Source organism: Cupressus sempervirens, chromosome 2 (genome assembly GCF_028749045.1).
Source record: "Cupressus sempervirens isolate cs-2001-9-10 chromosome 2, ASM2874904v1, whole genome shotgun sequence".
NCBI classification, from domain to species: Eukaryota; Viridiplantae; Streptophyta; class Pinopsida; order Cupressales; family Cupressaceae; genus Cupressus; species Cupressus sempervirens.
This window is the reverse complement of record NC_143119.1, coordinates 70,508,808-70,580,896: the sequence shown is the minus strand read 5'-3', so window position 1 is coordinate 70,580,896 and position 72,089 is coordinate 70,508,808.

The following is a 72,089-nucleotide window of genomic DNA, read 5'->3' as shown; positions in this document are numbered from 1 at the left end:
TGTATATCTTTCTCAATAAGGATGATTTCTAACTCACCAACTCCAAACAAGGTCTCTTGTGAAATCAATGACTACTAATTCAAGAGGTCAAAGCACAATAACCTAAGGTGCAAAAAGGCTTCTAACAATGGGGTAAGTATTCTAATCCAAATAGGATCAACCTAGGGAGAGTAACAAAGTTATTTGATCGTAAAGTCTCAACTCAAGAACTAAGATTTTGTTTATTTTAAATGTCCAACTAGATGTATCAATAGATTATTAATCATGAACCAAGCATACAAGATACCAATCAAGGATTTCAAGAAAATATCTTCAAACAATGAGCAAGGGATAAAGCAACCTTTCACATGAATTAGAATAGTGTTGTAATATCAATCTAATCTCTAAAATCACTATCGTGTATGTTCTCAAAATATTTTTCAATCATGCACATAGTCTTACAAAAGAAAATTTGATAGCACTATGGTTCTTAGTCATGTTCAACTCTACAGCTTTTGCAATCTAGAGTGGGAAAAATCCAATCCTGGCTCACCAGGGTTTTGACATATTTCGAGAATTTAATCAATTACACATACTGAGGAGATCTGACAGCCCAACAAAAGACTACACCTGTGAGGATTTCCTCCACAAGGACATTTATATAGCGATTGCTACTACCACGTCAAAAATAGCTATTACCACTTAAGGTACCGTCAACGTGGTTGACCCAATAAAGGGAATGTCCACTTTGGTTTAACCCTCTCTAATCAAGGTAGACTCACAAAGTTGTACCACATGGGGACTTAGTTTGGATTCAAAGGTTTCAAGTTTCTGATGTGCCCAAAAGGGAACAGAGCATACTCCTCTAGCCTCTTCACCTTACCGAAACATAGCAAACAAGATTTTTTGACATGCTAATTTGAAATTATCTCACCAAATTTTTGGAAAATCTAACAACAAACACAACCAATCTCAAAAGAGAGAAGATTAATGGATGTTGAGGACATATCCAATCCGAATAGTAAGATAATAACAAATATCCTTCCCTACCTACAAGAGGATCCGTCGTCAAGAGGAACTTCACATGTAAAGAAAGTGAATGAAGCTTAGTCTCTCAAGATCTCTCAAATAGTGTTCATAGGGCCTAATTACTATGTGAAACACAAATGCATGAAAGAAAATCTAGATTCAATTTTAAATCCCAAATTGAAGTGTGAATCTATGAAAGCATGTAAAAATACTCAAGCCAAACACATGAGATGTTTATTTTAATTCTAAATCTAAATGTTTTAGAGTTCAAATAAAATACTTGGTAATCCTTGCAATGTGTCTTTTTTTTGTTGTAGCTTTTGTTTACGCTTGAATGCTCGCTCGTAATGAACAAAGCCACAAACAAAACAAGCAAACACAAGATATGCAATATATGTCCAACTCATGCAAAACTAGGGTTAGCTCTAAAAATATGAATTTTAAGACTGATAATAATTAGTAAGTAATCCAAATGAAAGCCCACATCATGCATTAATTCATTGTAAAAATGAAATGCAAACTATTCATTAAATGCCTTTTTTTTCAATTGATTTTTGACCTAGTCATAAAGATTGCATCTACATGATATGAATTTGGATCCAAAACTCAAAATACAAAAAAGTAACCCCTATCAAAAATCAGAGGGCTTTTCAAAAATGCAAGAATTGTGAAAAGATATTTTATTTTGTGCCCTAGGGAGTCATTTTATCAAAACAGACCAATTTTTATAAATCAAATTATTGACCCTAATATGACCTCTAAAATCAAAACACAAAGAACCAACTCTATTTAAAATTCAGTGAGATTTTTGAAACTATAAATTTTTCTAAAAAATGTGCTGATGTACTCCCGAAAATGATTTTTTATGAAAAATCAAGAAAAAATCATAAAAAATCGAAAATGTTTCAAAAAATTCTAAAAATTGGACCAAAGCTTTTCAGATATATCACCACCCTAAAAAAAAAATTTCAGAGCAAAATACCTAGCTTTTTGAAAGATATGATCAAATCTTTAAAATCTAGGGTTTCTTTGAGTCTACAAACAGATCTACATAAAAACTAGCAAGCAAAGGTGGGTTGCCCCACGGTGGGTGCCAAAAATGTATGCCTAAAATGTGGACACACTACTATGGGTCATTATATCCAAGATTTCTCAAAAGTGAGGTCTTGAATGATGACTCATAGCTCTCTATTCATGGAGTGCAAGGGTTTGTAATGGAGGCCCTCAGCTTGACCTAGTTCATGCCCATGCAAGTACACCATGAAATCAGAGATTCAAAGAGGAAAAGAAAGAGTGCTAGTCTCCATGATCATAAAATATTTATGAAAATGAAGATGCAAGCTAATCTAAATGATAACAATGCAAAACAAAGCAAGATCTAATCTATGAAAGCAAGATCTAATCTATGAAAGCAAATATGACTCTAAACTAATATGCAAATGCAATGATAAAAATAAATGATGAAAGCCATGGGTGCAAGAGAGAATGAGACAAGAAGATAGAAGTTCTCCACAAAAGCTTTAGCATTCAAAACTCTTTCTTCAAAATTTGCTCTCCAATCCTGCAACATAACTATAGCATAATCATGGGTATCCAAAATGAGGAGAGGGCTCTCCCTTATAAAGAAGATTGGATGATCTAGATTGAGAGGAAAAAGATTTAATCAAGGGTGGAGAAATAATGATCCATGTGAAATAAGGATCCACCAATGAGAAAAGAGGATCAGTGGTTGAGAAGAAAGTGGAAAGATAAGTCCCACTTAGAAATATGTGCATTTAAGTGTAGAGAAATTAAATAAAAGAATTTATTTTATTTCTTTTTTCATCAAAACGAGATATTTAAGTGAGATTTTTATTTAATTAAAAGGGAGCAAATTATTTTAATTAAATAGGAGATATTTAATTAAATTAAAAGAGGAGTTTTTCTCTTAATTAATTAAATGTGGATGAATTATTTAATTAAAAGAGAGGTTTTCTTTTAATTAAATGGGGAGTTATTTTATTTAATTAAAAGAGGAGATTTTATTTCAATTAAATAAGACTTAGGATAAAATGATCAACCTTAGAAAAATAGAATAATTGAATTTGATCAAAGAAATTGATTTAAATTGATTTAATAAAATATTACACACCATTGAAATTTGATAAATTGATAAATTGAATAATGGGGGCCCATAGTCTAGGCGACCATTTTAGGGTGCATACAACTTTCAATATCATAGATGTTAGACTACTATGTTATTCGTGTTAGTGTAAATAATTATTCTTTATTCTTTATTTAAGTTTACTTAGGATAAGTGTATTATTTTATTATTTCTTAGGTTAGACACTTAGGAGTTTGCGTACTCATATGAGTTGTCTTGTTGACAACATTGGAGTAAGCAACTCTAATTAAGCACATGGTGTCTACAACATTGGAGTTTTCATAACTAACTAAGTTGTCATGTTGTCAACACAGTTATTTGCACTCTTATTTTAGCACATGGTGTCTACAACATAATTTTACATGCTACACCTTTGTAGATCCTCTCATCATCTCACTAACTAGTGTCCTTAATGGAGGATAATCCACTCTTGGTGGACATGTACTTGGTTGTAAGACTTATCAGTGTGTTGACTCCAAGTAAGTCTAGATGCCTTTATATATAGGCACTCCTAGTGTACTTTGATGCAGCATCCAATATTATTCAATATCTAAGAACATTAATCATTCTCATATTGTTTGGTAAAAGCACAAACCTGTGTCACCTTTTATAAAGAAACGAGATATTAGAATATGATAGTTCAATATTAATGACAAAAAAAATGATATTTGTGTTTAAAATTTAAAGATGATGTAAACTGATGAAATGTGTAGAATTGGATAAATTTTATGCCTATAATTTTTGCAAATTTTTTGAGTAAGAATTTATTTATTTTCTTTTATTTTAAAGACCCTTTGTTAATTGTAAAAAATATAGGGTGTAGTTCCCATCAAACAAGTATGTGCAAATCATCTTTTTTTGTTCTAATTTGAAAATTTCTTATAGATTACATATATAGCTAGGGAACAAAAAAATAAATAATTATTTTTGATGTATATTTTCTTTGTTATAAGTACCCAAGCTCGACCTTATCAGAACTCAATAGTTTTTTTCTCTTGTCAAAACTTCCCTATCAAATCTACACCTTCTTGGAAGAAAATTACATATTTGTGAAGATGACTCTCTCCTCTAGAGATAATTGTATATTTTTAAATTTTTTGATATGATTTACTATATTTTTTTCCTTTTCTAAGGGAGTATCTTTTGAAATGTTGAAATATCGACTTATAATATTTTGAAATTATAACATATTATAACTAATCAAAAAACTCAAAAATTGATATAATGATGATATTGAATCTGACATCTACAAAAGGGTATTTTTAGTTTTTGAAAAATATTGAGTTTTGATAGAGAAATTAGATTTGACCAAAATAAGTTGTTGTATCCTAAATGGTGACATAGATCTGTGCTTTTACCATGACATTATTTTGATCATACATTATTTGGTCAATATTGTACAAGTCTCGTGCTTCTTGAAGTTGGCTTCATTTTACCCTAAGGAAAATTCTTCTTGGTATCATAGCTATACCAAATTCTTACATGGTATCAAAGCTATACCAAATTCTTACATGGTATTAGAGCCATAGAGGCATCATTTCATAGCCATTAGAAATTGATCTTACTTTACTTCTCTAAGGACACCTCGACATAGATCCAAAGTATCCACAAATATTGGGATTGTCTAGAGCCAAAGTAGACCTCACCATTATGTTTGAAGTGTCGATTCGATGAAAATTAACTATAAATTTGTGTATGCTGGGTCATAGTCAATTTTGAAACAATTTTTTTTCACAAACTAGCACTCGAAGGCCCAATTTGAAAAGACGATATGATCTATTAGATCTATGCATTCAATTTTTTTTGGATCTATAATTATATTTCTCTACCATTTTTAGAGCAATTTTAAAAAAAAATTTACAGATAATATTTTTACAGTAACTGGGTGGTAAAACCCCGATCCCTGTAGGGAATATTCAGTATAATCAATAGAATACTCCATCAGGCTACCATTTTATTCTAGTGCACAAGCCTTACATAGTGGGCACCACACAATATTCAGCAAGTACACATTCACCGACTAAATCAACCGTTGGCCAAGCCTCCAACACCAGCCACCAAATATCACATGTGGCTTTGTGCTTTGTTTAAGCACAATAGGCTATTGTTTTTATACACCATTAGGAGTGTTACATAGTGAATGTGGGATTTTTGATTTATTTCCATTAGCATTTTCAAATATGGATGCCACCCTTTTAAATACTAGCACTGCACTTTGTCCCCACTACTGGTGTTAAACACATTTTGTGACACAACATAAGGGTTTTCTGGCATGATTGCACTAATCTCTAGCATCAATTTTTTTGTAGCACCCTCCACATGTATCTACTAACAATCCACACCACATGGTGCCATGTAGCATCCCAAAAATTTTCCATAGCAAACACCTATCTGTATCACCTAGTTTAGTAGTGTAAATTGAATACTAGCTATTAAGGAAAGCATTAACCTTACTAAACAAAACTAACACTTAAGATAGGACCAAAGAAGACAAAACTTGAGGAAAGTAGACCAAAGATGGTAAAATCCTCAAGTGCTTCTCATGATGATGAAGCTATGTCCTTGATGAGAGGGGATGTATGCTCACGTTGTGCTCAAGCTCCAACTAGATGGGTGATAATCAAATATGGGTGTGGATGAGGGTTTCAACAATGGAGGTATGGAAAGATTTCAACATTATGATGATATTTTGGTAGTTCTTAGGCTCTCAAAATAGCATTATAACTTTGCATGAAAGGTGGATGATTTTTTGAAGGGAGGAGGTTCAATTTATAGGCCAAGGGTTGGAGAAATGGAGGGCCAAGATGTCAAGATGATGAGATGGTGAAGGAGGGTCAGGATGCACTCAAAAGGGAGGACAAGGATTGTGCTAGTTTAGCACCAATGGAGAGGTGACACTTGTCACAAAGAGGATGAGTGTGATAGGATAGGATAAGGGTTGGTCAAAGGCTTGATGAGAGTGGTTGAGTATGTAAGAGTCATGAGTGAGGATGGGAGAGATGTAAGAATCATAAATGTTGGAGGGTGAGGGTGAGGATGAGATTGTTGACTTTGGCTTGGGTTAGCAAGTCTTAACCCTTACTTAAAGTTGTCACATGTTTAGTAGGGAGATTAGGACTTACTTAAAGTTGTCACATGTTTAGTAGGGAGATTAGGATTAACTTAGAAGGGGGGTCAGGAGGTAAGTGGCTTAGATTTGATGGGATGGGTTAGTTAGGTGGCTAAGTGAGGTTAGTATGTGTGAATGGGTTGGATTAGGGGTTAGGATAGGGTTTAGGGAAGCTCTTAGGGATTTTAGATATTTTATTAAATGATTTATTTAATAAAATAGGGAGTATGGAATTAAATTGAATAGATTTGATGATTTATTTAATTTAATAGGGGAAGAGGGATTTAATTGATAAATTGATTTTGGGTGATCATTTGATTTTATCAATTGGACTATAGTTAATTAAATAAATTAATTAACTAGGGGATGATGATTAATTAATTAAATAGTAAATATTTAATCAATAATGTCCTAGGAGATGACTAAATATGATTACCTATTGATGTAATCAGATTTAGGTGTCTACACTATCTATGTAAGTCTCGCTAGCAAAGACCTCCATGTTAGCTTCCATGCTATAGGCCACATCAGATTTGCCCACATGGAAACATGACACATGTACCTAACATCATTGCCAGCTCAGCGACCAACTCAGATCTAACTCAGCCTTGATATGTCAATTATTTCTGTACATTCCATATAGTTTGTACCACTGATGTCAGCATCTGACATCACTACCACATCATAAAGGGGTCAATTTTTGCTTACATTAGTATTTACTATGTTAAAATTGATGGTCGTATGACTATCATCTAGAGGCAAAATAGAAATATTGTGACAGTCATTTGGACTCAAATTTAACATCATTGTTTGTTGATCAAATCTCTCTCTAGATTCATTTTTGATTTGATAGTCTAAATGTGGGAAGCCATAACTCAATCATCCTGACTCCAAATCAAGTGCAATTTTTTAAATTTTGGCTAGAATTTCCTAAAAATTTTAGTTGTGCTATTATTTTTTAGTTTTGGTGCATAGATATGTTAGAAATTATAGTTTTTGGTGACTATACCTACCCAATCCTACATTTTGCAACTTTAAATGCTCTGTACAGGCTCATATAGACACATAAACAGGTTCCATTTTTTTTGAATGTGAATAAATTTTCATCTACTTTCTAGATATACAATCAAATTATAGGCTTATGTAGATAGAAATATCACTTTTAGAAATTGGTCCTTTTTTTTTTGTGTTGTATTGGTTCAAAATTATTGTATTTTTGAGCTACATTGTAATGTTTTAGATTTGAACTTTAAGAGGAGGTTGTAAACTAAAAAGTAGAAGTCCACTAAGGTCAAAATTGACAAAGTGGCCCACTATAATCACACTACCTATAAAGTGCCAAATCATGCATTAGGGGGGTTGATTGATTATTTTTACATTTTGGGGGGTGCATACATTCATTAATCTCATCTAATTTTGTTCCCCATGTTAGAGTGGTCTTAGACCAAGGTTGACAAAGAGGAACTATCAGAAATGGAGTGCTACACTCCTTGATCATGTAAGAAGAGAGCATAAGGAAGTATTTGCTTATTTATGTTCCAACAAATTGATCTCTTCCATTGGTTAGATAACTGATCTTCCACCTATTAAAAGACTTTTGGATATCATTTATCTCACTATCAATATTGATTTCTATAATTTCATTGACAAGTTCTAGTATCCTTATGACATTTTGATGTGTCTTTGGGAAGCATATGGAGATCCAAATATTCCTCCCTTTCTAACAAACATTATATCTTTGGTCATTTCAATTATGCTACATCCAACTCCAGATGAGATCACACATCCTAATACTCATGTTGATTCTTCTAATCTTGTTCTAGCTTTAGATGCTTCTGATTCAATACAATAGGATTACCATGTCTTCCTACTTCACCTTCATGGGATGATTTCCTTCGAGAAATTGTAGGGCTGTATGTGGAGTCTGACATTGAAGATGTGAAAGACATCATCGATGACATCAATCTTCTCTTTGTTGAGGAGACTTCCTCACTTGGTGCAAGGGCGCACTCTAACCCTCAACCACTTTATCATTTTGACATGATTGTGGCTTCTTTACGACAATTGGAGGATGACTCTTTCAAGTGAGGAGACATATCAATCTATGGAGATTGTATTCTAGTTTCCTTAGACATCATATTTTATAAGGATTCTTCCTACTAGTTGGGGATTGTTCTTGATCACACCTTTGGCACCATTTCTTCCTATAGGGAGGACCATCATTCAACTTTCATGGTACAGACTCTTTGGCATCAAGGAGCTTCTTTCATAGGTGTACCTACATTATTGAAGGGAGGTGACATTGCTTCTCTTCCTACATTTTCCTATTCTAATGCTTCATCATCTTTGGAGTTTGATTCAACTTCATACATGGACATGTTACCTTGTTTGCCACCTTATTTTGGGCATTTGCCAGATTGGTTCACGACATCTTCATTCATCAAGGACTTGCTAACATTTGAACAGACTTCAGAGGCAACATCCACCACATGCTACATCTAGATTCCTCTTCCATCATCCTATCCACATTGGGAAACATATTTGCACCTATACTTGGTGTATCTTCTTCCTAAAGGTAGAAATGTTGTTTGCAAGCATTGGATTTTCTTCTGTCTTTAGACACTTATCATGCAATGATCCTTCACTAAAGGCGGGATTTCATCGAGGGATTCTCTATTGTATATGCAAGAAGTATGTCATCTTGGGGGGGTCTTGTTTACTCCATCCATTCATGCATCTTTTTTTGTTGTACTTTTCTCTTTTTTGAGGGGAGAGCTTTTCCCATGAGGTTTTCCCTCTTTCCCCATTTGCAGAGGGATTGCATTGTGTGTTCAGTATTACATTTGTACTTGGGTACCTAACATGGCCTAGTAGCTGAAACCCATTATACATTTCATCATAGCTTTTCTAAACTTAAGTGCATTCTCCTAAGTTGCACTTAAGGGGGGCTGTTAGTGTAAATAATTATTATTTATGCTTTACTTAAGTTTAGTTAGGATAAATATTATTATTTTATTCTTTCTTAGGTTAGACACTTAGGAGTTTGCATACTCATATGAGTTGTCTTGTTGACAACACTGGAGTAAGCAACACTAATTAAACACATTGTGTCTATAACAATGGAGTTTGCATAATTAACTAAGTTTTCATGTTGACAACATAGCTATTCACACTCTTATTTTAGCACATGGTGTCTACAACATAATTTTACATGATACACCTTTGTAGGCCTATCCTCTCATCATCACACTAACTCCTATTCTTAATGGAGGATAATCCACTCATGGTGGACATGTGCTTGGTTGTAAGACTTATCAGTGTGCTAACTCCTAGTCTGTCTAGAGGTCTTTATATATAGGCATTCATAGTGTACTTTGATGCAACATCCAATGTTATTCAATATCTAAGAACATTATTCATTCTCATATTGTTATTCTTATCATACATTATTTGGTCAATATTGTTTGTGCTTCTTGATCTTGGCTTCATTTTGCCTTGAGGAAAATTCTTCTTGGTATCATAGCTATACCAAATTCTTACGTGGTATCAGAGCTATACCAAATTCTTAGAATTCAGTTGATCATATTTGCATGATGAAGCCATTTTGAGATGACAATATGTTTTATGATGATATTTTATTATCTGTTACTTGGACATATCTCTTATTATGTTAGATGTGGATTTAATGCTATGCTAATTTACTTCATTCTTGTTTTATTATGCTTTATGTGAATGTGATTGATGTAAATGAATTATTAAACTAAAATTGAATAAATGGTTAAATTAGATTATTTAATGCATTTATTTCTTTGGCTATGTTATTATATGTAATTACACTTGATCATGTGTTTTAGTGTGCAGGATTTATATCCGTGGCAGTGGCATATGGAGTTAGTGATTTAGCTATTTATTTTTATCAATATAGTCTCTATATGGTCAATGTATCTTATTCAAATGTTTAAATTAAACCTTCTAGTGATTTGATAAATCTGCACTCATTTGCATTATGTGACTAGACCTATGAATGTGTTTATGCATTTAGAGTTTCCCATTGTCATGAAGTTGTTAAGGCTTTCTGTGATTTTGGTTTAAGGATTTTTGGGCTTAGTTTTAATTGATTTTAATTTCTTGTAGCTTTTCCATATATGAATTCCAATTACTTGGAATAGTCTATTTTTGTTTGGGTTGATTCAGGATCTAACTAGGTTTTTAGTTTATTTAGCCTAACCAATTATTCACTCGAAAAGTGAATAAGTATATAAAGATGAAATAAAGTCCTCACTTCTCACTCTTGGAAATTAAAAATTTGAGAGCTTTTTCCAAAATCCTCTTCCAAAGGATTGCGTTTCTATTCGTTGTGAGAGCTATAGGCATGAGATTTGTTGGTGTTTTAAAATGACATGTTTCAAAATCCCCAATAAGAACATGTTTTAAAATGACATGCTTCAAAATGTCCAATAAGAATATAATACATCTAGGGATAGCTACTTCCCATCTACAACATACCCTTTCAGACTGTTGGTGCTCAAAATTATAGCTCTGATTTGAGTACCATTGAGAAATCAAGCCCTTGAAATTCTTTTAAATGCATGTGTATCTGGTTGTCCATTCGAGACCTAAGAGGTGTTTAATGTTTCTAACACCTTGTATCTAGTGCGTCTATGTGTTTCATGAAGTTAAATTTCCATTCCAAATCATTTCATGAAGTCTCGTTTTGAGCAATTGTCAAATATGCATTTTCACCTAAGTGTCAAACAACAACATTATGCCTTGTTTGCAATTAAATATCTCACACCTAGTGATGTTCCATGAATCATTGATTTTGGATTGTCTAGTGTCCATACCAAAGAGCCTATGTTTCATATTTTGAGTCATTTCAAGTCCATTTGACTAGGTCTTGAATCCCTCAAAGTTGGTCATTTATCGATGTCATGCTGATGTGAATTGTTTTGAATTCTGGGAAGCCCTATTTGACTTTTTATAACTTCAACCTAGTTGGTCAAAATGAGAAAATTCCTTTTGTGTTGCATTTTAGAGGTTAGAGAATTACTACATTTCAATTTTTAGAATATGAAAACTTTGTTTGATCAGTTTTTGAACGTGATTCCAAACACAATTTCTAACATTTTACTGGTTTCAAGAAGTGCAGATTGATCAATACCCCTATTCATGATTTCATAGCTTTGATTCCATGATTGGTAAGATTGAATGGATTGTATCAATATATTCTCCTCTGAAAATACTTCAACTGTGCCAATTTTCAAGTCTTGACAAATTTGTCTGCACACTTTTCTAGGTCAATTCCATTTGTAAAAAATGCTTTTCTGACATTGTTTCCAATCTATAAAATTTGAGTAGCCCACATTTGACTGCTTTCCATTTGTGTCCTATGATTTTTCATGAGCTTGAATCCCAAACTTATATTGTCCTCATGATAGTGACCTAATGCCCTAGTTTTCGTGCCCCCAAGTGTCTGTTTACCCAATTTTCAAAGCCAAATCCAAATGAAATTTCTAGTTTTCTGACATGTTTATTTATAGGTGATTATAAGTAAGTAACTTTGGGGGTTGATATCTTTTGACAATGATGTTGTCATCTGACAAGATTTGGCATGCCTATTGAATATGTTAGAGAGACAAGATATCTAGAGTTTTGGAGCCCGATAAGGTATTTTGGTCAATTTTTAAAGCTAACTGATGCACCCTATTAGAAAAAGATCATAGTTTGCAAAAAAGGGTGGAAATGAATTTTGATTGGCAATTCAGTGGTGGATTTTGATTCAAATCAGTTTCAGATAATGAATGGATCAATTTGGAAATTTTGTTGTATGAAAAAAAAATCTTTTTAGTTAGACCCACTTTGGGGGCCCAACTAACGGCATCAGAACTTGCTATTGTCTGCAATTTTAAATGACCAAGTTAATAATTTTGTGAAAATTAGCTTGCATGATCAGTCAACATCAGGATTGGAAATGAGTAGATCTTTCCATGGCAAGACTAAAGTTTCTCCTGGTATAGCCGTAGATATAGAAACTTCCAAAGGTACTTAATTTGATTCTAGGAATCCAACAAGCAGAATATAAATTTCCAGCACGGTTAATTCAAAGCTACATGAAAGTGCCTTGCAGTATGAGGCTAGTAGTCTTGTTGTCTCTTTTACAATCTCAATACATAGGAGAATCTTCTTGTGAGGTGGTAGTTTTCTTCTCCACATGTGATGTAGTGGATTTTTCATTGTGCCTTGTGATACAATTGCATGCGAAGCATGTGGTGTGCATCTCAAATTTCTTATGTTCTCATTCTAGATGGATGATGAAGCTCAAAGTACTAGTGAAACTTTTGAAGAGCAACTACAGTGCAACCATAGAGGTACATGTCCATGAAAAGAAAATAGTTGTTTGGAAAGCCTGGCATAGTTTCTCTCCTACCCCTCCATTTGCATTAATTGGAGGTTACAATGATCAATGTGACTCACTTCTTCAATTTGCATCCTTTCCACAAATAGACCATCTTCTTACCAATCATCAATGAGCTACAATCAGTGAATTTAGTGGTAGAGATGACAATATGCCCAGAGCTGAATTATCTAGAGAAGAGGCAGTGTTTGTGTTGGTCTGATTTTTCACACTTGCAAATTTTTTTTGAAAATTATGGTGAGAAATCATTTGAGTTTTTAGGATTGCCCTAGTCTTGCCCTGTTTCATGTGTTATCAGAGTCTATTGATTTCTCCAAATTGATCTTTTAAAACAGACATGAAATTGTCCCAGGTCTGAAATTGATGGCATCCCTTTTGAATTTCTCAGAAGGAGTTGTAAAATGTTTTAAGTTAGTCCTTTACATTCTTATGGTGTGAGGTTTCACGTAACAAAAAAATGCGTTTTGCTTTTGGTTTCTGTGGCCGCACTTTCTAATACAGCGAAGAGGCATAAAGGATTTATCGCGCCTTGAAAAGCTCTTGTTACGGGCTTACGAGTAAATACCTTGAGCGAAGGAGCGAGGAAGCTTGCGATGTGATCTACGCGTATATGCCCAAATGGGTAGCATAAAGGCATAAAGCATGATCTGAAGGGCATGCGAGGGTATTATGGTGTTATGAGTAAAGGTTTTTTCATAAGCACGGAGGCAAGGTTTCATGGTGTTTACGTGTCTATGATTCTTGGGTTTGCGGACAACCGTAAAGCTTTGTTCTTAGCGGTAAAGGAATCATGTGGGACCTATTGAGGTGTCAGAAGGGCCTAGTTGCAACAAATCAGATGGAGACATGACATTTATGTCAGATGTGACCATCCCTCATGGCATATGACTTAAGCTTTTGATATTACACCCTTACGCTTGTAGGCTAAGCATATGAATGAAGAGCTATTTTTTCTTTTTTTCGTGGTTACGGATCCAGTCTCAGCGTGTAAGCGTAAAGAGGTGAGAAGGAAGATCAGTAAAAGGGGTTTATGCTCATACGATAAAAGGAAGACGTGAGACTGCAATAGCAATTGAGAGGGCTCTCCGGTGATACGAATAAAGCTAAGTCGTAAGAGTGGGAGATAAGTTTTGAAGCCTTATGTTGCCCCGGGAAATGAAGTAAGTGGAACAACATAGAGGGAATTTCCAAGGTCTTCGCAGATACATGCACGTAGGAGCGTAAAGGCTACAAGGACGGCTTAAATGAGGGTTTTACGCTCACACGAGGAATGTTGAATTGTAAGAATGGAGATGTTAGTAAAAAGGTTTTCGATGTTTCGGTGTAAAGGGTTACGTATAAGTGTAAAAGGTAATAAGACAAAGTTAAGGATATTTACGCTTATACAGAAGAAGCTTAAATTGTAAAGGCAGAAACACATAGTAAAAGGGCTTGAGATCCTATGGGGTAAAAGGTTTCATAGGAACGTAAAAGGGATTTGCAAAACAGTGTAAGAGCATCATTACGTTCCTACAATTAGGGCATTTTGAAGCTTCTCCGAGTGAGCATAGAGATCCATCGAGAGCATTTTTGACATCATGAAGATTGAAGGTTTGACTCAGCGTAAGAATGGAAGATAGTCATATAAGAAAGAACCTTTGATGTGTCATGATAGATAAGAAAAAAAGGACAAAATTACTGTAGCCAAGCAAAGTAAGGCTTTGAAAAGTACAATCAAAATCTAATTTTGTGGCTGATACACCCTGATGGTGACCTGCGATCGTAAGTTTTAAAGCTCATGCATGCTAAATTTATTAAAAAGGTTGGCAGATATATAATTAAAACATCAAGGATTTAATTGAATTACCAGCCTCAAGAAGCTTGTTCCTGTGCTGTTCTGAAGTTTTGAAAGCTATAGAGCTCTGTGTATCCTATGAAATTGCAGAAGAATTCAAAGTAAAAAAAACATGGCCAACCAAGAAGTTGAAGACGTGCACGCAGAAGAATTCAAAGTCAAAGATGAGGGTGATGATGTGGTAGAAGTTACACCAAAAGGAAAAAGGAAGAAATATGCTGTCAAAACAGAAAAGAAGACAAGGGTCAGAAAACCAAACAAGCATGCAGAAGACTGGTTAAAACTCCTTCCAGGGTTGTCAAATGCAATTTTTGCAAACGATCATATATTCAGAGACCCTTATGCTTTTGTTCGAGATGCTGAATGCCCTAGAATTACTAGTTATGATCTTTTCATGTACTTTTATTAGAATAGAATAGAGAATGTGCCAGTATGTAACCCTTGGAATAGAAATATGGCAAAATTAATTTTTCCAAAAGTGTTCATTGATGTTGACCTGTTGAAGGCCCTAATAAATTCATACAATCTAGTAACCAGAACTTTTCACAGGCATAATGGGAGTGTATTATGTACATTGGACAAAAATTCTTTTATTGAGCCTTTTGGATTGATGGGACAAATGGATGTACCTATTGACATTGCAGACTTACAAGGAAAATTCGCTAGGAATAAAACCTACTTTGTAAACAATGTCATGCTGCCGCACATTCCTTACAAAGTTAAGAAGGCAGGGTTAATCCCAAAAAAGGTGGGAGACTTTTTACCTTTGAGTAGGTTCAAAAATTATTTCAAAAACACAGTGTATGGGATGCACAAAGTATTGGGAAGTGATGGTGCAGAGGATTGTGTATATGGTTCTCTTTTTCTGATGGCATGTGACATACAGGATCCTTTTCATCATAAGGAGTATGATTATGTGGCCTTTATCATTGATAGTATGCACATGTAGATTTGTGATGCTAAGAAAGGAGAACTGAAAGATTCAAGTTCCACCATTATTCATTATTGATGCACCTTATCCTGTATAGCAACATTGGGTACATCAGTGGAGACTTCATTGATCAAACTTCTGATAAATTTGGTGAGTTACCTATGCAACTCTAGACTCATATTTGGCATAAAGATTTCTTCTATTCAAATGCTCTAGTTTTTTTCAATTTGTTCAGTTCTGTTATTATGAGGCAACTAGATCATACTTTCTTTAGGGCACCCAATGTTTTGAAAACTCTGCTTAGGCCCTCTTTCTTAGATGAAAAAATAAAATTAGATCATAAATGGGGAAGCATATTTTTGTTTAAAGAATGTACTTTAATCAGAGTTTTTGCATGCCCACAGCTTCCTCATCTATTGCCTAAATATCTACCCCCTAGATTGGCCATTATTGAATTCTTTTGGCAATTCTTATTGATGAATAAAGAAATGATCCCTCCCTCTCTGCATAAGCCTACTTTTGTATGTAGAACCTTTAAGGTAGGAGACTTTGAAATAGGCAAGAATGCTTTTGAGGAATTGAGCGACTATTTAGGTCAGTATAAATTTGCTACTAGGCCCTATAGGATGTATGATCCTGAAAATTATATTGCAAACGAGGTTAAGACCATTAGGGGTTTTGTTCTGCCTCCAAGTAAGCCTATCCCTGTAGAGGACCTAATTGCCAACATAGTAGCAATAGGGGAGGCAGATGAGTTATTGAGGAAGTATGAAGAAATAAGGAAAGTGGAAAATGCTTTGAAGAGGACCAACCCTGATTTTAAGGGTTTTTATACAGAAGTTCCATATCCTAATAATCTGAGGAAAATGATTGAGAATTTTGATCATATTATGTTACAAATGCCTCATGAGCCAGAGGGAGAAGAAGCCATTGTAAATAGAGAATCCCCTGAACTAGATACACAATTAGAAATTGATTTGGAAGAAGAGCAGCCATCAACTTCAGCCTGGGTGCCACAAGGAAATAAAAGACAAAAGACAATGCACATCCCTGAAAAGGTGGTGAGCAGAGCTATACAAGTCATGTCTGGAAGTAGTGAGTATTTTTCTGATATTAGGAAAAATTATTTTCATCAAAGGGCTACTGAAGTAGGAAAAGCTTCTACTGACATGCAAATTGTAGCATCAAGGTTGGATGACAGGCTCATTCAATTTGAGAAATTCATGGAAGATGATGATTTTATTAAATCATCAGAATTTAAAAGTTTTCTCTATAAAATCAAACAAAATGAACTCACATTGAGTCTCATGCTAGGAGAAGATCTAGAGAAAAATAAAGAGTTAGTTGAAAAACTATTGGCTTATGACCTTAAAAGTGAAACAATGACTGCTGCAGAAGCTAGGAAATTAGTACATAGGAGTGGCATGATTCTAATACCACATTGGGACATTGAGAAAGCTTTTGTGTTGGACCAAATGAGAAGACAAGGTAATGCCATTAGTTATGAAGCCACTAGCAGTGAAGGTTTTAAAAGAGGGTCAGGTTTTAATGTGGACACTAAAACCCTAGTAGTATGGAGTGTGGCCCTTGACCCCAAGAAGCCTAAGATGATGGATATAGAAGAAACTGCTCAGGGAAATATGATTGTGTGGACATTAGAGAGCACTACTGGGAAGGAAATCTCCAGTTTGGTAAAACATTTTTCTCTTATGAATGAGGAAAAGGTTGATGAAATTGAGGATAAGTTAGCTGCAATGTTTAATGAATGCCTTGATATCAAGAGAACATATGAAGAAGAGCTCAAAATGAGCCATGTATAGAAACAAAGAATAGAGGAGTTGGAGGAAAAAATTAAGATTCTGGAAATAGAAATAAAATCCCTCAAAGAACAGCTCAAGATAGCAGTAGAGGCAGAGCATGCACCAAGGCAAGAGGAAGAAAGAAGGCACGTAGTAGAAGTAGAGGGCCAAACAGACGAAATGCTTATGGGAACAACAATGTCAGTGCCTGTGATTAGTGTGGAAATAGAAGTTTCCCAGGTTGACAATAATACCAAGAAAAATGCTTTGATGAATGTATTAAATCATAGAATCAACATTCTAAAAAGAATATCTCAGGATACTTATAATACATTCATCAGTCTACAATTTGCAGAATAGGTATGCATGGGTGCAGTTAGATGGCTTGAGCCTATTTTTCAATAGTGGGGACCCTATATGCAATTTTTTGACAGGTTGATACCCTTGTTAGCCAAGAAGCTAGATCTCCCAAATAAAGTTATTACTGTGAAGGAAGGTATGGACAAAGTGAAGGAATTATTGCAAATCTCCACAGGGAAGCTGGTAGTAATTCAAAGTAAATTAAAAATGCTAACAAATGGTTTCTATTCTTTGATTCCTTCTGTTATCAATTCTAATGATAAGTGAAAAGATTTTGATGAGTGGTCTAATTCTTTTGATCACATTATAGACTTGCCACAAGTGGTGTCCATTCTCCAAGATGGTATTGATGAATGTCTTTTCAATGAACTAATTGATACCCTTTTCAAGATTGAAACTGAAGTGAATAGGTTTATCATAGAAGGAAGGGTGATTACTGATGCCAGGTGGCAGAAAACAGTGGATGAATTAACAACAATTAAAGAATGTGATTGGCCCACTAAAAGAGAAATATTTTTCTGGGAGGCAATTGCAAAAATCAAAGCACTACCAACTGGGAGCTATTAGAGAAAAGGACAAAATTGAAGATTTTATGCTCCAGCTGTCATTTGCCTTCTATTTTATTTATTTTGTTTTGTTTGTTCGGTTTTCTTTTGAAAAGGGGTAATTTACCCAATTTTTGTAAAAGGACACATGTCACTTTCTTTAGCCCGAAGCTTGTTGGATCTCATACTATTTAAGTGAGATCCCAAGGCTAAAGGATGGTCCAAATTCTATTTCTTCTAAGTATTGTGCTTAGTCTGGTTTTTGGTCCAAATTTTGAAAGCAAGTTTGTAATGTATTTTTCTGTCAAATTCTCTGAGAATACATGAATATAGAATGACCTATGTTTCTTTCTGAAGGCCATTCCGAGTCTACTGTAAAGGATATACCATTTTCAAAGGAAATGAATACAAATTATGAACTGTCCCCATATCAGTTCTTTCTGAATTTTGTCTCCTTTTAAATACTTAGCTACCTTGATGTTGTATGAGTAAAAGCTTGTGCAATTGAATGCAATCTAATTAGGTTGTATATCCATTTATCATTGCTATTAATTCAATGGATTAAATAAAGGATTTGATGAATGTGATAAGATTCCTTAAGTATTGAAAAAGATTTTTGAATGATAAATTCTGATAAGAATTGCTGATAGAATTTGCTGTAAGGCAACAAATTAGATCTAAGAATTTGCTATAGACTCTGAACCCCAATGGATTAGGCACTAATAAAGTTATTTTAGTTGAAGGAGAAATATATTACAAATGGTTTTTCAAATGCATCATCAAATCAAATTTTACTTTTATCTCCTGTAGATCTTCAAAGTTTGCCAGCACTTGTCTGAAGGAATGTTTTAGCTTCAGTTAGCCATTGTTGTTGAAAACATCTGCAGATCTATAGAAGAATTCTTGGCCATATCTGTTTATGGGATGTGTTTATCAATTTAGTAAGAATTATGTATATGCTTGAGGATCTTGAAATGAGAATAATAATGAAACTAAGAATAATCCTCATACAGTTGTTTCAGTTTTGAACCATCCCTGCGTACACCGACCCTGGTTTTGCAGAGCCAAAAGAGTATAAAACCATCTGTGGTTTTGTTGAAGTTGGGTCCAAATACCTTACTTATGCAATTGTTAATCAGAATAGGCTAGTCTTTAGATTGTGTATGTACTGTCATTTTGGTATTAAGCATTTTGTCGCTTAGTAGTTTTAACACTTTTTAAAACACCAACAGTTTGAAGACAAGGCAGTAATGAAAGAACACACTGGTCAATGAATAAGAACCAGATTCGACATACAAAATAACCTATGTTTATGTCAAAGACTTCAATGTCTCTCACAAGTGAATGACTTTTTCTGAACTATAACATTAATGCACTATGGTCCCAAAGCCTTTCCATGTAGCATGCTCCAAGCCCAGATCTAATGATTGAGTGAAATAAAGAAATGTTGTGGGTCAACAAAAAGCCAAAGCCATAAAAAAAAAAAGTCTATGTCAGAGAAGAACGAACAAGAATTAATAAAAAAAAAACAAAAAAATTGGAAGCAATAGAGCAGAGGCATAAAAGGAAAATTTTATATTTATTATATGCTCATTATCGACATAAAGGAGTAGCCACATGGGAATAAGTTGCAGACCCGTGTGAAAAGGGCAAGAGGGTCCACACTAAATACAGAGAGCCCACACAAACAAAGGGGGAATGCAATGTATAAAAGGGAAGAAGCTTTATTAAAACTTCTTCATATTCATCCTCCACTTCACTACTTTCCATCACCAATGGGAAGAATTCCTTTGAACCAAGTAAGCGAGCATGTTTTGAATGCTTAGAAGAAGAGTGAAGAGATTGAGCTGGAAAATTGCATGAATCAATATTTGCATATGTGCTCTAGAGAAAAGGTTAAAGCTAAGCTTTTAGTTCTTGAGAAGGAGCAGATTTCGAGAGGGATTGTTGAAGTGATTTTAGAGCATGGTATCATGAAACTTGTCATGGGAATAACTTCATCCGGTGGTTTAATTTTCAAGAAAATGAAGATGCAACAGTTAGAGAAAGTGTATTATGTTCAAAAGCATGCAAGAGAGTCATGCAACATTTCTGTTGTTTGCAAAGGGAAGCTCATATTGCTCAGTGAAGGATCTCTTGGTTAGAAATCAAAGAGTGGTAGGAGTCCTCTACCAGATTGGTTGAGGAAATGAACCAAAGCTTCTATTATTAAATCTTCTCAAATGATTTTAGTCAATTGATTTCATCACTTGCACACTTCGGATTAGATCTAAAAAATGGTAATCAAACTCTATTAAAATAACCAAAGAGAAAGAGGCAGCCATCTCATGCGTAAAGCTTTATGAATAAAATTGACAAGACCTTACAAGGCGAAAAAATGAGGGTGAAGAAGAAGTTCAAGAAATGGTGGAGAAACTGACATCACTTGGAGCAAAAGTGAATGAATGTCCATCTCCATGTGGTAGGGGAGGTAGTTTATGCAGAGAGGGTCTTAAGAAAGTTAAAAGAAATTTGATCCCACATCGAGTGGGAAATGGTCTTTTAAATGTTTAAATACTAAGACACACATTGTGTAATGTCTATAAGACCAACACCTTTTGGAAAGGTAGTGGCCATGTTGTGGGCCCCAGACATGGATGCCAACTGGTGGGACACACATGGTAAACTTTTAAATGTGTGCACAAATTGAGGAGATGCCAATTTTTTTTAGGAATCGAGGAAGGCACCATGTCGCCATCGAAAAATGAGAAGGTTTTCTAGCATGCAACATAGCAACCTGCCAGAAAGTGGAAATTTCAGGTAGTGATCTCTTGGAAAAGCAGAATTCTGGCAAAGTGTAAAATTTGATGAGGATGAACTAGAAGAAGCCAAGTGGCACTGTTAGTGGTTTGAGGTAAGATGCCAAAAAAGGTTGCCAAATTCTAGTGGTCACCATGTCAACACCAAAAAATAAGAGATTTTTTGGCAAGCGACATAGCAACCTACCGAAAAATCTAAGAATCTGGCAAGGAGTCATAAGGAGATGTGGTTCACACCTATAACTTTGACAAATTAGATTCCACAATGTGGCACTAGATAATTGGGGCAAGTGAAAAGGAGATTTTAAAAATAAAATAATATCCTCTATGTTCGCTCAAACAAAGATTTGAAGATTTTTTTTTTTAAAATTGAATATTCCATAGTTTACACTATAGAAATTTTTTAATTTTTTCAAATTTTTGCTTTTTAATGTGGAACTTAAGACAAGAGCCTGAACTTCAAAGGGGTATTACACGCACCTTTTCGCTCAAAATATACACTCCAGTATACCCTTAGAACTCGGACGATCCAAATTTTTTGAATATGGGGTTAGTTTTTGCGCAGGTGCTCACTAGTTCAGTCTATAAGAGAATTTTTAAATTCTAGGGCATTCTTAGTAGAATAGGTAGATTTCGCCATTAAGCATCAAAATTGGTTAGAGGGTGGATGTAAAGGCTTGTTGAAGTCTGAATGTGGAGAAAATTGACTTTAAATAGTTTTCTTGCATTATAGAGGCCATTTAATTGATTTTTTCTTTTTCCTTGAGTTCATTTTGGCATCAACGTTGGTTATGATTTTCAATCACATATCTCAAATATTTCTTTCTTTTGGAGGCCAAAATTATTGGGGATTTGATTTTTAGTTATAGAGAGAGGGTAGATAGAAGTTTTTAATCTTCTTGGCAAAGAATTTCAAGTGGACACATGTCATCTTTAGATTAGATCCAAGAATTCACTCTCCTTTATATCATTCTCTTTCTTTCTCATTGTAGAGGTTCTAATTTTGAGAATAAAATTGACTCACTACTGAGACACCATTCTTTTAGCAATTTCTCTTGTATGAACAATAGTAATGAAGAGAACATAGATAGTTCAGATTTTTTAGGTGTTTCTTTGTTTTAATTTCAGGCATATGAATGTATTATTTCAAGGAAATCAATACAATGAACAACAGGTGTTGAGTTTCATCTTAAATCTTGTCTCCTTTATCAGTAATCTTCAATGTTTTATGATCTTTGAACAAAGAGACTAGGTCATAGTTGTAGTCCCTTAAGGCTGTATGTTGTTTTGGTTATAATTCATGGAGTTATGTAAATGCTTTAGGGAAATCAACAGGGTTTCACATTTATTAATGAGGATATTAGGTAAGAATGAGATTTAGATTAAACATATATGTCTATTTACAAGGTGAATGGATAAATCAAATATCTAAAGATACAAATATGTCTTAGGTATCCATATGTATGTGATTGATTCATGGAATTACCCATTAGAGAAGGCACTAATCAGCTATAGGATCATCAGTTCTTACTACTGTGTATTTGGGGTGTTGCTGAATTCAACATTATTAATCAAATGCTTTTTCCCCTTTCTTGTTGAAGAGTTGAAAAGTCTAACCCTCACTTAGCTTATGAATTTCATAGATTTGCATTTAGCTATTTTAGATCTATTTTATCGCATGAGTTATTAGGAGATATATGGGTAAAATCTACTTTGATAGATTCAAGAGTATGTTTTTGCACTAGTACCATATTGATTGAATCTGAGGTCCACCCGCCTAGGTTTTGTAGAGCCTAAAGTAGAAGAAAGGTCAAGCCTGATAGTTGGCCTGGTGTTTGAAAGGACATGTTGAAAATGGTAGTTAGCTACCCCTAGATATGTTTGGTTCTCATTGGGGTAATTTGAAACCTGTAGCGCTTTCAAACACCAACAAAATGGTGACTCTATTGGGGAGTCTATGAAGAAATTCATTATTTAAAGTACTAGAATCTCCAGTATAAATAGCATTTTTAGAATTTGTGTAGGAATAATTTTCTATAGTAGTAGGGTTATGAGGTGCTTTCCATTTCTCTATTGAAGATTCATGTCTCCCAGTTATGCCTTATTCTTGATAGTAGTAGTTTGGAATGGATTACAATGATCGTTACATTGAGGTCATTTAAAAGTTTTGATATTTTGCTATTAGAAATCAGAGTTAATTTCAAATTCTTTCACTTTGTCAAGAGTTTCAAATTCCCACATTGTTGAATAACATTTTCAAATACATGTTCTAAATTCTAGACTAGCTTGTTATGTTTTGCACGTTTGGTAAATATTTTCTCACTAAGTGAGTGGCAACTCAAAGTTATATCTTTGCACTAGTGCTTCATGAATGTGAATGTATTTTGTAGGATGCAATAGTTAGGAAGTAGATTTGAAGAATTCATCTCAAGTTCTTGAGAATGGGTGAAAGAATTAGGTGAGATGTAGTGCAAATGTTACTAAATCTAGATAAGATTTGAATTTGCTGTTACTTGCAACACTTATGTAGTTGCAGGCATTAGTATTAAAAGGTATTTTCCACTTTCATGTGATTGAATTTCCATGAAAGTAAGCTTTACAAAAGTTTCTCTGTCAAGTGGTAATTTCAGCACTAAGTAGGAAAATGGTTTAATACATTTCAACATACTTGATGAGATTTAGATTGAACATAGATGTCAATTTACAAGGTGAATGGATAGATCAAATATCTGAGGATATGAATATGTCTCAAGTATCCATATGTATGTGATTGATTCATGGAATTTCCCAATAGATAAGGCATTGATCAACTACAGGATCATTAGTTCTTACTATTGCATATTTGGGGTGTTGTTAAATTCAACATTATTAATCAAATGCTTTACCCCCTTTCATGTTGAAGAGGTGAAAAGTCTAACCCTCACTTAGCTTATGAATTTCATAGATTGTAGATCTGTGTTATTGCATTAGTTATTAGGAGATATAAAGGTTAAATCTACTTTGATAGATTCAAGAGTATGTTTTTGCACTGGTGCCATATTGATTGAATCTGAGGTCCATCTACCTAGGATTTTGCAGAGCCTAATGTAGAAGAAGGGTCAAGCCTTATAGTTGGCCTAGTGTTTGAAATGATATGTTAAAGATGGGATTTAGCTTCCCCTGGATGTTTTATATTCTTATCGAGGTAATTTGAAACTTGAAACATTTCAAAAATCCAACACGAACATCGAGGCTAACTATAAGGCTAGACCCTTCTTCTACTTCAGGCTCTACAAAACCTAGGTGGGTGAACCTATAGATTCTTCATATGGTACCAGTGTCAAAAGCATACAACTCAATCGAGAAAAAGAAAATAAAACCCTTATTTCTCCTATACTTATGAAATAACAAAGATGTGTAGTAAAAAATTGCAAATCCTATGAAATCCACAAGCTAAGTGAGGGAATCATTTCAACTCTTAAAAAAAAAGGGAAATAGATGATTATAAATTTAATTTCAATAAAATGCAAATATGAAATAGTAATAAAAATGTTTATCATGTAGCTAATCAATGCCTTATTTATTAGATAGTTCCATAAATAACATACATACATCTATGATACCGGTGACATATTCCATACATCAAGATATCCGATATCTAAACTATCACTTTATGAATTAGACATTAGTGTTCATAAAGACTTCATTATCATGAAATACCCTTCTCAAATAGCCAGCAACCTTGTCAAATATATCAAGCATTTACTTGGCTCTTTGTTCCAACAACAGAAAATACACGACATACAACCTTAAGAGGATGTAAAAGGGTTTAAGTTATTTGTCCCTAAACCAAAAAAAATTGCAATTTAAAGAGATAGAAGATGAGAATTAGAATGAAACTAAGAAGTTTTTTGTCCATTATATTCATTTCTTTGAAACTATACATTCAAGAAACATGTAAATGATCCATAAAGCTACTGAATAGATGAAAACTATCTACATTAGCTTCATTTACTGCTATTCATGCAAGAGAGGATGTTGAAGAATGATGGAAATATAGCTCTGGACCCAACCTTGTGGTATCATAGACTAACTACAACCAACTATTACAATGAGAGAGAAAGAGAAAGATATAGGAAAGGAAGAAGAAATTGGATCTGATCTGGAAGTGACACATGTCCACTTGAATATCCATCCCCTAATGCCATAAAGAATCTCTCTTCTCTCTATAACTAAAATCTAAAAGCAATCTCATCATTAATCTCTAACAAACCCAAAATATCTCCTCTAATTGATGAAAAACCTTATTTTGACAAAAACATCAGGTATGCATCTAAAATGCTGATATAAATCCTCTACTTAACTGATGTGAGAGTGAGAAAACCATCACTAACTACATCATTTCTACCTTTGGTGCACACCTAGTTTAACATTTCATTACAAAACAAGTCTAAATCACCATAACAGAATGTCATTGAAAAAAGAGTACATGGGAAAAAACCATAAATAAATCCAACATAATACTTTTTGTGCAAAAAAAAAAAAAACTATAAATATAGAAAGGTCATTCCAAGGCCTTTTCGATGATATATGATAGTCCTATGTTTTCTTATTAGAGATACGCGAAAGATAAGTTTGAAAATTAGGCTCCTAGACTAGTATAACATGCCTTCTACCTTTCCAAAAATTTAATTCTGGCCCAAAGTTAGAACTTTATAATATGTCTTTTTATTTAAAATGACCTATATGTTTAGAATAAAAATAATTGTAAAATATTTGTTTTTTGAACATTTGTCTTTTCCCTCCTAATTTCCAATCTGGGTCAACCTACTTTGACTAACCTAACATGTGGCATGATGTGATTCATCAAACTTTTCCATTGTCACCTCCCACTAGGTGCCACATGGCACCCTCTGATTTGTCCATTGATACACCATTTGTCACCTAATAAAATACCACATGACAGCTTCCCATTGGATCTTCTAATGTTCAATCATTGTGCCGCATCATCACTTGTTGGGTGCCTTACCATGTCACTACCATGTTGCAACCTCTGATTGGCCAAAAATCTAGATCACTGCCACATGACCCACTACCACATGGTGCCTCTACTCTTCTCCACATTCCTTAATGATCGAGCAATTTTGCAATGTGGGGATGTGCTAGCCATCAAATTTACCATATGCCACTATCTGGTGAATCGCTCCTAGAATCTGCCACATCATCGTTGACTGCTACATGTTGCAATGGTACTTCCCCACTTTTGTTAACTGGTGTGCATCTTAATTTTGTAGGGAAGCACCAACTATTGGATCCTACCACATGCCACCATTTAGAGTGTCCATCTTGAAAGTGCCATGTAACCTGCTCCGCAATTTTTATGCGAGGTGACGCCTTGTGATTGGTCAAGCTAGCTATCCCATGTCCACCTTTGATTCATTTGGTAGTCCACATCAACAATGTACGTCATTCAAAATTATACTTGCTATTGTAACCATTTGGTTGTGAGCCCCACATACATTTGAGATAGCTTGTCAAAAAACTCATGGCTTTAAGACACACTATAATAGAGTAGTTTAGTATTTAAATATCTCAAAATACTCACACATGGTGAATGTGGGATATCTTTTTGCACATTATAGTCTGATGTACATGCACACATAGATAGGAAATCATCATATGCTCACAAATTGAGTGTGCAAAATTCACTTAATCAAGGTGCATTGGCTGAGAGGAAGGAGAAAAAGATGGGCCAATCAGTGCCCTGACAAAACACTCACTGGCTATGTTTTTATTGAAGCACTCCCAACTCGCCTCCACATAGCATGTGTGATGCTCACCAAGTCAATACTCATATACATCATTAGCAATGTTTGAACTGCCTCTTCTTCACAATTCTACCTCCAAAAATCATATCAAGTAACCCCATTGTTAATATTGCACTTGTTATTTTTAATGTCAACGAACAATATCCTACATTTGTCACATTCTTTTGTCATCTACTCCATGTTTGTCACAAATATGGAGAAATATATCCACGAGATGCCCCTGTTCAAAGAAACATGATTCCCTTCCACACCATCAATGACCTCTCCATTACATTAGTTGAATACCTCTTTAAATTTTTCATTGACACCATGATTTTTGGTGGCACTTGGTAAGAAAGTCAATAGTGGGGCTGGCACTTTGACTTGCAAAATCAAGTAGAGACCCCTTATGACATGCATACCAAAGTTTTTTTTTTAAGGCTTAGTATTCATTAGAATCAATCCATTTCATGTACAGATTATTTAGATTTCCATTTAGCCATCAAATATACGGTGATCTATGCCCTTTTCATACTTGTGAAAAAGAAGTCAATGTAATATCTTTATACCATCACAATATTCCACACTTGAACAACATGTAGGCATTAGACAAACTTGGCTTTGCAAATTTATACTAAACATGTTGCTTTACCACCTACCCATCACAATAATCTTTTAAGATTTTTCATCTCTTTTCATGGAGGGTGATGTGGTTCCATATTTATATTTGGTGTGCAAACAATCAATACATCATTTCCACAAAACTTACACATTACACTTTGCAAAATATAAAAGTGGTTTGACAATGTTAGTGTAGGTTTCTTCAGTGTAAAAGAAAGTTGAAATTATTCCATTTCATTTATGATGGTAATTCAAGCCACTTGGGAGAGAATTTCAATGATAATTCTTGGCATTGGTAATTATGGCTTCAACCACAATAACATTATACCTCTCAAAAGTTTGATCACTGTGACACATAAGTTCCTTCCTGAGGCCGAGATCCATCTCACTAATGAAACACTATGGCCTTTTTGATATGTTCAGATTCCTCCTTTACTTTTATTTTATATCTTTTCATTTTTGAATGATGTGCACCCATATTAAAATTCATAATGATTACAATTAGTCAAACATCCTCGCAAGCATTTTCAATCCTTATAGTGTTTTATCAATCTAATGGGATTAGTCGAGTCCTAAAGTGGATTTAGCTAAAAAATGTTCAAACTAAAACACCTAAATTGTTAGATTGATCTAGTGAATTACCTCACTGATTGAAATAATTTTGCATTGCTAATTAAACCCTTAAAACTTAATTTTAATCTTTCCTACAAACTGCCAATCTCATGCCAAGAGGCCCTCTAACTAGACTTAAAAACTAACCAAAACACCTAACTAAGCCCTGAGATTAGACATACTAATTCTCTATTCCACATTCTCTTACCCTATTATATTTCTTCTCATTACAACTTTGGGGTCAAAAGATATTGACCGTCAAAGTTTCCCTCTTAGAACTACCTGCAAGAAAACATGTTAGAAAACCATAAATCATATTCAGTTTTGGCTTTGAAAATAGGTCAATATAACACTCGAGGCTTGAAAAGTGGGGAATTAATTCATTGTCATGAGGAGAATATAAATATGTGATTTGGGCTCATGACAAATAATAGGGTGCTTTGGTAAGTGATCAAAGTGGGGTACTCAAAATTGCAGAACTGGAAACAATGTAAGAACTGTGATTTTCATAAATGGAATGGATCTAGGAAAGTATGTAGACCGATTTGTCAAGACTTGCAAACTAGCCCACTTAATAGAATTTTTAGAGTTAAACATAGTGGGACAATCCATTTAGTACAAACAATCATGGATTCAAAGTTATGACATCCTGAATAGGGCTACCGATCAATCTGCACTTTATGACACTAGTAAAACTTTAGAAATTATGTTTGGAATCACATTCAAAAACTAATCAAACAAATTCATTATAGGTTCAAATTTGAGACATAGAAAGCATCTAACCTCTAGAATTCAATGAAAAATGATTTTTCTCATTTTGGTCAACTGGGTCAAAGTTATAATTGGTCAAATAGGACCTCCCAAAATTTTGAACAATTTACATGAGCCTAACAGCTGTAAACAACTGACTTTGAGGGACTCAAAATCTAGTCAAAACATATCAAAATGACTTGAAATATGAAAAATATGTTCTTTAGTATGCATACTAAACACTCTCAATGTAGTGAGTCATGAAACACAATTGGGTGCAAGATATTTAATTGCAAACTAGGCTTCCTGTTACTGCTTGACACTTAGGCAAAAATGCAGATATGAATATTGTTCAAAATGAAATGTCACAAAATGACTCAAATAGAAATTTATCTTCATAGGATGCATGGATATATAGAATGCAAGGTGTTAGAAACACTAAACACTTCGTAGGCCTTGAATGGACAATTGAGTACACATGCATTAAATATGCTCATAGAGCTAAATTTTTAGGATGGTACTCAAACTCAGAGCTTCAATTTTGAGTCCCAACAGGATCCTCACGAGGCCAGTCTCAGTCTCATTGGATACATCTCAAGGGGACCTTATTTTTTTGTCACTTTTGGTAGCTTCAACTTTTGTTTTTGGTAGTTGTAGGTTAGCTGGAGGCTAAGAACTAGTGTTCCCTTTCATTTCTAATTGATAGTTCTACCTGGTTGGATGCATATGAACATTTTCGCTATTTTTGGGATGAGGCTTTGGGGTTTTGCACCATTATGCTAGTCATTTTTGCATACGATGTCTGAACCTAAATTTTATTGCATTGTCTCATGATCTCAGTTGGAGACATCTTACTTTTTGGCATGAGTGTTAGCCATGGATGTTTTCTCTCTATGTGTTTGGAGTTGGATCATTATATCCATTAGCACAGTGGGAGTGGACCATGAGTTTCATGGGGTTGGGAGGCATAGCTACCTATACCACTACTGGGAACTAGTGTATAGAGAGGTATTTTTTTTTTTCGGTGTGACCAGTGTTGGATGTTTCACTTGGTATCTTGAGTTTCTGAAGTATGCTTCCTTGTGAATTATGCTTTCATTGGAATGGTTGGATATCATGTTTAGATGATGTTAGTTATTTGATGCATTCCTATATTATGATGTTTAGCATATGATTAGATGATGTGATTTATTTAGCTGGATTATCTATTGCTTATTGGTTTAGCATGCTAGATTTTCTGTTCTTTTGATGTTATTACATTTTAGTAGTGACATCCTCATAAGAAAACTTTGACTATCTAGTTGGTAGTTTTGAATGTTACGTGTAGGGGATGGCTAGGGCCTTTGGGGTCTCATGATGCTATTATGGTTTAGAGGAATGACACATGAGTTTTTTATGTTTGTTCATTGTGATCTTACTTTTAGTAATTTTCCTTTACTATTATGTTGTAGATGGCTAGTTGTATTTCCATCTTGCTACCTTGTGTTTGAGTGTCTAATCCTCAATTATGGATTTGATACTCCCTAGTGTGGAGGCTTTAACTCTTGCTTCATCTCTCTAAAGATTGTTGTATCTTTTCTTGCATTTTGTGGGTGACAGTGTTCCAACACTAAGTGATACTTATAAAGTATCCCACATCCAAAGAAGGAATATCATGCAATTCTGGAAAGTATTGCATTCTTTAAGGAAAAATGCCATGTGATACTAGAAAGTATTACATTCCCATTAGAGAAATGCCATATGACATTAGAAGAGTATTGCATGCCCTTAGAAACTTTATAGCCCTATCCCTGAAAGTATCGTATGACTTCTTGATAAAAGTCATACGATACTAGAAAGTATCACCCATGTTGTATGAAAATGTCCCACCATTTGTTAGCAAACTTGCTCAGGTGACCAGCAAGTACTTTTCATCTTGATCGAAAGTTTTTCATATGTGTTTGGGATACCCGTTGCCATGTTCTTGAACTTTTTGGTTTGACTTTTCTAATTCAAATCAATTTGGATTCGAATTGTTTTAGGACTTTTGTAAGTAGTCATTTTTTGTCAGTAGTGGCATTTAGAGATCTATTGGTGTTTGGATATTTGTTTAGTCTTCCATTAAAATATTTGTGATCCTTGTATGTTTATTTTCATGTGCATCCATACTTGTTTAAAAAAACCATCTTGGCTTTTACTTATCCTTGTTTCAAGAATCTTTGGACCAGACATTACAAGATAAATAAATAGTATGTTGCACTAAACTAGAGAAGTTAGATTGATAAAAGGACTAGTATTCACTAAGCATTCATAGTAGCCACTAAGTACAAGTTAAATAAGTAAAGGATTAATTTAATATTAATTGAGTTACAGTAGTGATAACCAAGCATATTATTGACTTAGCAAGTGTAGTGTTAATTGAGCAAGGGAAAGTGATGCAAAGGGTTTAGGGTCATATTAAAATACACACTACTAATAAGTTTTTAACCTTGAATCATCCAATTATTCTCATTTCTTGTTTCATCACTAGTCCAAGCCTCCATGATTTCTCTTCCAACTTTCCTCCTAGGTATAGTTGGTTTAATGTAGACTTAAACCCCCTTCTAAGGCCCTAGTCCAAATAGTCCTTTCCCCTTGGAACCCTCACACTCTCTTAGGATCTAGTGTTTCTACTACCTTGGAGTCTATCAGTAATGTAAACACCCTTCATGAAATCCTTGACCACATTCAACACTTTTGGTCCCAACAAAACCCAAAGAAAATCAATTTCTTCAAATAGGCCTAATTAGTTCTAAAGGCTACTATGTCTAGTGATCCTATTTTCCTCCCATTCTCTAAATTATCACAAAAAAAATCCTAAAAAAACTTAGGAATCTAGTAGCTATCTCCTAGCATACCAAGGTTCCAAACTTCTAGAGCTTTAAAACACCCACAACCCTATTAGCTCTTATGCCCTAGTTTCTAGCCTTGGTTTTAGGCCTTCAATCTAGTCGACAAACAAAATTCTCCCAAGATCTCAAAACTCCTCATCAAGCCTCCATTACACTTACATGTTAAAGCTAACATCCTAGGGCTTCTATCAACTACATTAATTTGATCTAGCATGATCATAGATGTGCTCTACAACATTCATTGTAAAACTATCCAAGCTCACATAATCCTAGAAGTCAACCTAGGCAATCACTATTTGGCTTGGAAACCTATTAGAAAATTGCAAAAAAAAAAAAATTCTATGTATATAGTCTAACCTATTTCTCACTTGGTCTCATTTATTTTCCACTGTGGGAGATTAGGTTAGAGTCATTTTTATACAAATAGCCCTATGAAGGAAAAGTTCAGGCCAGTGAGCAAGAAACTGATGTAACTTAGGAACCTTACAACTTCAAGACAAAATTGAATATGGAAAAGAACTAGGAGAAATTAAAAAAAAAAAAAAATGAACTTGGTCTCATGTACCAATCTATACACAACTGTACAACACCTTAGAGCAATAGAAAACCTTGCAAATAGTTCGTACAAAAACTCCACATCTTCAAAATATGATCACCCATACTTGTATATCCAAGCATGGTTAGTTAGAACTTCCAAAACAACAATTTTGCACAATCTTGCAAAAATTGCCCAAGTTGCTCAAGCAAGTTTTGAGCAATTTTGTAATTTTGGAGCAACATTTTTCTCATAAGGATTTTTGGCCAAATGGGTCCACCTAGGACTATTCTAGGCCCCTATAAAGGATATCTAGGACCACTTTAAATAATCAAAGGCCTTAATTACTCATTGCTTCTCATATTTGGCCTATTGAGCAACTTTTTGCTCAATGGGCTACTTTTGAGCAACTCAAACCTAATGAGCAACTTGGCTCTTACATTTGGATGTGTTGCACTCCAAGGACTCTTGGAGATTATTTAAAATACTCACACACATAACTAACCTCTAATCACACCAAAATAAAAATTATGGAGGTACTTCAATATATCTGCTTCAATCATCCAAGCGCCCTATCATCTAGGAGTCCTTTGCATTTCACCAAGTAGTTCTTTTAGGTACCCTTCCTAGTCTTCTTGATCACCTTAGAATAAATAATGAAATATAGTTGTAAAGGCTAAGGTGTTGGAAAGAGTTGTACCTAGTCAACTCCTTCCACATATGCAAGGGTATGGTGATCAACATCAACATTAGTTCCCTTGTAGGGAGAAAAGTCACATACATTAAAAATTGGGGATATTCCCAAGTCAGGAGGTAGTTCAACTTCATTGGCATTGTTTCCATACTTGTGTAGGATTTTTAGAGGTCCTATCTTCTTCATCAAATTTTGTTTGGGATGTCTTTATGGTAACCTCTCCTTCGTAAGATAGGTAAGTACTAGATCTCCCACCTTGAACTGCAAGTCTCTCCTTGACTTATCTACCTTTGTCTTATACTTTTCTACTTCATGTATGTTGAGATCCCTCAACTCCAAGATCCCCCTAGGGTGAGTCCCATACAAAACTTCAAATGGGCTCTTTCAAGTGCTCCTATTGATGGAGTCATTATAAGAAAACTTTTCCTACCCTATAATATGTTCTCATGATTGACCATGTTATTTGGTCAAACACCTCAATAAGTTGCCAAAAGATTAAGTCACCACCTCTGTTTTTCCATCAGACTAAGGATGGTAGGCTGAAGAAAAGTACAAATTGGTTCCCAACATCTTCTAAAGGGTCCTCCAAAAGTGTCCTATGAATTTAGTATACCTATCACTCACAATTTTGAGTCCTAACCCATGAATCCTCACTATATCCCTTAATAACATACTTGAAATATGAGAAGCATCATTAGTTTTTTTACATGGGATGAAGTGGCCATCTTTTTGAAATGGTTGACAACTACAAACACATTGTCATGCCCTCTAGGGGTTTTAGGGAGTCCCAAAACAAAGTCCATAATCAAGCACTCCCATGGCTATTATGGTATGGTGAGTGGTTAATACAATCTTGCATTACTACAATGTCCTTTAGCCCTTTGACATGCATAAATTGCTCCGTAAACTTCCTTACATAAGTCTACAACCTAGGCCAATGATAGTACCTAGAAACTTTCTCAAGTATTTTTTCAATCCTAAAATGTCCTCCTAAGCTAACTTGATGCTTTTCCTTGATAATATTCTCCCTCATAGACCATTGGGGAACACACAAGAGATGTCCCTTAAATAAAAAGGCCTCTTGCAACATATGCTCTATAGAATTAGTCTTAAAACCTTGTTGAAATTTCACACATACCTCATAGGCTCCTTTCAAGTCCTTGTCCTGCTTATAGAATTTTCTTAGGTCCTTCATTCCAACACTTTGCAACTGAATCTCTTGAATAGCAAGGACTTTCTTGTTGAGAGCATCAACAACCTTGTTGCTCACAGCTTTCTTGTGCTTGATTAGAAAGGTGAATTCTTGTAAATATTCCACCCACTTGTGATGTCTTTGATTTAGTGTTTCCTACCTGTTGGCGCTAAAAAATGCATGGTCAATTTTGAGCACCATTGAGAAATTTAAGCCCTATAAATGCTTTTTGATGCATTTGTACCCGGCTGTCAGTTTGAGGCCTAAGAAGTGTTCAATGTTTATAACACCTTATATTCAAACCATCAACTTGTTCCATGATGATAAAATGCCATTCCGAGCCATTCTGTAAAGTCTCGTTTTGAGCCAATGTCAAATCTGCATTTTCACATAACTGTTAGACAACGATAGGAGGCTGCGTTTGTCATTGAATATCTTGCACCCATAAATGTTTTGTAACTTTCCACTTTGGGAGTGTCTAGTGTCCATACCTAAGAACATATGTGTTAGATTTTGAGTCATTTCAAGTTCGTTTGACTAGGTTTTGAATCCCTCAAAGTTGGTAGTTTATTGTTTTCATGCTGATGCAAAATACTCACATTTCTGGGAAGCCCTGTTTGACATGTTATAAATTTTGACCAGTTGATCAAAATTATGAAATTCCTTTTGCATTGCATTGTAGACATTATAGACTTGTTATGTTTCAAGTTTTAGCTCACGACGAATCCGTTTGATTAGTTTTAAAATGCGATTCCCAATGCAATTTCTATCTTTTTACTAGTGTCAACATTTGCAAATTTGTCGAAACTCCTGTTTGTGATGTCATAACTTGAGATCCATGATTGGTGAGATTGAATCAATTGTACCACTATATTGTTCTTTAAAAATACTCCAAGTGTGTCAATTTTTAAGTCTTGACAAATCCATCTGCACACTTTTTTAGGCCAGTTCCATTTGCAAAAATTGATTCCCTACCATTGTTTCTAGTTTACAAATTCTAAGTAGCCCACTTTGACTGCTCGCCATTTGTGCCCTGTTATTCGTCATGAGCCCAGATCATAGATCCATAATGTACTCATGACAAAGAACTAATGTCCCAGTTTTCATCTTCCCATGTGTCAGTTTACCCAATTTTTGAAGCCAAATTTGAACCTAGTTTATTGCATTCTGACATGTTTTCTTGCAGCTAGTTCTGAGAGGTCAGCTTTGACATCGAATATCTTTTGACTACAGATTTTTCATGAGACAAGATTTGACATGATGCAATAATGTAGAAAAAAGAGTCAGTGTGCCAGTTTTCAGAGCCTGATTAGGTGTTCTAGTCATTTTTTAAGGCCAATCAATGGACCTCCTGGCACTAAATTCACAGTTTGCAAATAAGTGAGAATTTGAGGGACATGCAACTATTTCTTCGTAGAGATCGTCCACAAACAAGAGATGTGTTCAAACAAATTGGCAAGTGGAAAATGATGTCACAGGATTTGATACCCATTATTGAGCATTATCGAGATGAGCCAGAGACTATAATTAATGTTGTGAAGGTTATAGTTTTCCTTACCATGCCTATTGACCCTTCTTCTGATGACATCTCGATACAAATGGAATATCTTTGGAGCTTTAAGGAATTGTTTTCCTAGAATGATTCAATTGCTGTAATTGTTTCTCTTTTGGAAAAACCATTGGAACATTTAAGCGTGGGGCATTCACGGAGGACGATTGGAAGATCACCTAGTTGGTGTTCACACTATTCTGTAATTTACTAGCCATTCAAGATCCTTCACCTCAACAGATGATGGGAAGATCTGCTTCCTAGTTTCCATTTTTAAGGGATGCTTTCTTGGAGCATTTGTTTCATGAAAATGTGATGGATCTGCTTTTAGCATTGACTCAACATGTTTCTGGCATGCATGGTTTTCTTAAGCAAAATAATTTGCTGCTACTTGAGATTTACCATTATGTTTTTTAGGGTCAGCAGCTTGATCTAGTAGCCTCTGCACAATAAATGAATTCAAAGAAAGAAAACAACAAAATCCTCCAGTCATCAGGAGTTCTACAGTCAATGATGGAAGAGGAAGGAGAGCAGAGAAGAATTTTATGCCTAAGAGATTTGCCTCACCATTTACTATTTTGTGGACATTTGTTAGGCTTGCTCTGGATGGTTCAAAAAGGATTGTAAAGAGGAACCCATTTGTTACACCTGCTGAGAGTATACTTAAGACATGATAGAACAAATGAGAACCTTTTAAACACATTTCATGTGATACTAATATTCCATTGTCATCTAAAGAGAGTGTTTTGGGATGCCTGCAGGACTTTGTAGACATGAATGAAGACACCAACACATTCAAGAGAGGCTCCATGCCAAAAAAGAGAGTATCCACACTGAAAAAGAGAGTTCACATAGAATAGAGAGGCATCAGGCATTTGGATAAGAACAAGCCATCAAAATATAGCAGAAGAAAATGTTTGCAAGAGATGGCAGTAGCGCCAAGTAGGGTAAGAGGTGGCATTAAGAAACATGGAGCATTTCAAAATAGAAAATGTGCTTTCAAGCCACAGGGATGTATCAAAAGGCATACCCAAGGTTGAGGAAATATGTTTTATGCTTATAAGAAAGGAGAATCCACCAAAGAAATGCCATGAAAAAATGAATCCGCTAGTTTAAAGGAAGACAATGGCAAGAAAATGAGTAGACACCCACATCCAACATATGAGTAAGAGGAGGTGGCATTGAGTTAGGCACTAAACATAGAGAAAGGCCCACACAATTTAAAAAAAAAACTCCACACTTGAAGGTAGGGGTGCCCAGTGTCTGAGGAAATAGCTTGCTGTGAGGAAGATAAACCTGTAGCCCAACAAAGGAAGAGATACTCATGCATCTTAGAAGAGAAACCGCCATATAAGAAGGAGTTCTGTGTTTTAAAAAGTAGTAGATCGGCTAATAAAGTAAACTATCCATGCCAATGAAACAAAGCTCCACATTGTCAAATACTCATTAATGTCAAGAGGAACTTTTCATGCACCAAAGAAGTTGAAAGCCATCAATTAAATGTAACACGCCCAAACATTAGAAGATGCCATTTAAAAAAAACACCTACACAAAAAACAAGGAGAGTTTAGGCACTCATAATGAAGGATGAAGCCGTAGCATCAGCATGAACATCCATGCATGAATAGGGGCAATCCATGCTTTGCAGGAAGACCACAACAGTAGAGGAAATCTTCAGTACAAGAGGCTCACGTCCATGCAAGAGGAATCCAATTGAAGGTGTCAGTCCAAGCGTAGAACTCAAGGCAAAAAAAAAAAAGAATCTTGCCAGTTAAGAGTGAAGGGAGCAACACGCAATGTCAAAATGAAATGGTGGTGGATTCAATGGAAGTCCACACAGGAAGTGAGAGAAAGCAGTGAAAAACATTATCCCACATTGGGGACGTGAAGGTTTAAAAGTTTAAATAAAAATCATTGCAGTAAGCCTAGTGCCTTAAGAAAGGTGCCTTTTGGAAAGGCAGTGGCATGTGTACGGACCCCACCACAAAGCTGACAGCTAGAGGCAAGATGGCCATAATTTTGAACAAATGCACACAAAGAGTTTAGGCACTCATAATGAAGGATGAAGCCGTAGCATCAGCATGAACATCCATGCATGAATAGGGGCAATCCATGCTTTGCAGGAAGACCACAACAGTAGAGGAAATCTTCAGTACAAGAGGCTCACGTCCATGCAAGAGGAATCCAATTGAAGGTGTCAGTCCAAGCGTAGAACTCAAGGCAAAAAAAAAAAAGAATCTTGCCAGTTAAGAGTGAAGGGAGCAACACGCAATGTCAAAATGAAATGGTGGTGGATTCAATGGAAGTCCACACAGGAAGTGAGAGAAAGTAGTGAAAAACATTATCCCACATTGGGGACGTGAAGGTTTAAAAGTTTAAATAAAAATCATTGCAGTAAGCCTAGTGCCTTAAGAAAGGTGCCTTTTGGAAAGGCAGTGGCATGTGTACGGACCCCACCACAAAGCTGACAGCTAGAGGCAAGATGGCCATAATTTTGAACAAATGCACACAAAGTAGAGATAACATCAACAAACATGAGGTTGCTGGAAATGTTAAGAGATCCGGCTAGTCGCTATGTCGCTAGCCAAAAAATCCAAGAAATTCTGGCTAGCGACATAGTGACTAGTTGAAAAATTTCAAAATCTGGTGAAGAGTGTGAGAGGATACGTGTGTCCTGTTTGGGAGATTTAGTGAACTGCAGAGTGACAAGTGGCAGTAGGTAGGGGTGTACAATGTGACTAAGCTAATGTGGATCTGGGCGATGAGATGGCACCACGTGTTCCAATCTGAGGGTCCTTGCTATCTCACCATAAGTAGATACATGGTGGTTAACCATGGTGACATAGTGAGCATTAAGGTGGTGAAGACACATGGCACTGATGTGGATGCCCAATCAGGATGTGACACATGGCACTTGCCCAGGTTCGAGCCAATCAAAATGTGCCATGTGTCGAGGTCGGTCAACTAAGTTTGACCCAAGTTGAAAAGGCAGAGGAAATTAAAGGATTTCAAATATAAAATTTATTTTTATGTTTAGGATGTGTAGACAAGAGATCATTTAAATAAAGTCTGAAACTTTATTTAGTTTGAACTTTGATGAAAGTTTAATTTTTTGCAAAAAATAATGGCAAACTTGTGAGTAGAAGTCTGAACTTCAAACAACCATTTCTAGGGCATTTTTTCACTGAAATGGGCACTCCAATATACCACTGTAACTAAGAGAATCTGAATTTTCTGAATTTGAAGTTAGTTTGTGCACAGGTCTTCATGAGCTTGAGCTATAGGTCAATTTGTAAAATTTGGAGCATTGGTAACAGAAGATGCAAATTTGATCATCAATCATCAGAGTTTGTTAGAGGGCAGATTTGATGACTTTTTGGAGCTTCAATATGGAGAATTTTTTTTGAAAAGGTTGTATGGGCTTCTTGAAGTCACTTTGTAACTAGTTTTTCACCTTTTAACATGAACTCATCTTTAACATCAGAAATCAGTTACGACGGTGAATCAAATATCTCAGATATTTCTGCCTTGTAGAGCCATAATGATGGGATTTGATTTGTAGTTGTAGAGAGAAGGGAGAGAGAGGTTTTTTCATCTTCTTGAAGGGGAATTCTGAAGGGACACTTGCCAACTAAAAATTCAATCTGAGAATTGCCCTCTTCATACATATTCTTTCTTCTTTTCTGAATAGGTGGTTGGCTGGTTTTCTATTTCCAGTTCTTGGAGCTCTGCTCAGGCTATGAAAGCCACACACCCAACATTTCTCTTTTGTATTGAACAAAATTTTATGTTTTATGTAGATAGTTCTTATCTGTTAGGTGATTTATGAGTTATTTTCTATACATCTCATGTATTTGGTTTCAAGGAAAGAAAATAAAGAGCAACAATGGTTTTAAATTTAGTTTGAACCTTGTCTCCTGTTTGTGAATCTGTAATCTTTTCTAGTTTTTGATCAAAGAGCATAGATTAGGTTGCATCTCATTTAGTGGTGTATGTGATTGAAATATCTTGCAGATGGAACAAAGAGCCATGTAATTTCTTGGTGTTTATCATAGGGTTTACAGATTTCATGAAAGGATTGTCTGAGTATGAGATTCAAATATGAAGTAGATGTCTATTCACAAGGTGAAAGATAGATAAGGGATCTTGATATAGGAATTATATCAGAGGTTTCCAAGAGATGTACTATTGTAATTAATTTTAATTACCCAATAGATAAGGCATTGGTCAGAGATAGGATCATTAAATTCTGTTGCTCATACCTGGGTCTTGCTGTTATCAACATATTAAATGAATTTTCCCTTTTATGTTGAAAGCTATTCAATGTTAACCCACACTTAGCTTGCTAGTTTCACAAGTTATGTTCTTAGCTATTTCATGCTTGTGATCCCTGGTTAAGTATAGAAGATTTAGGGGTTTCTATCTGCTTTACATTAGATTCAGTGTATGCTTTGATAACTAGTACCATATAAAGAATCTATAGGTATACCTGCCTAGGTTTTCCAGAGCTTGTAGTGCAGAAGGAGTGTAGCCTTATAGTTGGCTCAGGTTCTTGGTGAAGTGTGTCCATTATTAGAGATAACTACCCATAGATGCATTCTTGCCTTGCATACTTGGTTGTTGAAACACTGTTAAATTAGGAGCCAACACTACCCATTCAGAAAACTAAGGGCAATGTTATCTATATAAACCATAAATTATTTTGGAAGGAAGCAATGCCTCCATTTCTTCAAGGCTTTCCCCATTGCATTTAGTTCCAAATCCTAGGTTTAATACTTTTTCTTGGCCTTATTTAAATTCTTTGAAAAGAATGCCTTAGGATGACCTTGTTGGTTTAGTACTTCTCTAATGGCTAGCTTACTGCAATCACATTCCACCACAAATAACTAATTGAAATTAGGAAAGCTAAGGGTAGGCATCCTCTTCTTCAACATTTCAAAACCCCTACTACTGCATCCATCCTTTTGAACTCACATTTTACTCCTCCCTTGATGGTATTCAATATAGGTGCACATATATGACTAAAACCTCTTACATTTTTCATATAATAGGAATGCAACCCATGGAAACTTCTAACATCCACTACAAATTTGGGATTTTTCCATTCTTATATGGCTTTGACCTTATCTAGATCCATCTCCATACATCCATTTGTAACAACAAAACCAAGGTACTATTGGAAGCATGAATGTTGATGATACTTCTATGGGGGATTATTATAGAAACATGATTAGATCATTATTATGATGATATGTTACATTTGTGACTGTGTTTGTCATTGATGTAAACATAGAAGTTTTCTATGGTATTTGACAGAAGAACAATGGAAAGATCAAGTTGGTATGGATAGATCATTGAGTACTTTAACTAGTGAGGTTAAAGGGAGATAATACTAAGTGTATAGTGCATGTAGATAACCTCAGAAGAAAAAGATATTGAATTTGGAAGAAGTTATGTAAGTTTCATTGAAGACTATTCAGAGATAGAGTTTGCAGAAGTATGTTCTAGTAAACTTGTTATATCTCTTAGCAGATTTTTTATTCTAAGAAGACAAACTTAAATATGTGTAGAACACTTGTTGAAGATGACATATCTAAGCTCATTCATCATAATGTTACATGTACATAAAGTTATTAGAGTTACAAGGTGAAAGATTAATGTTATCGCTAAATGTAATGTGTTCTTAATGTGCTCCTATAATAATTAATTAAGAAGGTGTAACAACTAACTTAGGGAATTTTTTTTATGGATTTAGTATAAATGAAGGACATTTTCCTTTATCATGAATGCATGGAAGTGAATGATTGTAATATATTGGAATTCTTTTAGAATAACTAAGAGGGGGGGGACTGAATCAATTATTCAAGGTGTAGATTTACAAAATGTTTTTTTTCACAATTCAGTGAACCCATATATCATTCTTAAACATGAATGCATTCATTGTATGTTAACCAAAACTGATATGTTAGTGTAAAATTAACATGCAAAAATGTAAAGTATAAAAAATAGCACATCAATCAACACACTTGATACAATGATTTAATGTGGAAACCCAATTTGGGAAAAACCACTAGTAACATGCTACTCCTTTTTCACTCTTTTGAAGTGATACCTTGTTAAAGGCCAACTCTGTTAAAGGTTACAACACACACTATTAAATGCGACCCAGTTAAGGGATTTCAATCACCCTGTTAAAAGTGAGCCTTGTTAGAGGACTTTAGGCCATTCGCTTGGAATGCAACCCTGTTAAAGGATTTTCCAAGGACTATTAAGTCAACCTTTCTCAAAAGGATTTACCCTAATCTAATACAATTGTTAGAAAGTAATAGTAGAGCTTTGATCTAATACAACTTACAACCTTAGTTTTAGATTATAGATCACTATTTAGTCCTCAACTCTACTTGGCTTTCAATCTTTATAGCTCTGATAGCTTGTTCACTGTTCAATCATTCATCCTCTTTCAGCCTTCTTGCTTAGGTTGCCATTGCAAACTTCTTCTCTTGGGTCACTTGATTAATAAAACCCTCTTCCTTCTCCTTGTTAGATTTTTGCATCCAAAACTCTCTAACCTCTTTGCTTCATGGCCAGATGCCCCTACATATATGAAATTAGAACTATTTTCCCATTCATTATCCATCACAAAAATTAGGGTTCTGATGGATTAGGTAGGAACAATGTATCTACCACATATCTTGTCTTCTCTAGAAACTTCTCCTAGAATCCATTTGAATTTTCTTCCAAAATAGTTTACATAAGATTATGTGCCTCTAGTTCATCAATCTAATCTTCCCCTTGATTTACAAGTTCCAAGAAAACAAACTTGTTGGATTTTAATTAGTGAATCTTTGATCTTTTACATAATGCAACAGCTCGACATTATCAATTTACTGATACTCAACACATACTATGTTACTCAGCATGTATTGTAAAATCACTTGGCATCAATTCAATTTTAGTAGTGCTCAACATCAACTAAAAATCACTTGGCATCTACTATCTTTCTCGACACCTACTAACATTGCTTGACATTCACTAGAATTTACTTTCACTTGAGTCCAACTAAATTTTTGCTCGGCTTGCACTAAATTTGCTTGACACCTTCCATCAACTTGGTCAAGCTTAGCAAATGAACTTTGTTCAACCTTATTCTTTTGATCTTTCTAAGTGTAGCCAATCATTTTGTAACCTCAAGTAGATCACCAATACATTATGTTAAATCATTGTCTTAACTAATTCTTGCACTTCAATACATAATTATAACTCAACCTTTCCTCTAATTAATTTTTCTATAACTTGTTGATCAAATCCTCCTCATCAACCAACTAAGCGATAGTGCTTGAAACATATAAGCAATTGTCTTACCAGCATGTAGTAGGTTTGAGAAAATGATATTTTCAATCATATATCAACAATCTCCCTCTTTGGCATTGATGGCAAACCAAATTGATCAACTAGTCAAGCAAATAATGAACATAGGTTAAATCAATAAGGTAATACCAAAAAAAAAAAGCTTGTGAATAAAACTTCTCCCTCTATCAGCAACTCCCTTTTAGGTTACAAAATATAACTCGAAAATTCTCCCTCTAAGTTCCTTCTTTTCTGATGGATCAACAGAATATCAGAATATCTCCCTCTTTTGTTTTCTACTTTCTCCCTCTTTCTTTCTTTTAGTCTTCTAATCTTTTGATGATGTACTCTCACTTCAGTATTCCTCTTTTGCATTTATCAACTTAATGTACTTTCTTCCTTGATTTTTCTCTTTGATCATCTCCCTCTTGATTAGTAAATGCTTGATCAATTTACTTTATTTCCTTCCTCTTTGGAAACAATGCCAAAGACATATACTCAACACCTCTCATCTTGATATATGCAAACATAGGCTTTTGTAGCCTCTTCAATTTTCTCCCTCTATCACCTTTCTTGTGACTTATTTGTAACTCTAGCTATGTAATTACTTTAGGCTATTCATAAAGTAAGATCCATTACATCAATTTTTATAAAATGAATGTTAGCTTGTTTGATACAGGATACTCCCTCTATATTTTACATAGCCTTTGATAGGGGTATCACCTCTAATTTACCTCTCAGATACTCATGAGCATCCTTAGGTAATGCTTTGGTGAATATATTAGCAATTTGCTCCTTTGTGTTGATATGTTCCATCTTCACCTCTTTGTCTTGAATCAACTCCCTTGCATAATGATACTTTATTGCAATGTGATTTTTCCTTGTATCCATTAAAGTTTTCTTTGATATATTTATAGTGCTTGTATTATCACAATAAAGTGTCACTAGTTCAGTGATCTCTACCTTCATTCCTTTTAGTAACTATTTGATCGATACAATATTTATGCAATTAATAGTAGCAGCAACATACTCTGCTTCAGCAGTAGATTGAGAAGTACAACTCTACTTCTTGCTTGTCCATGTAACAAGTCTTTTGCATAAGAAGAATCCTCCTCCATTAGTGCACTTTCTGTCATCAATATTTCTAGCCCAATCAGTAACAATGTAGGCTTTTAGTTCAAACTAGTCATTTTCTTATAATATAAACCATACTCTTCTGTTCCTTTCAAATATCTCATTATCCTTTTCATAGCCATCAAGTGATTCTCTCTAGGATTAACAGAGAATCTAGCAAGTATCCCCATAGCTAATGCTGTCATGCTCTATATTTATGAGATAAAACATGTCAAATATTTCTTTTTGTTTTTAAAAAAAGGTGTAACATAGATTTCATGGGTAGATCTATGTTCTAATGAACTGTGACTAGCCAATGTGTAGTACCGCTAAATTTGGTTATGGTAGAGTTAGTTGATGTAATGAAATTAGTTTCCATCAAAATATGGATTACAAGTGTTCTATGAGGGATCACATAGTTGACAATCAATGATTGCAATGTTAAGTTATAAGATACTTTAGTTATTGTAGGAGTTGAGAATCCAACTCAAGAAATGCACCAATATCACCTACAATGCAAATAGCTTGCTAAAGAGAAACCCAGGGAGGAAAGAGCTTGAAGAAAATACCGCACAAGAGAATATTTCACAATATGAAATTAGAATTGCTATGTGAATGGTATGAATTTACAATGAATGAGAGACCAAATAAAAAGCCCTCATGGAAGCTTGTAGAACAAGCTAGAATGAGGTAGGAGATAAGGTTGACAACTAAGCATACATCCACAAGAGGTGAAGATAAGTATTCTAAAGGGAACAAACTCCTATGTTGTCAACAACTAGCCTCAACTACATGCATTTACCTAAGTAAGCTTAAGTAATAAAATAGATAATTAATAAATAAATATTTATTTACTCTAACACCCCCCCTTGAGTGCAACTTAGGGAAATTCCTTAAGCTCACAAAAACTAAGATGAAATGTAGGATGAGTCTTGGAAACAAGGCCATGTTAGGTACCCATGTACAATACAAGAAAATGCAACCTTTGAAAATAGAGAAAGAGGGAAAACCACATGGGAAAAACCCTCCTCCAAAAAGAGGTAAAAAAAACATGCTAAAAAAAACATGAAGTGAAGGAAGGAAGGCCTCAACTAGTCCCCTCAAGGAAAACTTCCGTAACCTTGAGCATAGACCACAGTTGAAGATAGCGTGGTGATTCAAAAGGTTTAGTGAAGATGTTTGCAACTTGACTGATGGTGGGAATGTATTCCAATGCAATAACACCATCCTGGATCAATTAACAGATGAAATGTATGCAACTCATTGTGCTTGGTAGCTAATGTTCCACCAAGTTGTGAGAAATGTGGATGGCACTTTGATTATCACACCACAAAATAGTGGGACGATCAGGAGGAAAGCCAAACTTAGTCATCAACTAAAAAAGCTATAAAGCCTCTTAACTAGCAAGAACTACTGCCCTGTACTCAGCCTCTATAGATGAAAGTGCTCAAGCATGCTACTTCTTGCATGACCATGTGATAGGACCAAAGCCAAGACAGAAGAAAAAGCTAGAAGTAGACTTTCGATCATCGACATCACCGGCCCAATCTGAGTCAGTGTAGCCAACAATGTGTGGAGTCCCTATAGTATAGTGAATGCCATACATGAGTGTGCCCTAAATATAATGCAGAATACACCTAGCAACTTGCCAATGACTCTCATGAGGGTCTTGAGAAAACCAAGAGACAAGGCCAATTGCAAAGGAAAGATTTGGCTGAGTGTGTGTTAGGTACAACAAGTTGCTAACCAACTGCTGATACAAAGTAGCATCCATTGAAGGTGAGGAGTAGGAGGTAGACAAAGTAACACTTGACTGAAATGGTGTAGGAGTAGCCTTACAATCAAGCATGTGAAAGTGATGAAGCATGTCAAGAGCATACTTCTACTAATACACAAAAATGCTAGTAGGAGACTGGTGAATTTGAAGACCAAGAAAGTAGTGTAGCAAACCAAGATCAGTCATCTTGAACTGGTCCATCAGTGTACACTTGACATCCTAGAGCATGGATGATGAACTATCTATAAGGATAAGATCATCAACATACAAAACAAGAATTAGAATCTCATCACCAAGATGCTAAATGTACATTGCAAGATCAGAATGGCAGTGAGTGAAGCCTGTAGATAGTAGAAATGAGTCCATCTTCTCATACCAAGCCCTAGGGGCTTGCTTGAGACCATACAATGAATGTTGGAGCCTACAAACCAAGGTGGGATCCTGCACAAAACCTAGAGGCTGCTCCATATAAATCTCCTTAGTGATATCACCATGCAAGAAGGCACTTTTCACATCCATCTGATAAACCTACCATCCCTGTGAAGCTATGAGGGATAAGACAAGGAAAATAGAATTCATCTTGGCAACATGGGAAAATGTCTCAGAATAATCAACACCCTTAACTTGTGAAAAACCCTTCACAACAAGACGAGCCTTATGCTTATGAATAGAACCATCAACAACATACTTAGTATGATAAATTCACTTACATCACACTAGCTTTCTCCCCTTGGGAAGAGGACAAAGATCCCATGTGTGATTCTTCATCAAAGAAGAATATTCCTCCTCTATTGCACCATCCCATTTAGAATGTCCTGTCACTTCCACAAATATCTGAAGATCAACACTAATAGCATGACTGAGAAGACTGGAGCCTACAGTGTGAGAATGGGTGCAACATTAAGTGGATAGGTCACTAGCTAGAGATCCTGCAACCTCAACTATAGCTCAAGCCCATTTAGTAATCTAGGGAGGATCATGTGGTAGAGGTAAATGGGGATCACCTTGATCATCATCCTCATCATCCATGTAACAATCTAGAAATGAAGAGGGAGTAATGGGAGCTGAAGGAGGCACTGGAGGCAAGGAATGAACTGCAGGAGGGCTCTCATCAAACTGGACATCCCGTCAAAATAGGACCTCTCTAGAATCAGGATCAAATAAGCTATAAGCCTTTACGTCCTCACAGTAGCCAACAAAAATTAGGGGTCAGCTCTTTGGTTCCATTTCTTTCCTTTGAACATTAGGTACAAATACATATGCTGTATTCCCAAAAAATCTGAATGATGATACATTAGGCTTGACATGGGACCAAGCCTCCTTAGGAGTCATATGTTGAAGTGCCTTGTGAGGCATCCGATGCTAAATATAGTTGGCATAATTGACTGCCTCTACCCAAAAACATGAATCCATGGACCTAGACTGAATCATACAATTTTCCATCTCCCAAAGGGTTCTGTTCTTCCTCTTGACCACACCATTCTGCTGAGGAGTGTAGGGCACTGAAAGCTAATGTTGAAGACCATGCTCAGAATAGAAATCTCTGAAAGCCTAGTTCACATACTCCCCCCATTTTCCATGCATATCCACCAAATAGAAAGCCTAGACTACTTCTCTACAAATGCCTTAAAAACTTGAAATGAGTCGAAGGCATCAGACTTGTACTTAAGAAACTACACCCATGTGCATCTGGAGAAGTCATCAATAAATGTAAGCACATATCTAGCACCCAAAAAAGGAGTAGGAAATGAGATGAGGTCACTATGGATCAACTCCAAAGGTGCTAAAGCATGAGTGACTCATCCATGTGGAAAAGAATCCCTATGTTGCTTGCTAAGTACATATCCCTGACAAACACCATCTGGATAGGAAATTTGGGGAAGCCAAAGAAAAAGTGCCTGTGTTCTCATCTACTAAAGATATTTGTAATTGACATGTCCAAAATGTTCATACCAAAGTCTACTTACTAAATTTGCATGTGCAACTAAGCATGAACTTGTGTCATCAGAAGACTCAAATCCATCAAATTTGTAGAGGTGATATGTAGAATCAACACTCCCAGTGGCCACAATCATCTTTGGATCATGCAAGTCCCAAATAACCACATTATGTGGTGAGAACTCAACTATCTTCCCAAATCTAGAGTGGCAAATCTAAAAGATCGATAGAAGGTTAATCAAAATATTAGGAACACAAAGTACATCCTGTAGAGAGGCCTTGGCCAAAGCAATAGTGCTAGAACTCAAAATTGAAAGTTTTGAAGAGTTCCCAACTACAATCTGTGTAGTGACACAAGGAGCAAGTGAGGTAAGCAACTTAGGAGTGTTTGTGATGTGGTGAGAAGCCCTAGAATCAAGAATCCATGAAGGCGCTAAAGTTGTAGCTCGTGTAGAAAGAGCATGACCTTTCCTTGTAGGTGGAGATGAAGACTGAGGAGCTGAAATTTGATGCTCCTTCATGGCTTCCTATAAATCCTTCAATCATTTCCAACACCTAGAAACTGAATGCCCATCTTTCCCACAAAAATTGCAATTCTCACTTGATTTCTTCTTGGTCTTGGAGGTAGACTCACTTGACTTTGAAGAATCTTTACCCTTGGGAGGGTTTGTTGGAGGATTAGCTAGATGCTTAGGATCAAATTTTGATGTATCTTTCTTCAATTTACCTTTCTTCTTTTATTTCCCCTTAGAATTTTGATCTAGAGCTAGAGGCATCCACCTGTTGGATCTTTGCTTGTTCCCTAGTCAACCTGTCACAAAATGTCTCAAATGTAAGCATCCTATGTCTATCTCCAAGGGCATCCATGATGGAGTAGAAAGTAGAAGAAAAAATCTGATACTACCCCTTTAGCTTTGAGAGTATAAAAAATATGCACTCATCACAGTTTTGTTCGTCCCACATCCCTGTAAACTTGCATGTAGGGATTTGAACTTCATCAGAAAGTCCTCAATGGTGTAAAATTTGCTTGGTGGCAAAGAAGTCAACTCTACATCCAACTGAAGTGCCAAAAAATCATTCACCTGACCAAACAAAGTCTAGATTTTCTTCCAATAAGCTCGTGGAGTAGTCAAACCATCCAAGTGAAATAGCAGACTGTCTGAAATGTTGAGTGCAATCAATCCCATGGCTTCATCCATTTTGTTCCTATGCTATAGAATCTCAAAAGTTTGTGTAAGAATAGGCTAATTCTCATCCAAACAAGACCATAGACCTCATGACATGAGAAGCCTAGTCATTTCTGCCTTCTAGGTGTGGTAATTGTGTGGTGTAAGACTGGTCACAAATGGATCCACCATGATGGAAGTAGAAGGGTCTTAACTGAAGTGAATTATAGAAAAGAAAGACACCCCCCCAACAAACATACAAGAATATCCCTCAAATACCACAAAAAACAACTATGAAAACAAAAAAAACTAGAAAAGAATCTAGATTTGTTGATGCAGAGAAGGAGGAAACACAAGTCTCTACTTTGACACCAAAAATGGGAGCCCAAATGAAATTAGAATCTGATGAAACTAGCACCAATGTCTCTATCTCTAAGTCAGCTTTTTGACACTTCTTTTGGATCAGAAAAAGACCTCTGTATGCCCAAGTTATGGCCAAAAAACTAATTGTTGCTCCAAAAATGCACCTTGGTAAAAAATTACAGACACTATGTTAAAGTTGACAACCATATGGACATCACAAGGACATCATCGAGAAAATCTAGTGGCTATGTTTCTAATGTCAGCTACCAAAATGATGACATCACACTATCAAGAAATGACATTAGCAATTATGATGTCATCGCCAGAAAAGATGACATGGCTTCCAAAAATCTGACATCGAATGCCAAAAAATGATCTCACACATTTGAATTCTACATTAGCAATTGGGGTGGCTGCAAAGTGGTGGAGAAGCATAATCCAGTAGTGGTGATGGCAAGCGAGAGGAAAACCTGGTGGTGTCATTGTCTAGGGCAGAGCAAAGGTAGAGCTTGGGTGGTTGATCGACAGTGTGCTAGTCTTGGAGGAGCTCAGGTGTCTCACCGGTGGTGCAATCTATCATAGCAAGACATAGGCAGCCCCACAGTAGCCACTAGGTGGAGCCATGGTGGTGCGCCCTATGCTTGATTTTAAAAAAAATTTTTTCATGCAAAAATCCATATGATCCATACAGAACCTCCTGCAACTAAAACAATATTTCCTTCTAGAGCCCTATCTCCAAAATTGAAAAGTTCTATATGAATCTTGATTGCAAATGGCCTTCTGAATCCAATGGCAGTGTCCATTTGACCCCAAAATGCTCTGAAAAATTTCTCTACACTCGATTTGAAGAAAAATGCACAAACAAACTAGGGTTTGTGACTCCAAATTATAGCTTCAAAAATCCTTTGAACAAGAAGTAGTAGGGAGGCTCTGATACCATGTAGGAGTTGATAATCTAACTCCAAAAATGTGGCAAGATCACCTGCAATGTAGATAGCTTGTTGAAGAGAAAACCAGGAAGCAAAGAGCTTGAAGCAAATACCGCACAAGAGAATATTTCACAATAAGAAATTAGAATTGCTATGTGAATGGTATGAATTTACAATGAATGAGAGACCAAATAAAAAGGCCTTATGGAAGCTTGTAGAACAAGCTAGAATGAGGTAGGAGATAAGGTTGACAACTAAGCATACATCCACAAGAGGTGGAAAAGATAAGTATGCTAAAGGGAACAAACTCCCGTGTTGTCAAAAAATAACCTCAACTACATGCATTTACCTATAAATAATTAATAAATAAATAATTATTTACTCTAACAGTTATAACCTTTTCATCCTCTATACTCTTAATTATAACACTCCACAAATGCAAGTGGTGTTCAATTTTTGTGTTAATATAGTTGGGATGGTTCTGGGCTTGCAAACATGGAGATGCTAGATAAAAGTGCTAATTTTTTAACTATAAGTGTCCTACCATATACATGCCTTTACCCTTTATCTTCCCTTTCCATTTAATATCCTATATAAATATACCCTTAATGAACTACTTATTTATTATCTTTTTCTTTTTCACTTTGACCATTTTGGTAGCTTATAAAATTAGGTGCTACTAACTAAATCGTAACTATAAATTATTTATTTGATTTTCTATTTTAGGCTAATTTATTATTCTTTTATTCTAAATTGTTTATTTATTTAATTATCATTATTAGATTTATTTTACTTAATTACACCCCAACAATTCCACTATTTTTATAATGATTTACCTTGGAATATACTAACAAAAAAAAATTAACATAATAATTTCACCATTCAATAAATTTTAAAACCTAATCACAATTATTATTAATAATATTATTATTTAATAATTTATTAACTATTAATATTATTATCCAAAATAAACTTCCGACTACCCATGTCTCATTCTAACACTAACCCACCCCAACTTACTAATACTATTCCACCCACTTGCTAAATGTTAATATTATTGTTAACTATGGATCATAGAATACTAAATAATCCATAACAAGTGAATGAACAATTTTCTAATTACCCACCTAACTCCCTTAATCCACTTACCAAAACCAATAATATATGCCCTATGCATAAATTTGAATTCTAACTTTATTTTTTCTAACATTATCTCCCACTTCAACTAATGCCCAACTCCCCATGTCATGGCAAACTTTCTCTTTTGGGTTTCCTAACACCTACCCTAGGGGACCATCATATTACACGCTCAACTCTTAAGTTGGTACTTTTCTTCCAATGCAAGTTGACTTGGGCATGCTTCCTTACTTGGAACAACTCCCAAAGTCCATGTTGACCTCTCCCTATTTTTGGAAGGTGGGATGGATCTCCTTGGTAAGTACATTTCCTTAAAACTTTTCCATGATTTATTTAAGGGAATGAGCTGACTTATGTCAAACTAGCGAGGATCCCATCCTTGTCTTCTATATGAGCCTAGCGTATACCAAGGAAGGAGACCTCCTTGTCGAGCCCATGGCCCACTTCTTTTCAAATTCATTTGTCTAGCTTGCACATAGAATGAGGTGAGGTAATGCCTAGGAAGGATTTATACTCCAATCAAGTTTATATTATTTTGATTTTAATCTTTTTTTTTTGCTTTGATTTAAATATATTATTATTATTATTGTTCTTGATTTCTAATATATGTATATGTGTGTGTGTGTGTGTGTGTATACATATATACACACAAACACACATATACATACATAGATACACACACACACACACACATATACATACATATACATACATATACATATATATACATATATATATATATATATATGTATATATATATGTATATATATATGTATATGTATGTATATATATATGTGTATATATATATATGTATATATATATGTATATGTATGTATATATATATATGTGTGTGTGTGTATATATATATGTATGTATGTATGTAAGAATGTATATATTTTGGTGGTGTGATAGTGACTTAAATGACACATGACTCTTATGAGTCCTCTCTATTGCAACTAATAAGATAGGTGCTGATTATGTCAGAGTATTCACCTTAGAAAGAATGTTATCTTAATTATATTTAGTTTACTTCATTTTGGGTATATTCTACTTAATATCTAATTGATCTATTTTATGGGGGAAGAATTTATTTTTCTTCCCCATACATTTTCTAGAGAGGAAATGTATGCCTATAGGAAGGTCTCCTAGTTTTCTATTATGCATTTCCTTTCTCTAGAAAAAAATTTCTTCATTCCATCATGGTATTTTAGTGTTTGTATTAATGGTGTGATGGTGTTATCTTTTAGGATTTTTATTGAACTTGGAATCCAAATGAAGCACAACTCATGCATATAAATGAGCTATCAACATAACAACTTTCTTCCATTTTGTTGGGTGCACATAAACTTGAAAGCATACAACTTTGTTTTAAATTGATCATCTACACCAAAACTACTCTTCTACATAATGTTTATGAAATATGTCTACCAATTATCTACAAATAACCTTAGGAGAAGGAATTCATACAAATTTTCTTTCATAATGCATCAAAGTTCACAAAGAAAATTTCCTTACAAGTAAAACATATGTATAGCACATTTCAATTTCCCCTTTCACAATTTTAGATGTTGAACAATGATACAAATCTCTTTTACAACCCATACAAATCTTTTCATACACAACAATTTTCAAATGACCACTTCCTTACAAATGAAACATATATATATACAATGAAATTATAATAAAGACTGACAAAATCACAACCCCCTTAAGATGGCAAGAACATTGATTTTTCTTTACACGCTTGGATCTTTTCCCATTTTATCAAGGGTATGACCCTAATACTTTCCAAAAGATGCACTTTACAAAACCTACACATAACACACACACACTAGGAACCATGGAGGCTCACCTCCCATCCTAGGCTTCTGTGAAGCAACCCACCGAGTAGGCGAAACAAGAACCAAATGGGTTACACACATACATCACTTACGAATGCTTGAACACTATACAAAACACAAAACAACTCCCTCCCATGGCTTGCACAATGATTCACCATTGGAATCATCTCACATTGGGTGAAGGTGGACTCTTTAAAGAGGAAATGCTATAACTGAACATAAACATCATATTGCCATTTCATTTTTGCCTCTCAAGGCCATCATAAACATCTCCTCCTTATTCACACAAAATCCTTTATATCTCCTAAGATATCTAAGGTACATGGTTTCAATGGAGCCCATACTCCATGAAATAAAAAAAATCCCTTATCATGATGTAACTTTCTCAACTGCAATGTTGAGCACAACTAAGCCCTTCACCCAAGGCTTCTCTTCCCTCGCAAGGGTGAGCGAAGCCTTCACAACCATGAACACATTCAACACACAAATTCAAACTAAAAAATTCAAGAAGAAATCAAAACCAAAATAAAATCTTCAAGAACACATAGCATATTCACATTTACACAACACAATGCCAAATCTATAATGCAAGACTCACAATTCAATGCATGCTCCATTTACAAACCCTCCATACTTGCAGGTTTACTTTGCCATACTCAAGTAGAGAAATAACGAAAATGAGAATAGTTTGAAAACACCAACCTTGGTCCAAGCTAGGGTAATGATAGTTGTAGTAGAGCTCCCTTAATCTCCTTCAAAAACCTAACTATCTCTAAACTTAGAGAGTGGTTGAACAACCAGTAATTTGTCACCACTCCTCTAAAAAGACTCTTTAGCCAACTTTTTTTAGTAGGAACATCAAGCCCCCTCTTTCTTACATGGTTGCCCCTCCAAAATAAGAAAGTTGACCAAGTGGAGTTGTGAGGGTACTCTCATGGGGAAACCCAAAATTTAGAATTAGTTCAACAGTGTATTGTTTAAGGGGTCTCCTAAGTTGTCTAATCACTAAAATAGTTGAATTTACACCCCTAACATGTTATACTCCCATTATGGTGGCTTGTGTTCAATAAAATGATACTTTAGGATCCCATTTAGGCCCTCTAAAAACCCTAACAAGTTTGAATTTGAATATCGACATGATGGTGACCCATCCTAAGACTCTCTCCCAAGTGGGTGTACTTAAACATTAATTGGAGGAAAAGGAAATGACTTAGATTAAGTGACCAATACTCTAGGTGACAACACAACAATACATAGACAATTACACATGTCAAGTGACACACATTAAAATTCATTCACTTCACTATGACATGTCCTTAATGCATCTAAATTATGATTAAACATTTCCTTATACAAGAAAACTTACATTACAAAAAAAATACTTTTAGAATGAGGCTTTGGAATCTTCCAAAGATTTTCCTTGGTTAAATTGTGTTCACATAGGTTCAGAACTTGTTTCCTCGAAGAAATTCTATGGTTCCACTTTCCTACACATCAAACTCAAGCATCAGTAGTCCAAGGAGATCATATAACATGTATAACATAAATGCATAATTCAAATTTTATGAAATCCACATTAACATAATTCAAATAAATTTTCCTTTCCTAGTTATTTTAATTATTCCATTCAAAATGTTAAATTATCAAAATTTGCATATCATAAGTCATCACTATCAAATTACATTTATCTGCATATCATAATCATTCATCTTATAAATCATCACAATGAAATTAACATTTATCTAAAATCATAAATTATCATAATCAAATTAACTTTTCACATCTCACCAAAATCTAATTGTACCATGTCATAAAACTGCATCCATATGTGTTTGATCATCTCATACATAGCAGGTTCCTAGTACATATAATAATATAAAATACTACTACAGTATCAAAATCAATAGATTAAACAATCCACTATGCATCTAAGTCTCGAATATCTATCAAAATAACAGGGCCTCAAATATCAAAATTAAATGAACAGTCTATGCTATGATAGGTTGGGGTGAGGCCTCACATCCTCCCCCACTAGCATTGAACTTCCTCCTAGAGCTCATAAAAAATATGTCTAATGAGTCTTCATCTAAGTTGCATCCTCCCATGAAGCTGTGACCTCATCATAACAATCCCATTGGACACTAACTTGGTCTAGCTCTCTACCTTGAAGTGTGAGGGTTTGTCAAGCCCAAATGTGAATGGGCTCCAATGTTATCTATCTATCTGACTCCACCTATAAAGCATCCCAATCTATAATGTGAGACTCATCATAAATATACTTTCTTAATACAAATACATGAAATACATTGTGAATGCATGACAGGCTAGGTGGCAGGGCTAAATGATAAGCAATTGGTCCTATCCACTCCAAAATCTCAAAGGGACCCATAAAGTGAGGTGCTAACTTAGAGCCTTTTCCAAAGTGGATTGGGCTCTTATGTGCCCACACCATAAGAAAAAGTCTCTCACAAACCATGTACTCTCTATCCATGCTCTTCACATTTTCATATTTCTTCTATTTATCTTGGGCTTCTTTGAAGCATTATTTGATCAATACCACTTGTTGCTCCATGTCCTTGACTAACTATGGCCCTATAGATATCCTATCTTCAATCCTATCCCAAATTAGAGGTGTCCTACAAGGCTTACCATACAAGGCTTGATAAAGTGGCATGCCTAAGGAAGAGTGATGGCCATTGTTATAGGCAAATTCTGTAAGATGGAGGTAGTCTTCCCACTTGGACAAGTGGTCCATCACATACATTCGTAACATATCCTCTAGAATCTAGTTAACCCTCTTTATTTATACATCTATCTAAGGATGATAGGTAGTGCTAAAGTTGAGCTTGGCACCAAGTGATGTTTAAAATTCCCTCCAAAAGGAATATGTAAATAAGGAGTCTCTATCTAATATTATCTTACAAGAAATGCCATGGAGCCTAACAATATCTTGCAAGAATACTTGTGCCACTACATTTTTTGTGAATGTGGTGTGAACATGTGAAAAGTGAGAAACTTTGGTCAAAGTGTCAACCATCACCATGATGGCATTGTGACAACAATAAGATATCAAAAGACCAACACTAAAATCCATGGAGATAGTATCCCACTTCCACTGAGGTATCTCATGTTGCTGCAAGAGTCCACTTGCATGTCCTTGCTTTGCCTTAACTCTCTAACACTCTAGTCATTTGGCTATTATGTTAGCAATCTACATTATCATTCCTGGCCAATGATATAACTACCTTAAATCTGCATGAAGCTTCTTGACACTTGGATGTGCAACATAGGGTGCTCTATGAGCCTTCAAAATGATTAACTCTCATAAGTCATCAAAGGATGGTACATAAATGTTTCCTTTATGACATAGTAATCCATTTGGACCTAAAGAAAAAATATAAAATCTTCCTTCTAGGGGTTTCTAAGAATGGACTAATTGACAAACTTCTGCATAAAATGAATCTTTGAGGAGATGGTGTAGTATGCACTTTCTCATATCTGTCTTATTAATCATGGTAGATATCTCATGACATCTCCTACTCAAGGCATATAAAACTACATTCTCCTTTTCTTTAATGTAATGTACATTGAAATCATACTCATATAAGAACTCCATCCATCTCCTCTATCTAGCATTAAGATTTGGTTGTGTGAAAATATACTGCTAGCTTTGGTGATCTGAATGAATCAAAGTGATGTCCTAGAAGGAAGTGGCACCACCTTGCCAAGGCATGAACTACTGTTGCAAGCTCTAAATCATGGGTGGGATAGTTGAGCCATAAGACTTGAGTTTCCTAGACTCATATGCTATGACACAATCATTCTGCATGAGAATAGCTCCAATACCATCTAATGAAGCATCTATGCATACTACAAAATCTACTAAAGGGTCAGGTACTGCTAGGATTGGTGCACTAGTGAGTGCCTTCTTGAGTTCTTGGAAGGCCCTTATGTGTGCATAGATAATCCATACCAAGGACTACATCATACGATCCTAAGTGGGTAACATGAAGGTTTGTGGTCAAGCTCAAGTTTCCAGTTTGAATCCAACAATTATGTATATAGGAATTAATAGTTACCTTAGCCCTAGATGCCAATTCAACTTCCCAATTATCATTCTACCTAGCTGCCACTAGCCCACAATGCTCCATTATAAAAGGAGATACAAAAGAATTGGTAGCTCTAGAATCAAACAAAATAGAAACCTGAATACCCTTGATTATACGTATAGCCTCAAAGATTGTAGCCTGATGCTTAGACTAGGAGTTATCAACCACTATAAATAACCTGGGATCTACCCATGTCTCCTACCATAGGCTCTAAAGTGTCTCCTTCTGATCACTGGCTGCCAGTCCTTGAGGGAACTCTTTGGCTATATGTCCCATACAACTGCAAGCATAACATGGTCCACGAGTCTAAACCTAAACTCCCTATGGCCTAGACTACTACTGCTAGCCACTTCTCCTATAGGATCTAATATACCCACCATGAGAGGACTCCTAAGCCATATTTGGTTGTGAATATGGAGCTTGTGGCCTTTGATCTTGTTGGGACCCTTGGGGCTACCACTACTTGGGCTTAGAGCCTTGATATCCCTATGCTAACTTCTATCTTTTATCTTGTTGTGACTTTTGTTGTACCTGTGGGCCCTTAGAGGACCCTATTGATTGACCCTGATTACCCTTCCATGAGGGTTTATGTTGTCCTAATTGCTGAGATTAATTTTGGCTGTAAGACCAATCTCAGGATTCCTATTTGTTATAGAGATCTTCTACAACCAATGTTGTCTAGACTACCTCCCTAAAAGTGCTTAGAAAAGCTAGGCATACTAAATTTTGAAGGGACAAGTTAAGACCCATGGTGAATCAATAGATCTGTAGCTTCTCATCCTTCATGTACTTGACATAAGGAAGGAGCTCTAAAAATATTCTCTCATACTATGCTACAGTAAGACCCCTCTACTAAAGGTCATGGAACTCCTCAATTTGACTCTATCTGAAATGCTTTGAAAGATACCTATCTCTGAACTTGGCTACAAATACCTCCCAAGTAAGTGTGTCTATGCTAACCCCACCTATGGTCTCCTCCTACTTCCACCAATTGGAAACATAGTCTCATAGTAAGTGGATGGCAAGTTTGGCCTTTAGATTTCTACCATATCGCCATAACCCAAAGCACCTCTCTAAACTATAACCATGCCTTTGCCTATGCACATTCTATGGTTCTAGTGAAAAGTAGTGGTTTGAGTCAAATCAAAACCATAATTTCATTCCCTATATCTCTAGGTTCTCTAAATACTACTAGAGGCTCCAAGACTAGTGGTGGGTCAACCTGATGAACTAAGGCCTCTTCCTTGTCACCTTATCCCTCTGCAACTCTACGTGGGGGACTCTTGCTTCTTTCCCTATTACCTTCCCTACCCCTTACTATTTGGGCTATGAAATTATAGGTGGCATTCTCTCCTATGCTACTCTGATAAGATTTTGAAAGGTTGCAAAGAGTTGATTAATATCTTGGGGTTTTTTGAGTGGAGGCCCACTAGTTCCATGCCCTACCCCTCTAGATGCCACTTGTGCACCTCTAGGGCCTCTAGCCCTCTGATGACCATTATGGGTGACAACAACAATCCTACACAAAAGTTCCAATTTCCAATGAGTTAAGCATAATGGGTTAGCCTTTAGTGTTGTAACCTAATTACTCTAATACCAAAATGTCATGCCCTCAATTTAAAGATAAAAACACAACAAATTTTGTTTTTGTTTTTTTTATAAAGGTGTACTATAGATTTCATGTGTAGATCTATGTTCTAATGAATGATGACTAGCCAATGTGTAGTACCACTAAATTTGGTTATGATAGAGTTAGTTGATGTAATGAAATTGTTTTCCATCAAAATTTGGATTACAAGTGTTCTATGAGGGATCACCCAATTGATGATCAATGATTGCAATATTAAGTTATAAAATACTTTAGTTATAACCATTTCACCCTCTATGCTCTTAATTATAACACTCCACAAATGCAAGTGGAGTTCAATTTTTGTGTTAATATAGTTGGGATGGTTCTAGGATTGCAAACAAGGAGATGCTAGATAAAAGAGCTAAATGTTTTGACTACAAGTGTCCTACCATATACATTCCTTTCCCCTTTGTCTTCCTTTTCCATTTAATGTTCTATATAAATATATCCTTAATGAACTGTTTATTTATTATCTTTTTTTTTTTCACTTTGACCATTTTGATAGCTTATAAAATTAGGTGCTACTAACTAAATCACAATTATAAATTATTTATTTGATTTTTTATTTTAGGATAATTTACTTTTATTTTATTCTAAATTGTTTATTTATTTAATTATTATTCCTCTCATTTTACTTAATTACACCCCAACAATTCCACTTTTTTTTTATAATGATTTACCTTGAAATATCCTAACAAATAAAAATTAACATAATAATTTTCATCATTCATTAAATTTTAAAACCTAATCACAATTATTATTATTATTTAAAAATTGAATAATTATTAGTATTATTATCCAAAATAAACTTCCAACTACCCATCTTTGATTCTAACACTAACCCACCCCAACTTACTAATACTATTCCACCCACTTACTAAATGTTAATATTATTGTTAATCTATGGATGAAATAATACTAAATAATCCATATCAACTTAATGAGCTTAATTTTCTAATTACCCACCTAACTCCCTTAATCCACTTACTAACCACCATTAATATATGCCCTATGCATAAATCTGAATTCTAACTTTACTTTTTTTAACATTACCTCCCACTTTAACTAAAACCCAACTCCCCATGTGATGACAAACTTTCTCTTTTGGGTTTCCTAATGCCTACCCTATGGGACTGTCATATGATAGGCTCAACAGTCAAGATGGTACTTTCCTTCCAATGCAAGTTGACTTGGGCATGCTTCTTTACTTGGAACACCTTCCAAAGTCCATGTTGACCTCTCCCTAGGTGTGGAAGGTGGGAAGGATCTCCTAGGTAAGTACATTTCTTTTCAACTTTTCCATGATTCACTTAGGGGAATGAGCTAACTTATGTCAGAAGAGCAAGGATCCCATCCATATCTTCTTTATGAGCCTAGTGTATATAAATAAAGGAGACCTCCTTGTGGAGCCCATAGCCCACATCTTTTCAAATTCATTTGTCTAGCTTACACATAGAATAAGGTGAGGTAATGCCTAGGAAGGATTGGTACTCCAATCAAGTTTATATTATTTTGATTTTTTTTTTTTTTATCTCTTTAATTTAAATTTTTTATTATTATAATTTCTCTTTCTTTAATATATATATATATATATATATATATATATATATATATATATATATATATATATATATATATGGTGGTGGTGTGATAGTGACTTAAAGGTCACATGACTCTTATGAGTCCCCTCTATTGCAACTAATAAGATAAGTGTTGATTATATCAGAGTACTCACCTTAGAAAGAATGTTAACTTAATTATATTTAGTGTACTTTATTCTAGGTATATTCTAGTTAATATTTTATTGATCTGTATTATGGGGGAAGAATTTATTTTTGTTCCCCATACATTTTCCAGAGAGGAAATGTGTGCCTACAACAAGGTCTCTCCTAGTTTTGTATTATGCATTTCCTTTCTCAAGAAAAAGTTTGCTTCATTCCATCATGGTATTTTAGTGTTTGTGTAAATGGTGTGATGGTGTTATCTTTTAGGATTTTAATTGAACTTGGAATCTAAACGAAGCGAAAATCATGCATATAAATTAGCTATCAACATAACAATCTTCTTCCAATTTGTTGGATGCACATAAACTTGCAAGAATACAACTTTGTTTTAAATTGATCAAATACACCAAAAGTACTCTTCCACATAATGTTTATGAAATATATCTACCAATCATCTACAAATAATCTAAGGAGAAGGAACTTATACATATTTTCTTTCATAACACATCAAATTTCACAAGGAAGATTTCCTTACAAGTAAAATATATGTATACCACTTTTCAATTTCTTCTTTCACAATTTCAGATGATGAACAATTATACAAATCTCTTTTAAAATCCATACAAATCTTTTCATACACATCAATTTTCAAATGACAACTTCCTTACAAATTTTATATATATATATATATATATATATATATATATATAAACAACCTTTTTTTAAATCCTTTCTTCCACAATTTAGATGATGAACAATGATACAATCTTCTTACATCACAATGAAATTATAATAAAGACTTACAAAATCACAACCCCTTAAAAATGAAAAGAACATTGATTTTTCTTTACATACTTGGATCTTCTCCCACTTTATCAAGGGTGTGAGCCTAATACTTTCCAAAGGATTAATTTTCATGAAACCTGCACATAACACACACACTAGGAACTATGGAGGCTCACCTCCCATCCTAGGTTTCTATGAAGCCACCCACTGACTAGGGGAAACTAGAACCAAATAGGTTACACACATACATCACTTACTAATGCATGAACACTACAAAAAACACAAAACAACTTCCTCCCATGGCTTGCACAATGATTCACCATTGGAATCATCTCACATTAGGTGAAGGTGGACTCTTCAAGGGGAGATGCCAAAACTGAACATAAACATCATATTGCCATTGTATTTTTTCCTTTCAAGGCCATCATAAACATCTCCTCCTTATTCACACAAAATCTCTTATTTCTCCCAAAATATGAAAGGTACATGGCTTCAATGGTGCCCATCCTCCATGAAATAAAATAAATCTCTCATCATGAGGTAACTTTCTCAACTGCAATGTTGAGCACAACTAAGCCCTTCACCCAAGGCTTTTCTTTTCTCCCAAGGTTGACTGAAGCCTTCACACCCATGAACACATTCAACACACAAATTAAAACAAGAAAATTCAAGAAGAAATCAAAACCCAAAGAAAATCTTCAAGAACACATAGCATATTCACATTTACACAACACAATGCCAAATCCATAATGAAAGACTCACAATACAATGCATGCTCCATTTACAAACCCTCCATACTTGCAAGTTTACTTTGCCATACTCTAGGAGAGAAAGAAAGAAAATGAGAATAGTTTGAAAACACCAACCTTGGTCCAAGCTAGGGTAATGATAGTTGTAGTAGAGCTCCCTTAATCTCCCTCTAAAACCTAACTATCTCTAAACTTAGAGAGTGGTTGAACAACCACTAATTTTTCACCACTCTTCTAAAAAGACTCTCTACCCACCCTTTTTTAGTAGGAACATCAAGCCCCCTCTTTCTTATATGGTTGCCCCTCCAAAATAAGAAAGTTGACCAAGTGGAGTTGTGAGGGTACTCTCATGAGGAAATCCAAAATTTCGAATTGGTTCAAGAGTACATTATTTAAGGGGTCTCCTAAGTTTTCTAATCACTAAAATGGTTAAATTTAGGCCCCTAACATGTTATACTACCATTAGGGTGGCTTATCTTTAATAAAATGACACTTTAGGATTGCATTTAGGAACCTTAATAACCATGACAAATTTGAATTCGAAAATGAACATGATGGTGACCCATCCTAACACTCTCTCCCAAGTGGGTTTACTTAAACATTAATTGAAGGAAAAGGTAATGACTTAGATTAAGTGACCAATACTCTAGGTGACATGTCATCAATACATAGACAATTACAAGTGTCAAGTGACACACATTGAAATTCATTCACTTCACTATGACATGTCCTTAATGCATCTAAATTATGATTAAGCATTTCCTCATACAAGAAAACTTACATTATGAACAAAATAATTTCACAATGAGGCTTTTGAATCTTCCAAAAATTCACCTTGGTTAAACTATGTTTCCATAGGTTTGAAACTTGTTTCCCCAAGAAATTCCATGGTTCCACTTTTATGCACATCAAACTCGAGCATCAATAGTCCAAGTAGATCATATAACATGTATATCATAAATGCATAATTTGAATTTTACAAAATCCACATTAACATAATTCAAATAATTTTTTCTTTCCTAATCATTTCAATTATTCCATTTGAAATGTTAAAATATCAAAATCTGCATATCATAAGTCCTCATTATCAAATTACATTTATATGTATATCATAATCATTCATCTCATAAAGCATCATAATCAAGTTAACATTTATCTACAATCATAAATTATCATAATCAAATTAACATTTCAAATCACATCAAAATCTGATAATACCATGTCATAAGACTACATCCATATGTGTTCGATCATCACATACACAATAATAGGTTCCTAGTGCATATCATAATGTAAAATACTATTGTAGTATCAAAATCAATAGATAAAACAATCCACTATCCATCTAAGTCTCGAATAGTTGTCAAAATATCAAGGCCTCAAATATCAAAATGAAATTAAAAGTCTATGCTATGAGAGGTCAAGTTGAGGCCTCACAAATGCAATATCAGGTCTACTGTGTACTACATACTGCAATTTTCCATCCATGGATTTGTATAATGTTTGATTGACCTCAGCTGAATCATCATTCTTTGATAGCTTGAGTGCTGTTACCATAGGTGTACTTAGTGGTTTTGAATCCTTGAGTCCAAATGTCTTCAATATCTCCTTGAAATATTTTGACTAAGTGATATATACACCATACTTCATTTGATAGACTTTTAATCACACAAAGAATTTGATCTCACTAAACATTCACATTTCAAACTCTTGCTTCATCTAATTTGCAAAATCTTTACACAAAGCATCTTGTCCTCCAAATATTATGTCATCAACAAATATTTTAGATAATAGTATACCTTTTTCTTTATTTGTCTTCATGTATAAAAATTTATCCTTTCAAATTCAATCTTAACAAGATAAGTATGAAGTCTCTCATACCATGCTCTTGGTGCTTGTTTCAATCCTTACAGGGCTATGTGTAGTCTACATACCATGTTTTTATTATTTTTATCAACAAATCCTTCTAGTTGTTCTATGTATACCTCTTCTTCTAATATGCCATTCAAAAATGTAGACTTAACATCCATCTAATTAACTTTGAAACCTTTGTATGTAACATAAGCAAGCAAAATTCTTACTTCTTCCATTCTTGCAATAGGGGAAAATGTTTCACCATAGTCTATTTCTTCTTCTTGTGCATACCCTTTGCAAATCAGTCTTGCTTTGTTTCTTGTCACTTCACCATTCTCATCTAGCTTGTTTCTGAATACCCATTTTTTGCCAATCACGTTCTTGTCTTCTGGTCAAGGAACTAGGCTCCAAGTCTTATTTTTTTCTATTTGTTTAATCACCTCTTCCATAGCCTTGTACCAATCATCATCCTCCAATGCATCTCTCACTGTCTTAGGTTCCTTCATGCTTAACAAACATGATTCAAGTCTTAATCTATTTCTTTTCATTGGCCTTGCATCTTTCTCTCCAATGATTTGATCTATAGGGTGGTGTCTTTTGACATATTTGGACAGTCTAGGCTCAGTTCTTGTGGCTGCATTCTATCTCTTAGCTTCAGTATCACTATGTGCAGTTCCATTAGGTGATTCATCATCTCTTTCATGTGTGCTACTCTCAAAATTAGATTGTGTATTTTCCACATTTTACAACTCGACATCTAAATGCAACTCAAAATTCATAGGATGTGACTCGACAGTTGTTGAAACGTTCTATTGGCTTTCTGCATGATTTGTGGCATCTTCTTCAGTAGGCATTCCTTCATAATAGTATAAAAATGTCTTGTAATCTTCTATTTCTTTTATGGTTTCAGCATCATGTGCTTGTGTAAACTCATTAAAATTCACATTTGCACTTTCCACAATTTTATTAATTTTAGTATTTAAACACTTATAAGCTTTACTTCTTGTGGAGTAACCAAGGAATATACCTTCTTCGCTCTTTGTATCAAACTTTCCACTCCTAACATCTTTAAGAATTTAGCATTTTCTTCCAAATACCTTAAAATATTTCACATTAGGTGGATGACCATACCATAGTTCAAAAGGTGTTGAGTGAGTACCTTTCTTTACTTGCACATGGTTTAAGGTGTATACAGTAGTACTTATAGCTTCTCTCTAGTATTTCAGAGCAATATTTTTCTCCATCATGAGTGCTCTAGCATAGTCCATTATAGATCTATTTCTTCTTTCAAGAATTCTATTTTGTGGAGGGGTCCTAGGTGCTGATGTCTATCTCTTGATTCCTCTATCATTGTAGAACATCTCAAACTCATGTGAAGCGAATTCACCTCCTCTATCTAATCTCAAGCATTTCAAGCTCTTACTTGTTTCTTTCTCGACTCTTGCAAAGTGCCATTTAAACATTTGAAAAGCATCTAATTTTTGTTTTAGAAACATGACTATCATCATTCTAGAGTAATCATCAAAACATAGCATTATATACCTATCTCCTTTGTAGCTTTGCACTTCAATGGGTCCACACAAGTTAGTATGAACAATTTCAAGTATTTTCTTAGAGGTATAAGCTTTACTTTTAAAGCTTGACTTTGTCATCCTGCCTAGCTGGCATTGTTTGGACATTATATTTTTTGGTGTCCTCAACTTAGGTAAACCTCTAACTCTTTTCATGTTGCCAGTACTAATCAGATTATCAAAGTTAACATGACGTAGTATTTTGTGCCAAAGCCATACATCATCAAATTTTTCATTAAGATAAGTAGCATCTTCTATATCCAAATAGAATAGATTACTCCTAGTTTGATCATGTTTTTCAATCAAGTTTCCATTTTTATCGTATATCTTGGCTAATTTGTTTTCAAACTCAACTTTGCACCCCAAATTATTCAATTATGACACACTTAACAAGTTATAATTCAATCCTTCAATATAATAAGCATTGTCACATGAAATCTTGTCTGTGAGCTTGATAGACCTTTTTCCTTTTATTAAACATGGTAAATCATTAGCAAATCTTACACTATTTCCATCATAACAGATTAACGTAATGAAATTACTTTTGTCTCCAGTCATGTAATGTGAGCATCTAGTATTAATGATCCATTTGTCATTCTTGTTCACACAAGTCATAAGTGCAGTAGCCTCATCCTCATTTGATTCATCCTTCATTACAACATATACTACTTCGTCATCATTTTCATCAGAGTCGTGTTCATTAGCAATGTAGCATGACTTCTTGCCTTTATCTCTGGAGTCTCTTCCATCATCTTCTCTTTTTTTTTTTTGCTTATTCCCTTCTTTGAAGTTCTTCTTCTATGTACATCTTTTTGTAATATGGCCAACTTCATTAAAATTAAATCAAATGATACACAACTTACTTTTGAATTTACCTTTTCCTCTATGAAATCTTCTTGCCAACAATGCTTCCAATTGTTCAATGTCTTCCTCATCTGTACTTCTATCACTGGATACATACTTTATCTTTCTTTTCTTTTTCTTTGGCTTTACCTCCTCAAAATCCTTCAGTAACAATTTTTCTTTGAAAGCTCATTCAATACTCTCTGGTCTATAGTTGTCAAAATTGGATAACTCAAAAGTAGCGAGTCTTCCTACCAAACCTTCAAAGGTTAGATCATTTTGTAGCATACATCTTAGCTCCTAGATTGTGGACACTCTAATGGCATCCACAGGCAACAATGTTCTCAAGACTTTACTTAGCATAGTATCATCATATATTTTACCAATATCACCTTTTATTGCACTGACAACTTTGTTTATTCTAGTAACATATTGAGCAATGTTTTCTCCTTCTTCCATTCTCATGTCATCAAGCTTACCTCTGAAAATCTTTAACTTGGCTCTTTGAACATTTTTGTCTTTGCCATAGATGGTGTCTAGGGCATCCCACATCTACTTTGCACTCTTAAGGTCTTTGATATCATCAAATTCAACATAGCTTAGGACAGAGGAAATCTCCAATGTAGCCTAATTGTGCTCTTTCTTTTTCTTCAAATGCTTAGTAGTTAGGACTCTTGTTGGATCAACATGTGCTACTAAAATGCAAGATTGTGCATAATCTCCAAGTCCTCCAAGGTGTAGCTTCATCAAAATTTTCTATGTAGGGATGTTATCTCTGTTTAGCTTGGATACCTCTCTTTTTGACATCTTGATCTTTCTGCTTTTAGTACCTTAAAACTAATCCTCTTAAGCAATTGTGGCTTTGATACCAATTGTTAGATTTTTTTTAGAATAACTAAGAGGGGGGGTTAATTAGTTATTCAAGGTCTAGATGTACAAAATAAAATTTTTCCTAATTCAATGAAACCATATATCATTCTTAACCATGTATCCATTCATTGTGTGTTAACCAAAATTGATATGTTAATATAAAATTAACATGCAGAAATGTAAAGCATAAATCACAACACATCCATCAACACACTTTAAGCCTTCTTGCTTAGTTCTTCATTTTAGATTGGGTCACTTGATGAAGCAAACCCTCTTCCTTCTCCTTGTAAGATTTTTGCATCCAAAACTCTCTAACCTCTTTGATTCATGACTAGATATCCCTATATATAGGAAATTAGAACTCTTTTACCACTCATTATCCATCAGTAAAATTAAGATTTTCAATGGATTAGGTAGAATACAATGTATCTACCCAATATCTTGTCTTCTCTAGAAATTTCTCCTAGAATCCATTTGAATTTGCCTCCAAAATAGTTTACATAAGATTCTATGCCTCTAACTCATCAATCTTATCTTCCTCCTAATTTACAAGTTTCAAGAAAACAAACTTGTCAGGTTTTAATTGGCAAATCATTGATCTTTTACATAATGTAGTAGCTCGGTATTATCAATTTATTGATGCTCAACACACACTGTGTTACTAGCATCTATTGTAAAATCACTCAACATCAACTAGATTTTACTGGTGTTTAACATCAACTAAAAATCACTCAACATCGACTATCTTGCTCGACACCTACTAACTTTGGTTGACATCTACTAGAATTTACTTTCACTCGGCTCCAACTAACGTTTTGCGCAGCTTGCACTAACTTTTCTCAATACTTTCTATCAACTTGGTCAAGCTTAGCAAATGAAATTTTCTTAACCTTATTCTTCTAATCTTCCTAAGCTTAGCCAATCATTTTGTAACCTCAAGTAGATCAACAATACATTATGTTATCACCATCTTAACTAATCCTTTCACTTCAATACATAATCATAACTCAACCTTTCCTCTAGGTACTTTTTTTTACATCTTTTGATCAAATCCTCCTCATCAATCAACTAAGTGATAGTGCTTGAAACATATAAGCCATTGTCTTACCAACATGTAGCAGGTTTGACATCAATGACAAAACAATGATTGAAACACTTCTTCAATAATAACAATTTTTCTAGTCAAATGATCATTTCAATCATATATCAACAGTAATCAACATGAAGAGTGGAATGCTAATATAAGCGAAGTAGAACAAAGTTTGCAAAAAATTCATTGTCAATATTTTACTATGAGATCTAAGGTTTCATATTTGGATCTGAGGTTCATGACCTGGTCTACAAGGTCTAATAGTAATTGGTCTAGTTGAGAGGATAGAGGAAAGAAGTTAAAGTTCAGTACAGACAATTATTCTACAAGAAATAGTTGAGAGATCAGTTGGACAATGAGTTCAGTGGTCGTACCCCAGAAGCTATTTGGAAAGTGGGTCCTTCTATCTTCCACAACTCCTAATAGAGTTAGTACAACTCCTAAAAGGGTTGGAATCCCCTAAAAGGGATTCAAATTCTTCTAATAGGGACTCATATGTACTAAATGTTGTAATAGACTACTAATAGAGTCCATCCTCCAATAAGGAATATTTATATTAGTACATCATCTTGTAGGGATCATTCCCACCAAGGTTTTCCCTTTGATCAAGGGTTTCCCTAGTGTGAGGCCTCGTGCTGACCCATTGTAGCATAGTTGATACATTATTATTTTGATACTCATGACTTGATATGTTGAGACACTATCAGATACACTGAACATATTATATTATTTCATGTTGTTTGATGTTTTACTTTCAGATATTTGATTTCATTATTTAAAGTGTATGAACATATATATTGATAAAGTAGTGTAGAAAGTGAATGCAAAATTAACATTTTTTATTATGCAATTTTAATGATTGAGAATATGAGTAGAATGAGATAAACAACTGATTATTTGAAAGATGGATGTTTTAATTTATGTGATTTCCATGATACATTATATACATATATGCATGTGATTTCTTGAGATATTGATGTGTGTAATGAGTGTGCAGGATATGTTAGCTAAGAAATCTAATGAAGAAATGAAATTGAACCCTATGTACCATTTGTGGAAACCAAGGTTAAATTTGATGAAGGATGCAAACCCCATTGTCCATATTTTATTTGTATTGTGTGTTGAATGAATGTATCATTCTATAATTAGTAAATGTTAATGTTTCATAACAATGTTTTATAGTGTTGCTTGACACTTGTGAATTTTATATGCATTCCATCATGACAATTAGGGTTAACTGAGCAACCTAAAGATCTAAGTAAGACTAGGTTAGTGACCTTTTTGCTAATCAGTTAGTAATTGAGGTTAATTATCCTAATCAAGATTAGTGAGTAATCTGCATTTTTAAGATTGTTATAAAGTCCTAAAATTTCTTGACTTTTGATAGGTCCCTAATTAATCCTAAAGGCCTAAAATCATGAAATATAAGTACCCAAGGGCTATGGGTATGGGTTGAGGCATTTTCCACCCCCTTAGCTCCTTTTGTTGACTTTTATGGTCACTCAAAAACTCAATTTTCACTTTATTGCGAAAATTGATTGATTTCATCATGGGTTGGATAACTTTAACTCCTCCTTGAGGTTAGCCTTAGGTGTAGTTGAGCTAGAAGCCTCTAGAAGTTTAGGCAAGTGGGGGAGTTATTTCTTTTTGGAGTGGTTGAGTTTAGGATCTTATTTAGAGGCAATTTTGAGAGGATTTTGAGTGTTCACCCAACCTCTAGTTATAGAGTGGAATTTAGGATTGAAGGAGAAGGAGAAGGAAGGGAATGCTCATATCAAATCTGTTCATTTGCCATAACCTAATTTTGAAAGTAGGAATACATTACCTCATTTTGTTCATGTTTTACTTCATGTTTAAGTTTTCTTATTTATGTATGTTTAGGTGTGTGTTGAGTATGTTGGGAGGGATTGAAATAGATTTTCTTAAATATTTTTCCTTTGTATTTTTTGCTCTGAATTTTGAAGGGATTGTATGGGTGTATTGGCATTACTCACCCTGGGATAGTGTAGAAGTGGCCATGTACAAGGAATGTCTTTAGTTGGACTCTGATAGTGTAGAGTCTCTTCTTAGGATGAGAAGAGGGAGAGAGGGTAGAGTGTTATAGGCCCCTACTCATCAACACAAACCACATGAGTTTTGGAATGTAAGAATGGAGGAATGAAAGTTCTTGAGTTTATAGCCCCAAAAGGGAACCTATTTTGGTGTTGTGTCTGACGTTTCCTATTGGAAAAATCTACTTTCTCCCTAGTTTGGTTCAATGTCAAACCTGTTGTGCAAATCAGGATGGGAGTGAATGTTTGATTTTGTCTTCATGTTATGTTTGGTTGTTACCCGATCAATGTTCGTTCTCTCCATGATCACCGTGATGTATTGCAGAATTCATAATGGATCCCTTGTTAAGGGCCAGGAAGGAAATTCAGAATTGTATTGGATTTCAAATATGTTGGGAGTTTTTCCCTTGGGATAATATCTTGTGTAAAAATGTTACTATTAAACTTATTGTTGAAGTGGCAATGATGTTGAGGTTTCTTACTAGTTCTTTCCTGATGGAGCCTTTGAATCAGGAGGTGTAATAGAAAAAGAGATCTAGTAATATTCTTGCATTTGAGTCTTATAGTTTATCAGTTTATGCATGTGTGTATTGAAAAATAGATAAAATGATGACATGCACTTTATGCAATTTTGTTTTCAATTATGTTAAGGAAAAATTGATATGGTTGGAACTTCAATTCAATTTTGTGCTTATGAGGAGATAAAATTAATCTTACATTATTGTGAAAACAAAATTTTGAACTCTAAGTTATAAACCCATTTAAAAAAAAAATATACCCCTCGTCAAAAAAAAAAAAAAAAAAAGCATTAAAAAAAAAAAAATACTTAGAAAAAAATTGACATGGGAAAAAAAAATTACCCCTTAAGAGTAAAAACTCTCTGGAGTGTGTACGGGGAAAAATAATTATCCCCCTTGTGACAATAGAGAATATTCTCTATTGATATTCCTTTTAAATTTGAAAAAAAAGAAAAAAAAAATATAGGAGGAAGATATATATATTTTTAAATATCTTAAATATCCCAGTTTACCAACATACCTTTATGTAATAACTACCCTAGGTACAGGCACATTCACCCTTGACCTACCCATGTAATAAATGTTGGTTATGTTATATGGTGGGGGTCTTGGTTTTTAAAAGGCATACTGATTTGACTTGGGAATAAATCCCATTTTCTCCCCTTGCTTGCGAATTGGTTTTGCCCAACCATCACTTTGATATGAGCTTGGGCAATGTACTCCATCCATCTCCCTTTTAATTTTCACTTGAGAATGCACTCCATGCTTGGGATAGTTTGGTGCCCACATGGGTGGAAGACGAATGCGGGCGGTTTTTGTAAATTTTGTATTAAAAACAATTTTTTTAAAACTTCCCCACCACATACCCTGTTGAGCGCTTGGTATGTGACATGGGTAGTTGGAAGGTAGAATTAAATTAGAATGTAAGTGGGGTTAGTTGTTAGGTTAGTTTTAGGATTTAGTTTAGGTTAGTTAGTTTTTTAAATTAAGTTTTAAAATTTTAGATAATTATAATATGAAATTTATTTAAATGTAGTAGATGTTAGTATTTTGTATTATTTGGTGCAATTTTTGAGCAACTCAAACCTAATGAGAAACTTGGCTCTTACATTTAGATGCATTACACTCCAAG